General features: G+C 43.9%; 6 protein-coding genes and 1 long non-coding RNA gene across 9 annotated transcripts; 1 reads left to right on the top strand and 6 right to left on the bottom strand.

The window, feature by feature from the left end:
- Positions 1-5,654: 5,654 nt before the first annotated feature.
- Positions 5,655-8,163, bottom strand: LOC115052411 (uncharacterized). Its single transcript, XR_003841356.1, has 4 exons — positions 8,062-8,163; positions 7,132-7,347; positions 5,931-5,983; positions 5,655-5,852 (listed from the first exon to the last, which is right to left on the bottom strand). It is a non-coding gene; the product is annotated as an uncharacterized LOC115052411 (long non-coding RNA).
- Positions 8,164-12,672: 4,509 nt separating this feature from the next.
- On the bottom strand, positions 12,673-17,929 carry c12h2orf42 (chromosome 12 C2orf42 homolog). 2 transcript variants are annotated; one of them, XM_029515930.1, is made up of 8 exons: positions 17,835-17,929; positions 15,803-16,934; positions 15,398-15,517; positions 14,719-14,823; positions 14,489-14,596; positions 13,850-13,950; positions 13,399-13,561; positions 12,673-13,328 (listed from the first exon to the last, which is right to left on the bottom strand). In XM_029515930.1, the coding sequence occupies exons 2-8, from the start codon at positions 16,890-16,892 to the stop codon at positions 13,084-13,086; spliced, it is 1,932 nt and encodes a 643-aa protein (XP_029371790.1). In that variant the 5' UTR covers positions 16,893-16,934; positions 17,835-17,929; the 3' UTR covers positions 12,673-13,083. The 2 variants fall into 2 exon arrangements, with proteins under 2 accessions (XP_029371790.1, XP_029371791.1); XM_029515931.1 differs by having other exon boundaries at positions 12,673-13,322.
- Positions 17,930-18,714: 785 nt separating this feature from the next.
- On the bottom strand, positions 18,715-28,030 carry LOC115051983 (nucleolysin TIA-1-like). The gene is made up of 12 exons (XM_029515818.1): positions 27,839-28,030; positions 25,948-26,044; positions 25,310-25,408; positions 23,493-23,547; positions 23,287-23,374; positions 23,120-23,195; positions 22,850-22,955; positions 22,162-22,260; positions 21,990-22,074; positions 21,749-21,887; positions 21,510-21,658; positions 18,715-20,769 (listed from the first exon to the last, which is right to left on the bottom strand). The coding sequence occupies exons 1-12, from the start codon at positions 27,862-27,864 to the stop codon at positions 20,631-20,633; spliced, it is 1,158 nt and encodes a 385-aa protein (XP_029371678.1). The 5' UTR covers positions 27,865-28,030; the 3' UTR covers positions 18,715-20,630.
- A 1,425-nt stretch (positions 28,031-29,455) lies between these two features.
- dtwd2 (DTW motif tRNA-uridine aminocarboxypropyltransferase 2) lies at positions 29,456-31,850 on the bottom strand. The gene is made up of 6 exons (XM_029516111.1): positions 31,648-31,850; positions 31,271-31,361; positions 30,616-30,710; positions 30,321-30,519; positions 30,077-30,205; positions 29,456-29,880 (listed from the first exon to the last, which is right to left on the bottom strand). Exons 1-6 carry the CDS (start codon positions 31,809-31,811, stop codon positions 29,701-29,703), a joined length of 858 nt encoding a protein of 285 aa, XP_029371971.1. The 5' UTR covers positions 31,812-31,850; the 3' UTR covers positions 29,456-29,700.
- Positions 31,851-33,077: 1,227 nt separating this feature from the next.
- LOC115052107 (cardiomyopathy-associated protein 5) lies at positions 33,078-39,791 on the bottom strand. 2 transcript variants are annotated; one of them, XM_029516031.1, is made up of 2 exons: positions 38,629-39,791; positions 33,078-36,023 (listed from the first exon to the last, which is right to left on the bottom strand). In XM_029516031.1, exons 1-2 carry the CDS (start codon positions 38,883-38,885, stop codon positions 33,824-33,826), a joined length of 2,457 nt encoding a protein of 818 aa, XP_029371891.1. In that variant the 5' UTR covers positions 38,886-39,791; the 3' UTR covers positions 33,078-33,823. The 2 variants fall into 2 exon arrangements, with proteins under 2 accessions (XP_029371891.1, XP_029371892.1); XM_029516032.1 differs by lacking the exon at positions 38,629-39,791 and adding an exon at positions 36,911-37,520.
- On the top strand, positions 38,802-51,052 carry homer1 (homer scaffold protein 1). The gene is made up of 9 exons (XM_029516033.1): positions 38,802-39,624; positions 44,835-44,991; positions 46,444-46,575; positions 47,107-47,199; positions 47,943-48,085; positions 48,670-48,829; positions 48,907-49,017; positions 49,099-49,179; positions 49,436-51,052. Exons 1-9 carry the CDS (start codon positions 39,620-39,622, stop codon positions 49,622-49,624), a joined length of 1,071 nt encoding a protein of 356 aa, XP_029371893.1. The 5' UTR covers positions 38,802-39,619; the 3' UTR covers positions 49,625-51,052.
- Positions 51,053-51,225: 173 nt separating this feature from the next.
- On the bottom strand, positions 51,226-66,905 carry jmy (junction mediating and regulatory protein, p53 cofactor). The gene is made up of 10 exons (XM_029516580.1): positions 65,686-66,905; positions 60,392-60,565; positions 56,255-56,405; positions 55,765-55,934; positions 55,246-55,411; positions 54,976-55,166; positions 54,805-54,882; positions 54,361-54,450; positions 53,767-54,283; positions 51,226-53,676 (listed from the first exon to the last, which is right to left on the bottom strand). Exons 1-10 carry the CDS (start codon positions 66,472-66,474, stop codon positions 53,366-53,368), a joined length of 2,637 nt encoding a protein of 878 aa, XP_029372440.1. The 5' UTR covers positions 66,475-66,905; the 3' UTR covers positions 51,226-53,365.
- Between the last annotated feature and the right edge of the window lie 2,407 nt (positions 66,906-69,312).

Genomic DNA, 69,312 nt, shown 5'->3' with positions numbered 1-69,312 from the left:
GGTGCAGCAGGTGAGATGCACATGTTGGAAGTGAAATGTGTTGACAAAACGACAAAATCCAGCTTCTATGAAAAGAAAGCATCACTAACGATTAAATGAGCGGCGACCAACTAAATTCACGTCATCAATCTGCATTTAATTAACAGCAAACTCTGCCAGCCTCTCCAGGAAACTGAAGGAATTAACAGATGAGACAAACACACTAAAAAAATATGTAAAATACTTTAGTTAAATCAGCTTCGTCACAGTGGACAAATTTAAAATTTCTCTTTTTGTTTTTTTAAATGCCTGACAAACTCAGTTCTCTCACATAAAACTGCAAAGACATGCTGACGTCTGAGAAATACAGTGAGGAACGAAGGAGGGAGGGAAGGGGAGATGTGGTGAGAGGAAAGAGCTAGAGGTGAGGGAGGAGGCGGGGGGGGGGGGCTGGTATTGATCATCCGCCAGATGTGATGGATGGTGCAATAAGTGGCAGCGGCCAGCGGAGGAGGAGGAGAGAGTGATTTCTGCTTTTCAAAGTCCTGATGAATGAGAGAGTCCTGGGAGGGGGAGGGGGGAGGCCTGGTGTCCAGAGGCCGCCGCATGATGGACTGTCGTGTCAGATGGGGAGTGGAGAGGTGAGGAGGACAGGGAGGTGGGTGGGGGGGGGCTGTTTACAGACAGGGAGGGGAAAAGTGAGCTGGGGGGGGACACTGAGGCAAACCGAAGGAAGAAGGTAAGTGAGAGAGGGGTGAGGATTTTAGGAAAGAGGGTCAATCAAGTGCAAAGAGAAAAGGAGACGGCTGACGGGGGTGGGGGGGGGGGGGGGTGACAGCAGAGTGAGTTCATCTTTATTAATGGCCAAAGAGCAGAGAGGGAGTTATTAAAAAGGAAAAAGATGAATGAAAGAATGAGTGTGAACCAGGGAGGGAGGGGGGAGGGCAGAGAAGGGAGATGCGATATACGCCCCCTCCCGGCGCTCTGAAATCCAATAATAATACTGAGGAATGGGCCAGCTGCTGGACTGATGGGGGGGGGGGGCAGCAGAGAGACAAATACATGAAGCCGGTTGTTCTCATGACTTTATTACCCCAGATAATATCTGACAGGCTCTGAGTTGTGTGTGTTGTGTGTCTATTTTGTGTGCCATGCCAAACATCTGGAAGACACCCCCCCCCCCTCAAAAAAAAAATAATAATGTGAATACAATATTAATATGAATATGAATACATTTATCTTCTGATCACAAACACACAAAAGTTAACGACAAACTCATTCCAAGTTAGCTAATACGACTGGCTGGCTGTCAATCACACTGTAGCCCCGCCCCCACCATTAAAGGTCCGTTATTACAGTCCGATCCTGGTGCCAGAACACATGGAGTCCCCGAGCTAAACCTGGTACAGGACTTCATGGAAACATCTCAGCAGGTCCGGGTTTTGACTCCTGGACAAAACAAGTCCAGATCCAGCTTCACCTCAGGACCTCCACACGTCTTGGTCCGGATCCTGGAGGTCTAGAGGAGTCCAGACCTCCAGGATCTGGATCTGTGTACCGCGGTGAGGTAAAATGAAGAAGCAGCAGGTTTTGCAGCTGTATTCCCTCGTGGAGAAAACTGTCTGCATCTTCTCTTCCATGATTTTTTTTCATGAAAACTCGACGGTGGAAATTGTGAGTTCCAAATGTAGATGAATTTAGTGGCTGCCATCACTTCATGCACTTTTGATGTGGTAATAGTGAAGATAATTGCAGCGATACATATCTAAACAGACTCCACGACAACAAGTTACATCACCAAAAGGCTTTTTAAGGAGCATTTTAAAGAGTGCTTTAGGATAAATGTTCCCCTTAAGTCTCGCTCCTCTGCACAGAGAGAAATTTAGTGTCCTGCTCTGCCGGTCTTTATGTTTCTGTATCCACAGGACATCATCCATTAGGGCTGTGATTTCCAGCCTTCAGGACCCTCCGGTGTCTCATAAATCACCGTTTGGAGTTCATTCCAGACAGAAATGACACCAGAGCTTGATATTTCGGTCTGACTGCCTTCCCAACGTGACGCTGCAGCTCTGCGATCTGCATCACCCGTCTGTCGAAGAGGTGCAGATGGCGCAGGACTTTTTCAGTCCAACAGGCCGCATCCAGGCTGCCTCGTGTGTTTGTGTTTAGCAGCCAGATTTTTCTCAGAGGAGCCGGTGGAGACCAAAGCAGAGCGAAAAGGACGTGGATGGACTGGGCTGAGTCCTCAACACAGCATGATGTTTTTTTTTTGTTTTTTTTTTTACGATGGTCCCATTTGGAGGAAAACAGACCATAGAGCAGGGGATGGGTTAAGGGGCGTGGCTACTGTGATTGACAGGAATGACGACAACCACCTTCTCCTCCAAAAATGGTTTCTTTCCATAAAACAAGATGGCCGATGGTCAAATTACAAACTCAAGGCTACAAAATGGCCGCTAACTGCTAACATGAGATGCCACGCTGGGCTAATGTGTTGGATTTCTACGCAGAGAAGTCAGTTCTCTCCGTCATGATACATTTGTGTTTTGTTGCCTTCATGAGAGATGTGGTGTCTCTGCAGCAGACTAAGCCCCGGTGAAAACCACAGACACACACATCCAGTGATCCGGCCTGATGAGGTGTTGTGTTTGGGGTCCTCGGACTCATACATCACCTTCTGCGGGACAAGTAAGGTGACTCCTGGCAGCCCAACAAGAAGTGGCACCACATATATCTCTTAATAGAAACACTTAGAGCTCCTCCCTCCCTCTTTTCTCTCTGACACACACACACACACACACACACACACACACACACACACACACACACACACACACACACACACACACACACACACACACACACACACACACACACACACACACACACACACACACACACACACACACACCTCATTCGTCTGCTTTTTCTTAAGACAGATTAGCTGCTCAAGCACCGTGGTGACTACTCATCTACCATCATTACCTAAGCATGTTTTACCGCCGTCACATATTTACGGGCCCGGCAGCAGCAGCAGCACTCCAGCCTGTCCAGGACGATTACCAACCGGCTGAAGGGGGAGAACATTTACTCACATTCACTGACTTACTTTATCCTCCGGCACATTTATTATCCGCCACACTTTAGAGGGAAATCGTTCTTTTTAACTCTGCTGACAGCCGCAGCTAGTTGTTCACAAATTTGCAAGATTTTTTTATATTACAAATGATTTTATGAAAGCATGAGGCCTGTTTACAAATAAACGGCCCAAAGAGTTGGACTTTTCTGCAGCGCCACCTAGTGTCTGGAGGCCGGTGGCTACAACATCAAAGCTTACGTCTGTAAGAAAACTACTGCAGATCTTATGAGCGACAAACACATGAAATTAGAAGTTAGTAAGAGCTGTTGACGGGTAGAAATTTTTTTAAAATATCATCCAAACATCTCATCACTCACTTTAAGGACTTTACAATGTCGGTAACATGCACAAAGAACTTTCTACTACATGTGTGGCTCATCCACTAATCCAAATTAGCATCTAGTGTTTGCATTTTAACATGCAGACTGAAGACTCCTCCAATCTTCAAATTAGGAGACAACACATTCATTAAAAGAGACACAGAGACCAAAAATGTATGTTTTCACTGTTATGCATCTCTCATATTTGAAACATTTCCTTAGACAAGTGTTAATCACTAGTCACCGTCTCTCACATCCTTCACTTTCCCACTTTTGTTTTGCACATGAACACATTAAAAGTTGAACGAGGAGACCGGCTCCAGTGATCTGCAGTGTAGTTTGTTTTCTCCAAAATTCTCAGAACAAACTATCAGCACGAGTAAAATCAGTCATAAACTGTAGCTGCAAATTTCATCCAAATCACAACATGTGTATAAAGTGTCAGTTTAACTGCTGAAGGTACAATTGTTGTGCATTGTTAGCACCAACCAAGCGTTGTGGTGCTGCAGAGGCTTCATCAGCATTTCAACAGATTAAATACAAAAACTAAAATCAGAATAACTGAAACATCATTTGTTTTGCATATCATAAATAAACGGCTACGACCTTTGATGTAATGAGCATGTGATGGAAAGGTCTGAGCGTCCACACGGGGACACGTCATCTGTGACAAAACACAAAACCTGCATCTTTACTTAACAAGAGAGGGACGACAGCGGAGGGGAAGAAAAGTGGACGTGCATGTTGAGGAGAGTGAAACAGTCAGCTGAGCGAAGGATGAGAGGTGGCGAGGAGGAGCTGAAGCCAGACGAGCTCATTAAAGAGAGGGCAGCGGTGTGACAAATGATGCATGAAGCTGGCAGCATTGATCCCCCCCCCACCTCCGCCGCCTCCCCCCGTGGGGAGGATGTTGGAAAAGGACTGAGAAATACTCAGGTGCCACTGCTCTAATGGAGAGGCCAGGGCCGCCAGCCTGTTGACAGATGACTTGTCAGAGCAGGAGGAGGAGAGAGGGAGGGGAGCGGCAGAGAAAGAGGAGAGGAAGTGATTAGGTAGTTGTGCTAATGCTTGACCTCCTCCGCTCCGGCGTCTGTCCTTCGTTCAGGCCGAAGGAGAGACGATAAACTGCTGAGAAGTTTGGCCTCGCATTAATTGATATTGATACGGCCTGCTTATTGATACTCCAATATCAATAAATGTCTAATCCCACGTCAGGCCTCGACTGTTAGAACTGTCAACTGTGGAACATTCATCTGTTACTCTAACAGCAACATGCAGGCTGAAATTGTCATTTTCATCAGTATTGAAAGAAGAAATTCTGAGGAAAAACTGCTTATTTTGAGAAATGCTCTAGTTTCTAATATTTAGTCTATTTTGAATGTTTAACTCCATTATATTAATTTAGGAGTTGCTTGGTTGAACTGTGATGGTTTTTATTGTCTATTATTCTAATGTAGACTAACACAAACGGTGGAAGATCTTTCTTTAAGTCACAATAACCCGTCAAATCTGAACACACACATTTTTAGATTCAGTGCCACTCACAGTTTCTGCAGACATCGCCGTCTCCGAGGAAAAGTCCAGAAATCTGCTCACAGGAAAAAAAGACGCTCCTGAGGACGAACCGGAACTTGCTTAAAAATCGTCCCATTTTAAAGATTTCTTTCAGAATAAAACAATCCAGCGGTTTTTATCGGTAAGTCCATCTGAAGAATTGCAAAAAGGAACTGCTAAAAGATAATTCGGCATCATTTAATGGCGATAATTAACCGAAGTGTGGACAAATTCAGCCGTGTAGTTATTACTCACTGACTTCAGCTTGTACTTCCTGATTATATACCCCAAAGCATTCTGGGAAAACGAATTTAACAAATAAACGACAAAATGGATTAACATTAAAATGATTTTCCTCTGATAATGTTTAAGTGTTATTGATGTGGTAAATGAAAACAAAAAAAAAATACAACACTGAAACAGAGAGAATTATACTGATATAATATTTAACTTCATGTTCGTGTTCATGTGATGCTCTTTTTGTGGAATCTGTTTCATTTCGTGCCTGTTGGGTTGATAAAGGAACAATTCAAACGGTCATGAATACAAAGACTGACGAGAATTTGGAGAACAACAATTTATTATTGGAAACTTGTTAAATTGTTTTATATATATATGTATGCTCAGATGACCTCTGACCTTTGGATTGTCCTTGTAACGTGTGGTAGCGATGAATATGAACACGGATGTCCTGGATTTGCGTTATATTGTGAGGTATACCTAAAATACAGCTTTAAAAAATGTGTGAGGAGATGTACCCGGCACGGTGCCACTGGGTTTGTGGTTGGCTCGGAGAAGAGCGGAGCAGACTCACTGTTGGCAGCAACGAGTCGGCAGCTGCTGCGAGTAACATCCAATTTCTGTGGAGAATCTCAATGTTATCAAAAATCTGTTGCTTTACTGTAACAACACTGGAGCTCAGCACGGACTCATCTCACCTCTGCCACCGTCTCCAGGCGCCGTCTCATGGCCCCTGAGATTCGTCTTGTGACTGTCAAGATATGAAATGATGTTTAAAACTATACTTACTTATAAATGTTGTGCACTTCAGGATAACTTTATTTTTTTATTTATTTTTTTTTATTTTTAACCATACTTCTATGCCGCATTTCTTCTCCACTACAAATTACATTTTTCACTCCCAAAAGATTTTTTCAGTAATTCACTTTTCTGATTCAGCTCAATGAAACACAATTTGATGATGCATTATTATTATCATTGTTGTTGTTGTTGTTGTGGATACAACATACAGCAGAGCTGTAACATTAAAGTAATGTCCACACTGATGCATCAATAATTGCACTAAAACACACATTATTATGAAATAGTTGATTCTGCACGGCAAGTTTTATTAATTTTTTGTGTCTTTTTTCTGAAAACAATCTATTTTTATGGTGTGTTTGAAAAAATTTGATAAATGTGTTTATATATAAAAGTTCAACCAACAATAAGACATTTCGATAACAATAATTACTCATCAAGCACCAAAGAAGCTCTAATTTACCTAAATTCACTGACAACTTGTCTGGAAGTAAACAAAACTGTGTGAAGGACTTTGAGAATTTTATTATAGGCCTTTTCCAACAGGACACTTTTATGTGTTTGTGTGCAAAGACATAAAAGCCCGGGTGGATTATTGGGAGATGAGAAACAGCAGCTACAAGGACAAAGTCAAACGAAAACAGTTTGCAAAAGGAAAAGGAAAGAAGGCAAGAAGAGAGAGAAAGAAGACGGAGAAAAATGAGTGGGTTTGTTGCGATTCAGGCAGCCACACCAGGACTATCATTACCATACATCAGGACAATGAATGAGGCTTTCAGCAAGCGGTAATAAGAATTTGATAAATCATGAGCCGAGAATTAACTAGACGTCAAAACAATGAGAGCACCCTGATAGATGAAGAGAGGGTGATGGCATAGATTTGTCAAAGCAGAGCGTAGGAGAGGAGGATGAGAGAGAGAGGAAGTCCGTACAAGGTCGGGTGACGGGGGGGAGGACGGGTCGGCCGCAAAGAAAACTTTGGAAAAAACTAATGGAAGGAGGAGACAGAGACGGCGAGCGGAACCAAAGAAAACCGCCGTCTGAGGAGGTGATGGAGTGGAAAATGGGAAAGTGAGTCAGTGTCAGGGAGGGATACACCTGTGGAGACACTGCAGACGGCAGCAGCGCCGCTGGGGGGGCCAGCAACTCAAACAAGAGTCAGCCTGCTTACATGATAACATGATAACTTTTTGAAGCGTAAGCCAAAGTCTGTGGGGTTCACCCTCTGGGGACTATGACCCAAGGCTGGGTTGAATGGCAATCAATCCAAAGTTTTGTGTTTGATGTTCAGATATTTGTCAGGATAGCTGAAACCTGCGAATGAAAAAGTAAAAAAATATTGCAATTCATCTTCTGGAGATCATGAATATCTGCACAAGACGTATTGACCGTCAGTCCAATACTACAAAGTCAGTAAATCATGAAAGTCCGAGTGTTTCGAGTCCTTTGGGGATCGAGAAAAAAACATCCAGAATCCATCCAGCAGGCGTTTTGGAGTTTTTCTGCAAACTGAAAACGAGCTTTTTCCACGAGCAGCAGCTTCGACTCTGATTGACGTTTTTTTCATTAACATTCGACTTTATTGTCTGTCTCCCTCATACCTCGTCCCCCCCCCCCCTCCCGCCTCGGCTACACCTCTGCTCGCTGGGTGAGGGATGTGACAGGAGGATGTTTATTTAATGAGCGCAGTCTGGAGGGGGTAATGAAATCTACCCTAACACCATTAACAACCAGGCTTATCAGCTCCTGGGACACACGTCAGCATGCTGCAGCCTTTTGTTCTCCGGCTGCAGGCTGCCACCGACCCGAAGGACAGATTAAGGATCCTCCCGAAGCAGCTGACACCTACGTTGAAAAATTAAAAACTGACCACCAATCTCTGTTTTGGAGTGACTCTCATTTTTCAGCTAGCTCTTTACCAAATAGCTTGGATGGGGGGGGGGGCAGGATAAGAGGACAGCAGTCTGACAGGCTCATGTAAAGTATCTGCAGTGTGTGTTCGAGTGTGGGAGGTGGCTGGTTTGTTACCTGATCGCTCAGACACAATCAATCTCCCTCCATGTTGCTGTAATTGATGTTGATAGATGGACTCCGACTTCTCTTTGTCTGGCCCACGTGCACAAACAAGCCACAAGCCCGCACCCCAGAAATCTCTGCGCGTACGGCAACACGTAGAGGGACAATAAACTGTTTCCGGTCCGTGCGTTTGGCCCTGAGTGCCGTCCTGCCTCCACCCTCCAATCATACAATCTTCCCTGAAAGGCTCATTTGCTGAGAATTACACCGGAGCGAAGGCGCTGATGGCCACACAAAAGCCTCGTAAATGAGCTGTGAGAGAGGCCCATCAGTCATCACGCCACATGCACACTCCCATTATTATTTATGGACATAATTGGCCCGTGTTTCCTCAGGCAGTGACTCTGCACTGATGGATCTGATGATGACTTCACTCTTCAGCCCAACAATCAGAGACAGGGAGGAGGGAAAGTTTCAATGGAAGGGGTTTAAAAAAACACAAAGGGTGTGTTTACACGATCCGAAATGGTTTCACAGCGGGTGAATCATAGACGCCCTGTTGCACAAACTGGGATTTATGGGATTTCTGGCGGCGTAGCGGAGGATGCCGAGGAACAGAGCTGCTGCCAGAACAGTCCGCTCATGGCCTCCTGTCTACCTCGCCATCGACTCTGTCACTGCAAAGCTTTTAATGCGTGAACCTGTTTGCCCTCCTGAACTTCCTGTGTCTTAATTCCCCAAACCTGAATTCTTCCACCACCAGGCTGTTCCAGTCAGGTTCGCATCCAAATGTCTGTGCAAATTTCCATTCAAATCATCGAGCCTTCCCGTCACTGGAGATAAACGTGGTGTTGAACCATTAAACCGCCGCAGAAGAAGAGCGTGATGTAAGCAGGTCATGACTGTGTGACAGCTGATGTCCCCGTTCATTCTCACATTTTGGTTTTAATGCACACATTTCAACTTTTTTCGGTGCACATAAAAGTGGTTTGACGGGTCATGGATGCCAGATGAGACGGCGGTTTCTGCAGTTACGAGTTGTTTTCAGTCCCTGTTGTCTTTGTACCATTTGCATTGTTTCTGAATCCACTTCTCTTCCTCCAGCTGTGTGATTGAAAGCATAGACTGAGTCTTAAACCTGTGCTCCATCCAGTCACCATCGGGGTGAAAAAGAAGGCATATGTGGGAAAGTGTAAACGTTTTCCTGATGAGTTGGTGGTCCCAGTCTGCAGTTTGAAGGCAGAGCTCTGAGGCCACCTTGCATGTCACGCTGTGTCGTCAGTCATCTCAGATGTGTTGACGAGTCCTGTCAGCCTGCCTCCGCCTCCTCCAGTTGGCAGGTTGGCCGCTCGCTGGCAGGTCTGTTTCCCTCTTGTCTTACAGCGAAGGGCAGCACATCAGATAAGTGTGTGTGTTGTTGCGTGCCGCTGCACAGAGCATGCATATCTAATATGTGTGAGTGCCAGACAGGATCAGATCACGTGTTTTTTTCCTCGCTCCTCTGGCCCAGAAAACGCTGACCCCTGATACTGATGATCAGTGTTTCCTCGAGGTCTTTCCCCTTTTTTAATGCTTTTGCTTAAGCGCAGCACTCATTGCGTGCAGATTATTGTCACCTTTCTGACCTCGTTATTACACAGCTGATGGACTCAGACATTTACAGTAAGTATCTGTCCTGGGAAAAGTGTAAGAACAGGTTCATCTAAGAGATCCTTTTACGATCCTTTTAGCAGATTGGTTGATTTATATAAATGAATGAGGAGTGAAATGGATGAATCTGAGTTATTTTATTCATCTGTATTACTTTCAGGCTGAGTTATCGCAAAGTTGTGTTATTCGATGTAACAACGAAATCACATGCAGGAAAATGATGATCACAGTTGTGTTTGAGGGACATAAGCGTCTTTGGTTTGCCACAGACGGAATACACTTGATATTTATGCACCTTATTGATCTTTACCTGAATCTAGTCCGGCCTTCAGTTCAAAGTCACTACATGTGAATGGATGTGGCCTCAGTGGCACGACGGCTCCGGACACTTTGGGCCTCAGAGGAGGAATTCTAAAGAGCCGCTGAATGTTAGTCCAGCACAAAACACCACATCAAAACAAAGAGGACAAAGAGTGCTGAGCTGCGGTTGACTTTTGGCTGGAAAGCTGGAGGAATCCATCCGTCCATCCAGCTTCGTGTGAAACTCTCGTGAAATTGAAAATAATTAAAAGGCAGTCTCCTTCATCTTCAGCAAGAACTCAGCACAGCTCGTGGCTTTGTGGTGACTTGCAGTTTTCCCTGCCGGCCGTAGTGACGGACTTCCCCGCTTTCCTTTGTTTCACAGCTGCTGGACAAAAGCCAGATTTCAGGACTTTGTCTCAATAAGTACGTTTCAGCTCTGACGTCACCCTTCAGTTTGGTCTGTTTCCCCGTAAAGGGAGCGTCGGTGTAAACGTGAACATCACGTTGTATTGAAGACCATATTATCATCAGGAAAACGTTCACTGAGCTGATAAATCAGGGAGGAGGAAGGACATTTTCCCATAGACTTCAACACAAGCTGACTTCTTCTTCCGACCAGAGGAGTGTAGAACTGCAGCATAAAGTGAGACAGGGTCAAACAACATTGCTGAAAAGCCATCTGTTTATGGAAATAAATAGTATTTACTGTAATGTGCATTATCCTGAACCCATTATGACATTAGAGGATGATGAAAGCGGCGTGTAATGTGAGCATACAGCGGATTAATGAACACAGCCTCGCTCTGATTAATGGGCCGTGGATGGAACATGTCAAATGAGAAATAAAACATCTGCAGCGGGTAGTTTCCAAATGATGTAATGATGCTGGAACTCAACCTGGACAGTGGAAGGTGCAGTTGTGTGATGTGGTGGAGGATATTTTGGGTGCAGATAATGCTGGATGACAGAGCTCGGAGAGGGAGCCGTCGGCCCAGAGCGTGCCTGTCGTCTGGTGTTGACAGATGTGCAGTCATAGTCGGCTGGATCTTGGCCGCTTCCACTCACTCAATCATATAATAACAGAGAAAGACAGAGTTGCCTCGGCCACGGATTTCATCACATTCCACTTGACATGTGGTTGTGAGAATTGCCTGAACCTAAATTTTGTTTTTCTGTCTTTATTTTTCCTGCTCTGCCAAGAGCGAGGTGGCTCGAGGGACCGCAGTGCTGGACTGAAATACCTCAGCAGTTAAAGCTCAGATTTCCAGAAAACAGAGTCCCCAGAAGATGAATCCTGTAATAATTGTGTTTGACCTGCCACGACCTTTGTGCTCCTTTCAGGATGAACCATTTGATTGTTTCCCTTTTTGTCCCAAAGATGAGAAACATCAAACCTGCTGCGCTGCATGAATTCAGTGAACACCAAACTAAGATTCAAAAATCAGCCCACTGTGATGACACACACTGTCTGTCGGCCATCTTGGTTTCCTTGAAATGAGAAGAAGCTAGAGCCAGTAGATCAAATGAGACGTAGGCCCACTTTCCCATACACTTCAACAAATCTGAATCCAGTGGATGGTCATTAAAAAACGACCATCAGGGCCAGAGTTTGTACAGTTTATAGTCCAAAATGGAGGAACATTTGTATTTACGCTCTCTCTGACCATGTTGTTGAATCAATGTGAGCGTTTTCTCCGCCCCCTCTCTGCCGTCTCTAAGGCGACGGAGGAAGTCTCCCTGTCAGAATGTGCCTTCTATCCCTTCCAGGAGAGGATTGATGCGTCTGCCGTCACTGTGACTGACAGACTACATAAACAGCTAAATGTAAGGCTCTGAGCTGTCTGCCCCCCCACCACCACCCATCCTCCCTGTGCTCACTGATGTCCCGGGGGCCTGTGAGGGAGGAACAAGGCCCGGGGGCTGGCACTGTTTTCATCCGCCTACACCCCTGATGTAGATACACAGTGTGCAAGCTGCTATTCTGAGCAGTGTGTGTAATTTGGCGTGATGTTCTCACGGCATTAACTTGTAATCTTAATTAATTCATGAACATTTGGGAACATTTTGGAAGCCCGTGTGATGTTTCCACTGATATATCTCACAGGGCGATGTGTGTAATTCCTGCTTTGCGATGCCCAGAAGGCAGAAATGCAGTTAAACACCTCATTTTTATTCCGTATTAGAACATTTTGTGAAACGCTGCTTGTTTTGTTGATTTTGTCAAAGTGAGGCAGCTTGAGTTGTCCACTTCCTGCTTTGGTGGCTCAGGATGATGCCTCCACCTGCTGGTCATGCTGAGTACTTCCTCTGAAGAAGGTCAGTTCATTTGATAAATGTTCCATACCGCTCCAACAACAACAACAAAAATCCGTAACGTTGTTTTCTGAGTGAGCACTAACTTCTACAAGGTGAGCTGCTCGGTCCAGGTGGGCCTGGCTTGGGGGGTGTGGCTTATAGCGGTGACAGCTGCTACTTGTTGTGACGTCACAAAGTCACAGAAGTCCTGACGGACTGTGTTATGGCTCAGTTTCAGTTTCTACACCGAGATCGATCTTTGGTTTATTGTTTTATATGCTCATTATAGATGTTAGAAATGCTTGCCAGATAAATGTAACAGATTTCCCCCCAAAACAAGCAGAGTAGGAATATAAAGCAGCAGTTAAAGTAAATATTTAATTCATTCTGCACAGCTGGACAGTAAGGAGGCTTTTTATCTGTTACATAGATTCATATTTATTTTCAGTGCTTACACTCCAAAACCTAAGACACCAAAAAACCTTCTCTGAAAGTTTAAACACACCTTTCAGTAAAGTTCATGATTAAATGTTTGTAACTGCTTCTATGTTTCATTCATTAACTAAAAATATATATATATTAAAAAAATATCCTTTTTTTGCTGTGTGAATGTGCATATATCGTATTCAGGAGTGGGCATTCATATGAGTAACTTAAAGAGACAATACTGATCAATATGGTGGACGTGTCTATTGATTATCCACTTTGTAAAATGTAACGTGGATATTTGGCAATACAGACAAACGTTAATCCAATCAGAAGAGGAAAGTCTGGAAGTTTGGAGCGTTAAACGACCACCTGAAGGATTTCTATAGCCTTGGTGTGTTTGGATTGTGGGGGGTCCGACTTGTTCCGACCCCCTTTCTCCGTCGTGCTCGTTTTCTCACCGTGCTCCAGCTGACCGCTCTGCTGGTGGCCGAACTCGAAGCTGATCCTGAGCTCTCCCATCCGACAGCGGGGGAGGACGTCCGGGATCCACTCGATCACAAACGGGCTGGCCTCCTTCTGGTCTGCCATGCCTGGTCCTGGCCCTGGCCAGAGAGACGACAGGATGAGTGCTGCAGCGTCTGGGCGCTTTGGTGGCTGGAAGCTGTGACTCACCAACTTTGAGGAAGGTGCGGAGCTCCATGGGTCGGATGGCCTGAGGCCGATCTGTCCGCAGTCCTTCCAGCAGCTCCGGCTCGGGCGGCGGCTCCGGACAGCGGAAACGTGAATACGAGCCGTCAACGTTCTTCACAAAACTCTGAGACACCTCCAGAGGCAACTGGAGAGTTTACACAAACACAGTCAGGAAGCACCTGAACGCCTGCTTACTGACACCAGTGAGCAGACAACGACCAGGTTTATCATTTTAATTACTGTTTTATATGAATTTTAGAATTTAGAATCATACACATTACTGATACTGCAGCCTGAAAAGTAAAACCCAGGATATAAAAAGCCTTTCCAACTTTTTGAACAACTAAAATGTCTGAGACAACTTGAATAAATCAGATTTTAGTTTGATTCAAATCAACTTGTGAGGAAACTAGAAAACTGGGACGGAGTTCACCTCTGGAGTGTCGAAGATGCGTTTGACCTGCATGAGATTGGTGATGTGCCAGGTGTACTTGGAGAAAGAGCCGAGGGGAAGACCATCATTTCTCACAAACGCTGCCAAAGAGACGAACACAGAGAGTCCTTATTTATTCTGATATGGTTGGTTTCTTTGTCCAGAAGTGGAAACAAGGTTCATCCTGTTCTGAAGTAAACGCACCAAAACCCCATCTGAGTATTCTGAGCTGCTTTAAAATACTTTATGTACAACTCAGGCAGTTAGTCCAGCAGTTCTCAGGCTTCAGGGGGCCACGAGGTGAACCTGAGGGGTCATGAGATGATTAATGTGACAGGAAAGAGGAAATAAAAACACAATTCTGCTCCACAAGTGCAAGTGTTTTCCTAATCGCTGAAGAATTTCACCTCAAACGACCTGCAGCAGTTATTTAAATGAAACCATCTGAGAGCAAATCAGCAAACGGGACATTAGAACAGCTCGGCAGGTTCTGGTTTAATCTTGATGTATTATGTTTAATAAGCTTAATCTGTGTATGTTTTTTGTGTCACATGTCGTGGAAAAGAATTACTGAGCTGGAAACAGAGATGACTGTATTAAAGACAAAGAACAGATCAGCTGGGCTGCACCTTCTCCCACCTGTTGTGAAGTTTGGCAGCCTCCTCTTCTTCGATCCGAGCGACAGGCGATGCTGCAGAGCATTGAAGAACTCGTGGGGAATGTGGTACACCAGAGGCTGCGGTTTCCCTGTTGGATAAACATCAGTGTGGCGCTGAAGCCAGCTTTGAGTTTCTGCCTTCACTGAACCTCCTGCTCTGTGAAACGTGCGTTGGGCGCCATTTTGAGTCTGATAAATGTGGTTGACTTACCGTCGAACTGATAGTGCATCGTCTGGTGGATCCTCTCCGTGACGCTCGCCAGCCACTGATGGAAGCCCAGCGTCACCGTTCGCTCGTCCACGGCCTGGCTGCTCCCTGGAAAACCACAATATTCATTCATTCACTACTTTCTGTTTCTGCAGCTTTTTAAAACCTTCTCAATGCCAATTTAATGCCCGTTTCCTCTGTCATGAAAACCAAAGTCTAAACAATATCACTGAAATTTTTTTAAAGTTACATCTTAACTGCATAGAAAATCATTTTTTTTAAATCCTTCAGACTTGAAATGCTTTTAAAGTCCTCAAATCGATGACTTTTCAGGACCTGCAGAGGCCCGAGTTGCGGCAGTGCCAAATTAAATATTCTGTGTGTCCACCAGTTTGGCCAGTGGATCAGGATCAGAGCTGCAGGACTGAGGAACAATGATGGACGATGATAAACAGAGAGACGAGGAGGGGAAAAGAGGGGGGTCTTCAGCCCACCAGCACCGGGGACTTTCCTCAGGCCGGAGGCCGGCACTCCCTCTTTCCCCGCCACTGAGGCAGGAGATGGAAAGAACCACAGGTTGGAAAAAGCCAAGAGAAAAGGAAGGACAACGGAAGGTTGAGACAAAGACACTGCTGTACAACCGTCCTGCATTCATGAGCCACAAGAAACACGATGAAACCACCAGAGAGCGAGTCGTCCAGGCGAAGCCTCTTCACTTTGTGATGAGCGCTGACTGCTTCGGCTCGAGGAGGCGGCTTCTCACTGGGAACCGTCACTCTACCGGAAGCGCTTTGCTGGACGCCTGAAAGGAAAACAATGAATCACTCTGAAACAAACAATCCACTAAAGGGATAGTTTGACATTTGGATATTTTCCTCTAAATGGAAAACTAGAGACTGAGACATTAAACTCATCAGGAAAACATTTACTGAGCTTATAAATCAGGGAGAATGGGGGAAATTTTCCCATAGACTTCAATACAATCTGACTTCTTTTTACAACCCCTTTATGGCCATTAGACAGAATGAATGTTTAAGGCTCTTCAGAGGCAGTAAAATAAGTTCAGACTCAGACTCAGATACTTTACCGCTGGCCGTGTAGTTGATGAAAGCAGCGAACTCTGTGGCCAGCTTTTCGTGGCTGGCGAAGGCACACACACAGGCGTAGAAGTGAAGGCACGGTTGTGGCGAGGCCGAGCCGGGAGGAGGGTGAAAGGCGGCAGGTTTGTTCCTTCTGCTGCCGCCGAGCTGGCAGGCGCAGTGAAAAACGCTGTGCTGCTGCAGCTCTCTGCTCCTTCGCTCGCTCTTTGAACCCTCAGAAAGTCCGCCTGCGCCCACCGTGAGATGCAGCAGGCCCAGAGGATGCTGGGAGTCCGTGTGGCACTTCACCACCAGGGTGTCCTTGGAGACGCGCTGCACCAGGGGGCCCGGAGACTCCGTGGCCAGCCGCCACAGCTCCTCCCGGGCCTGGATGGAGGCCTGCAAACCCTCCAGGATGGAGCTCTTCAGGGTCAGCGGCGTCGCCCGGCTCTGACACTCGATGGCTTGCTTGATGTGGACGCACAGGCTGTCCGAAGACTGCTTGGAACTGGCCGTGGCTGAGTCTGTCTCGCCCTGGTTTGACCTTTGACCCTGCTGGCAAGAAGGCAAAAAGCAGCGGCCCAGGTTGATCCGGGTCAGCAGGGTGGCGCCGTCGCCGGTCGCTATGGCGGTGTCCGTGGGCACCAGCTCGACAAAGCCCAGCTGCGTAGCCGTGGCTCCTCTTCCTCTGTGGATCACAGAAAACACCTGGACCGCTCCGCCCGGGCCGCCGCCCAGGACGCCGCCTCCCTCTCGTTCTTTCTCGCCTCTCTCTTCGCTGTCGATTATCACTTTCACCACCTCTACGGCACATTTCTTGCCGTTTCGGCCCCCGGCTGAGGCGTTTCTGAGCGACACCCCGCAGGCTTTGTTCTTACAGCTGAGCCCACGGGTGCCGTTGTAGACGCCACACTGAGGACACTTGCGAATGCCCCGCAGGGTCGCCCTCCCCAGGTTGGACAGGAAGGCCGGAGTCGTGGATGCGGCCTTTCTGGTGTCGCGCTGTTTTGCCGCCAGGGTAGTCTGAGTGGTTGTAGTCTGGGACGTGGAGGACGGGACCACGTTGGACGAGGACGTCACCGTCACCTCCGTCTCCATTCTGGGACTCACAGAGAGTTTAGCCGTAAAGAGGATTCAGGCCTGGAGCGAAAAAGAATCAGAACATGGTCACATCTTCAGAAAAACTTTATAGATGAAAATAATTCTGGTGCAGATGAATCACATCTTTGTGTGTTATTTTTAAAAATAGAAAAAGAACACGAGGACTCGACACTCTCAGCACAAAAAACAAACAACAACAAACAACAAAAACGTTTTGCACCCTATTTTAAAAGTTATGGTTTTGTATGACTGTCCACCTGTTTATGTCAGTTTGGTTAATTTGTGTCTCCATTTCCATTCAATGCACAGCCATTATTCCATCATTTTAGTTCTATTCTAAGCAAAGGTGCTGCTTCCAGATTTTAAAATGTGAAGCGCTGATGATTTTCATCATCTTAAAATGAAAATAAAACTGAATATTTTGTCGTTCTTCAGCTGCTACACTGACAAAACAATAAAGCTGAAGATGTAAAATTAAGCTGTCAACAATTACAACAGGCCTTGTTAATCATCTGCTGGCTTTAGATACAACACACAAATAATTCATTAGTTGAACAAACATTAGTTGCAGTGATGATCCATCATAATTAGTCCTAACACGAGTTAAATATTAATTACAAAAAAATTACTATACAGTGTGTGTTAGTTTCATTGATTGTGATCATTGCCATCAGTGCACATCTGCTCTGTGTGTTATTTCGTGCATGCTGCTCTTATTTCCTGCAGGAATAACAACACTAAGGTTAAAAAAGGACATTTTTAAAAAGCTGTCATTGAATTATTCAACTTGAATTAACACATTTCGCCGAATTAACTTTTTGCAGGCAGGCTGTGTGTTTGAAGTCGACATGTGTGTGTTCGTAAAGCTGCCGTGAGGACTCAGTCCAGCTCCCTCATGTGATCCAACCGAGCCTTCATGTGATCCAAAGTTCGAACTACCTGAGATCCGCTTCTGTTTGGTCAAATCCGGATCGACTCTGGAGTCCAGGATCCGGCTCGGCCGTCGCCATTCCTCCTTACATCCCGACCACCGCATTGCGCCTGTAACGACGCTCCCCATTGGCCGGAGACGATCACGTGGGAAAGAAAATAGGGCGGGGACGTGGACGATGCATCATGGGAGATGTAGTGAACATTAAAAAAAAACGGACAAGAACGTCTGCAAAGAGGAAAATTATAAAACAAAACCGAAGATAACTTCTTAAAAATAAAGAAAACGGAAGAAAGAGCTAAATTGAAGCCTTTTTGGGGCGTTGTTCACACTTTTGACGGTTTTTTTTAAACACTTCCGGTTGTAGGAGGTGCACAATTCCTGCCCACACATGCTTTGTAATAAAACATTTAAATTCTATGCTCTTTACTCCAGGCCAAAGCAACCCGAGTGTAAAAACACTAAACATTAAATCTCCAAGTGCCCATTTATCAGTCTAAAGCGGGATTTCTTCATTTATATGGAATAAATAGGACATTTTTGCTGAATGTTGGTGAAAACTAGAAAAAAAAACCAACCATACTGTTGGCATTTTACAGAGAACACGATAATTCTGATTTTTAAAGGCAGATGTCCAAAATGGCCTGATTGTGTGGGGAAAACATCTGATGACAGCAGCCTGAGCTTCAAGGATGTGACGGCTATTTCTCAACACTTCATGGATCAAATTAACTTTAACCTACAAATCTGTCAAATCAGAAGCAAGAGATTCATCTGTAATTTAGCCATCAAAAGGCAGGACTGCAAAAGAGACATTTACAGTTCTACAGGATATCACATGCAGCAGAGTAAAACAGTGGCTCTAAAGATCAGATGCAAACAGTGTAAATGTGAGCTGTTTTGAGCGTCAGCATTTTAATGGGACAAAGCAAAAACACAAACCATGTTACTGAAGCATCAACAGAACTTCCCTCTGCAAAATCATAGATTGAAAACACTCTTAGGCACCGCCTACTCTTGGATGGATTTTGGTTCAATTAAAAGTAACTCACTGATAATAAGGCAACACAATGGATTTTCCAGCTGTATTAAAATAATGGTGGCCACAGTGCAAAAAAATCTGATCCTTACAATTTTGTTTTTTCATCTACAAAAAGAAAATTATTTAGGTTTAAAACATAATAAATTATGCATTTCTTGTCAATCTAAAGGCTTTTGCATTACATAGCAATGCTGCTCGTCCTCCAAGCGTCTGGAAGAATCCAATGTTGCACCGTCTCTACTGTACACCGACCAGCACTGGACAGGGATGCTACTGTCAGACAGCCGTTTCCGGAATCTACTTCGTCCAACCAGAAGCAAGCTCGCTTCCTTTATTAACATGTCTTTATACAGATTCAGTACAATTGAACAGACTGTTTGGTTATTTACATAAAAACAGACTTCCAAATGAAACTACAAAATAAGGTGGAATGCAAAAACATTGGAAAAAAAAAAAAAACCCTAGTATTTCAAATTTTGTGAAACAATAACTTTAAGTAATTGTGCAATATTTGTCTGCCTATAAGTAAGATAAGAGTGGCAGTAATCCCTGCAATTGACTTGAGATATTGAAAATCTAATTTAAAAAATAAAGTTGACAGTTGACAACCACTTAATGCTGATAAACAAACAAAAAGGTTTGATGCGTCACATGATTCGATGGTGTCACTGCAACATTTCTTTTTAAGACAGTCCCAAAATGAAACAACAAAAAGGCTAAGGAAGCTCTTCATACAACGTCACAATTTTAAAGTTGCTGAAAATGAAAAGGGATGAGGAGAAAAAGAAAAAAGAAAATGACACTTTGTCTATTATGTTTGTAGCAAAAGACGGTGGCGTAGTCCTTTCTGTTTCAGGGGAGGATGAACTGGACATTGTCTTGTGTGTAAAAAGCATCAGTTCATGCACACACTTAAGCACACACGCACACACACACACATTTTCAGTTTCCACAGAGCGGACGCTCAGTCTGTTCAGTCCATTCAGGGAGATGGGAAGTGAAGGAGCGCCGACAATTTTGACTTGTTTTGTGGTTATCTGCTTTCCCTGCCTTGACCTGCCTATTCCTACTCAGTGATTCCCTACATTTCACAGAATGACTAACAACACCCTGAGAACTTGCTTGGACTTGTGTTTCACTTTAGTAACAGGTGGACAGACCAACAGTGGAAGCAAGATGTTCCAATTGAGAGAAAATATATATAAAAAAAAAATAACAATCACACCCCTTGACTCAATACAGGCGTTGTGGCTTCGTTACTGTGGACTATTGAGTATCGGAGGAAAAGCTGCTCTCCTCCCTGTTTGATTCTTAAACATTGGTATAAAACTCCACCCTGGCTCTTTGGCTCTGAAGGGCTGAAGAACAAACAACCTGGTGTTGTACTGTATATTTTCTTCCTTTTAAACTTACCTATGGCTCTACTGGAAGTAGTCAGATCATTTAAATTATCGGCGTTAGAAAAATACACCAAATAATAAAATGGGCCCAGGAATGCTCGGTGCATTTGTGGTAGCTGTTGGTAACGGTGTCGAAGTGTTCTGGAGTGGGTCGCTTTTGTTACACTTGCAGAGTTGGGCAGTGGGTGAGGTTTATGGGCTGGTAAGGCTGATAAAATGGCGAATCAGCCTGTCTAACATAATAACTTGGTGTGAATACAGATAGAAAGAGCACATCTAATGCACTCCTTCCCCAGCAGAGTATCATCCTTTTGACCCTCTGAGGCTTAGAGAGTGAGAGATAGGGCTACTGTGATCGGTGATCAGTGGGTGTGGTAGCCGGCGGTGCTCATGCCGGCCTGGTTGGTTAGCATCGTCCCGTTGACCCCCTGCCCGGGCTCCACCATGCCTCCGTTGCTCACGGTGCCCACTCCTGTCCAACCGGCGCCGGCATGTAAAGGACTGTGATGGATGGAAACAAAAACAGCAATGTTCTCAGACCAAAAAGCCAAGTCGCCATTTAAAAAAAAAAAAAAAAAAAAAAAACTCATCTAACCCCCGAACATCCCCAAAACCCAAAAGAGCTACAACTTCAGTGGAGCTGTGGCACCGTTACAGAGTGTAAAACCTAATCAGGGTCTGAAAATAATGAGGAGACACAGTGGTCTCACAACAGTTGTTTACACCAAGTCCAACAATACTGCAAATCACAATTAAATTGAAGTGTTTGAATTTACAAACAAATTGACTTAAAATTGAAAACATGCAGCATTAAAGTCTTTAGTCGCTCTGACTGAGAGACACATTTTATAGACGACATCATTTACTCCCAGTTTGGCAAATGGAGTCAGATTACAAGGCGCACAGTCCGGGTTGATTCAGATAATTTCCCCCCCCGCCCCTCGATCCCTCAGCCTGAGATTCAGGTGCTTCAAGATCTACCATCACTGAGGGGGTTACAGTTTTCCAGTCGAGGAAACACAGGCATACGCAGTGCAGCATTTTATTTTTTTGTTTCAAAATGGAAGCCGCAAAAAAGTTACTGACAAAGCTAAACTGAAATGTTTTTGGGTTTCGAACTAACACTAGGGAAGTGAGGACTGAACTGAACATGTTGAATATCAGATACTAAGACACAAACAGGCATTGCATTGAAATTTCCGTTGTTTGCACACGCACTCCGTTTGACCTGCAGTACTCACTTGTAGCCCTGCTGATCCCAGGTCTGTCCATACACTCCATAGCTCGGCACCTGCCACCCATTGGGCACATACTGGCCAATCTGCTGTGTGTTACTGTACCACTGACCCCACTGGCTGTACGGCTGTGCTGCGAAGCTCACCGTGTTCTGCTGAAATGCAGAGTAACATTTTAGCACCACATCTTTCAGTCCAGCAGCAGTGCAGGGTGACGACTGTGTTTCTGGGATAATCCTTCTTACCTGGGGCATCTGTACCTGCTGGATGGGGCTAACTATGTCTGTTGTTTCTTTGCCCCAGTAACACTTCACAACATAGCCCTCAATGGACGTGCCGTTGACTGAAACAATGGCGTGAGCTGCTGCCTCGTGGGAGTTGAACCTGCAGATGGAAATGAGATTTAGCTTCATATGAAGTCCTTCCATGCTGACGTCTGTTTTATAAATTCATGGCACTAAGTCAGAAATCAGTAAATCCTCTTACCTCACAAATGAGTAGCCTTTGTCTGGGAAAACACGGATTTCCATTATTTGACCAAAGGGTGAGAAGGTCTGTCTCATAATTTGCTCTGCGAATGAAAGGCAGCTGGTATAATTTCATGTACGAGCTTCCAAAGTTGCCGTTTTATCTCATGGACAAGCAATCAGTGGCTGACCTGTGAGACCCGTTGTGACTCCTCCACAGTAGACGGTGCAGTTGCTGGGGCTGGACTGGTTCACCACCTCATCAAAGGACAGCTGCTTGGTGTTGGTGGCTAAAACAAGAGACAGAGCAGGTTTATTTCAACCTTAGTACCAGATTTTCTGTAAGTGAAGAAATACAAATATCTGCAGGACCTAACAATGCTGTTGGTTTAACAGCTTCATTATGAAAGGTTTATATAAATGAACTATATATTTTTTTTTTTTTTTTACACCTCTACTAGTAACATGGAGACAGAAAATCCACAATCAGAGAAAAGCAGAAATGAGCTGCACCCTTTCATACAACCTATAAAATCTGCAGTGTAACAGTGATGATGTCAAGGAAACATTTTAATAACACGAAGAACGGCTCTGACAGACTCTGCTTTTCCTCCTTTGACCAAGTATCAATGTGAGAAAGGCCTAATTTGAATCAGCAAAGTCACTCAAATGCATCTTGCTGAGAGCACAAACCCAATTTGATGTCAATCCATATGACAGCAATTAGATCCGGACCAAAGTGAGGCAGCTGAGTCGAACCCCTGCTGGATTTAAAGATCTTACATCTGCTGAGGGCCAAAAACAAGCCAGCGCCACTTTAATCTGGCTGAGCTCAAGTCCAGCAGTCAGTCAATCTACATCTAATCACTGTCCACTTACTTTCATTGGTAGTTTTAGGAGCAGGCTTCCTCGTGGCCCAGTTGGTCCTGATCTGCCGGCCTCCCAGCCACTGCCCTCCCATCTGCTGTATGGCATTCTCTGCATCCTGATCACGCAGAGAGGGGAGAAAACAAAAAACAAAACACACAGCACACACTCCAGGGTCACTGACGCCAAATATACAAATACAACAACATGAGACTGTGAAGGCTCAACTGAGTCAACAAACAGAGTCTGCTAATGTTTTTCAGTCCTAACACACACACTTACCCATTTATTGAAGAAGGAGACAAAGCCATAGCCTTTAGATTTACCTGTGGCCATGTCTTTTACCACCCGACAATCTCTGTGGACAAATATAACCTCACCGTCAGCCAGGAAATGTATTTATAATGCAAAATAATAAAGTAGAATAAAGATGACAAGTAATCACTTACGATATCTTCCCAAATGGAGCAAAAGCTGCTTTTATGTCATCTGTGGTAATTTCAGGACTTAGATCTCCAACAAACACGTGGAAGTGACCTTAAAAATAAACCCACATTTTAGCTCATTCAATCATTAAAAACAGTAATAAAACTGTCATTTTCAATTTCATTGTAAAAAAAAATAAATAAATAAAATGATGAAATGATGTACTCACTGCTTGTGTCTTTCTTTTGGCTGGTTGGCGTCGTGGCCCAGTTGACCTTGACCTCCTGCAAGAGAGACAGATGTAGAGAGCGAGGAAGAGGGCGAAGGTGAGAAGCGACGAATGGCTGCACTGGGCAGGAAGGTGCTTTTTCTTTGATTAGAGGTTTTGTCACACACCACTTTTACTCATATTTTGTGATTGAGAACTTTTTCTTTTTAAATAAAAGGTGGTCTCCGTATGTCACACTTGAGGTTCTTAAAACCACCACTACAAATTGATCATTATCTAATTTTAAATACCTTTGCATTCATTAATCAAACAGTAAAATACAGTGGAGAATATTAAGGGATAAAGATTTCACCGTCACAATCAGGAACATTTCACTCTCAGTCTAGTAAAAATTTGGAGCAAAACTGAAGGAAGTAAGGTCCAAATAACAAGGGACTTACAAACAAGTGATTTTTACGAACTTGTTATACTCCTCAAATGGTCCTTCAATACCTGTTGAGGATAAAATATTTTCAACTGAATGTATTTTTCTGGAAGTTGCTCTTATGTGGATTCTATGTGGAAATAACTTTGCAAAAGAACAAACAGCAGTAAAGATGTAGGGGGACAGAAGAGCATCGGTTAAAGTAGATCAAAGAATGTCACATGTAGCATGATTACACAGCAGCAGGGCCACGATAAATCAAGTCATACACAGATGGCAAAGTCACTCAAGGAAAACCTTTAAAAACACAGACAGCATGGATTATGAAGTGACGGTTTATAAAAAAAACAAAAAAAAAAGGGAAGGGGGGGGGGATCTATTGATTTGTGTAAATGCCCTGGTTTTTATTAGCTGCAGCTGTAATGCTCCCTTTAAGGCCGATCACTGCGACCAAAACAAAGCTTCAAACCTCCAAAATGAACCTACAGCTCCGGACCTGGACACTGGCCTCCATGAAAGCGGTTTTATTGCAGGACTTACAGTTGTGACAACAAAAGAAGAACAAAAGAAGTACTTGTCTAATTGATTAACAGAGAATGAATACACTAAAGCAATAATGTGATTTTTTTTTTTTTTTTTTTTAGGACAAATTGCTTAAAATTCACTGGATCCATCTTCGTTGTGTTGAAGTTCTTCAGTTTCTGATAACTTTATTTTTTAGTTATTAGTGTTTTTGGATGGCTGTCACAAACCTATGACACATTACACCCACAAATAAAAGGCTTTTTGTGTGTGCACAAAGTTATTTTAATCACTATTTCATTATTAAAATTTGATTAAGAATGGGTCTAACCTGAAACATAAATTATGTCAGAAGTTAAAGCCATTGGGTCGAATGTTGCTGGAGAAACATCTTTTTCTAAAGGAATTAAGCAACATTGATCTTTAGGTGTCCTGTATCTTAAATTGTGAGGAACATCTAAAGGTAAAACTCAATCTGTTAATAACTTGACTGATATCTTTTGTTTGTGTAATGGATTTTAGCCTAACACCTGGCTTTTCTACTGGATTGTGTTAATAAGACAGGAAGATGACAATAACAAAGAAAAACAAAAGTGTCACAATGGTGTAAATTTAGATTTGTTGTTCTCATGATTCTTCGCAGCAGTGAGATTAGGATCGGTGTCCGGTGTTCCCACCCCGGTCGTTTCAGAGATTGCACAGAATTGCGAAGAATAATGTGCACACAGGGGGATAAAGCAAATTAAGTGAAGTGGAAGGAGGAAGTAAGATAAAGTTTAATAAGACAAATTTCTTTTTCCAGCCACTTCATTCCAACTCTGCCCACCCGGCCTTGCCCTTGTTGAGTCACCCAGGAGATATGATAGCTTACCTTACCCAGTATTTTCCGACCATTCATGGCTGCAATTGTGGCAGTGGCATGTCTATGCTCATAGAACTCCACAAAGCAGTACGGATCATGACCTGCTGTCTGGAGTGCACAGGAAACACAAAGATGGAGTCACTGTGGCTGTTATACAAGTCTAAGCAAATATAATGACATCATCATTTGGTGCTAAAATGGAAGGCTGTGATCCTGCTCCACAGAGCTGGACTGATAGAGCAGGACAATTTAAGTTCATTGCAGAACACTGATAAGCAAAGAGAAATTTAAATAATGGAAAGAGAGGCAGGGTAGAACTGTTCTAATTAAAGGGATTATAAGACCGGCAGAAAAACCAGTTGGAATAAACATGCACATTGAGACAAGTAACAGGCTATGAGAGCTAATTCAGAAACTCCCCAGGCCCCTCTTAATAACCCAATAGAAGGTATTCCGGTCAAAAAACATTTCCTGATAACATGTTTGTGTAAGAAATGAATATCAGCCCGTGGACTGTTTTTAAGCCCCCACAATTCAAAAAACAGCATCTGCCTCAAAAGCCAATTCTCCAAGAATTCTCAGAGGGCACACTGATGGTGCAGTTACAGGAACTTCACATGCAAGAGAAAGACGCAGAATGAACTCACATCTACTATCATTTTACAGCTCTTGCATGGTCCAATCTGACCAAACAACTCCAAGATGAGGGCCTCTGTTACGTCCCGGGACAGATTCCCCACATACCTAGACAAAAACATCGACAGAAAACAAACAGTTCTAATTACTGATCATGTTTCTTGTTAATGATTTAAAGTCCAGTCTGCATGAATTTATAATCCAGGACAAGCTCTGGGACTGGGCAGGTTTTTTTTTCCACTTTGTTTTTATTTATACAAAGTCTTTGGCCATTTACAAGCAGGAACTGTGTTTGTCTAGGTCATTGTGGTTATATGGCTGGTTGCCTTCCAGGTGTGAAGGTAGCCCAGGTTTTGGTAAGCATGTAAGGCAGTTGATGTGATCCTATGATGACAGAGAAAAGAAGCACTGAGATATTTTGCTTTTGTAGCACCACAATCTAAAAAAAACACACTGTGTAAACACACAGTAAAAAAAATCCTGCATCTAAAATTATACGCCTTCCCAATCGAGCTGCAATGATTAGTGGGTTAATCAATTTGCAGAAAATGTGTTGTTTTGTTATTTGTTTCTACCTTCTGCCCATTTTTATTTCATGGATGCCTAGTTTTTCTTGTCTTCTTTGTCTTGAATCCATCTACCCAATTCACCTCTGAACAGTAAATGACTTTACATGCCCACTTTTTATTTTGTCAACATGGTTCCACTTCTTGTGTTTTTTGGGGTTTTAACATGCGGCAGCAGCAATTCCGTTACTCAGTCATCAGGAAAATTAATCTGCAACAAATTTAATAGTTCATTAATCATTTAAGACACTTTTATGCAAAGTGCGAAGAATTCTCTGGAAGCAGCCTCCCTAATGTGAACATTTAGACATGATATGACTTGCATTATTCACAATTATTTGATGGAAACATAATGGACAACAATTAGATTTATGGGGAAATTTTAACAGGGATTATTTCCTCATTTCTGGTAAATCAAATCATTCCGACATAATGATAATGAACATAATTATTACCTGGGGCTCTGCAGGATGGTCTTTTTTAAGAATTGTGCGTGTGACAAAACCACACACACATAAAACCAAAATGCAGCAATGTGGCTTTAATGAATGACGGGATTTTAGTATCTGACATAGGGGAATTATAAATCCACCTTCAATATTTAAGTGATCATAAGAACTGAATTTTCAAAGCCACTTATGAAATATGACTCTATATGTAATAACCCTGTATTATTATTATTATTATTATTATTATTGAGAGCTCAACTGCTGACCTCGTTTTACTTCCATGTTGGCTTTAAATGGACTTCTGTTAATCTAAGGCAGAGAATAAAAATAACACAAAGCCAAAATTAACATTTTTCGAGGTAGCTGATAAGAAAACCCAGAACCAGAAATATTCCTTTGGCCTCCGTAATGCTGATTTAATGGGCCAAACAACGTTAAAAGGGCGATGACACAACAAACTCCGTTAAAAAGGCTGCTAGTTTAACACCAATCTGCTGACACGGTTGTCTCATCGCTACACAATTCAGCAGATATACAAAAACACACCAAAGTGCATTTACTTGGACACTTTTATTAAAATTACATCGTTTTTTTGAGGGGGGATTTTTTCTGGAATTAGCTAGTTAGCATTAAACCCTACAGGGGGTGGAGAGGGAAAAGGGGGGGGGGGGCAACGTGATAAAACATGACCATTACAGCCTTTCTTACATTTTATATTTCCACACAGATACATGTGGTGTCTTTAAGGGGGGCCTCCGGAGGAAAAGGAGCGGTTGGTGGATGGAGCTCGGTCCGCGGAGACAAACGGCCGCTGACGGTTACGTGACGGGGGACGAGCGGTTAGCTTAGCGGCTAAACACACAAACACCGCGGACGGACGGACTTACAGGGTTTTGAGCTGGTCATCGTCCATCCTGTCTCACTCGCTGGCCGAGAACAAGTCGCAACCCCGAGAGTAGATCCACGACTGTCGCGGGCAGCTGCCGGGGACACCGTCGGGTCTGGCCGTGGAGAGCTGGGGGCAGACGGAGCTCCGCCGTTCCTCCACACCGAACAATGGGACGGCTAACAAAGATGGCGGAGAGGCCGGGGCCGACCGGCCGCACGCATGCGCAGTAGCAGCTCCGCGAAAGGAAGTCAGTTTGTGGTTATTTAACGCCGAATTACTGAGCGATTTATTCCACTTTAATTCGGTTTAATTTGTTTATTTCAGTCCGTATGGTAAAGATTTTTAATTATAAAAACACATTTTTATCAAAGATAATATTATAGAGCGATAAATACGCAAAAATCGACCACAGAGACCCGAAACAGCTGTGAAATAATGCTAAAGTTAATTCTTAGATTACGAGAATACCGAATGTAATCAGCAAATAAACGATGATGTAGTAAGACAGGTTTCAGTAAAGAAGAATACAAACGAAGAGACTCAAAACAGCTGTAAAATAATGGTCAAAAAGGACCCTGAAGTTAATTTATGATTCAGATTTATAATACTGAATGTAATCAGAAAATAAACTATGGTAATAAAAAAGACGTCAGTAAAGTTGAAGAATACGCATGAAGAGACAAGAAAACAACTGTAGAATGATGCTAAAATGGATACTAACTACAAAATGATTTGCTTTTCATAAGATTTTATATTTATTTGATTTTTTAAAGAGATATGTACTTTTCAGATTCAAATTTATGATACAACAAAGCTATAAGCTTATATAAGAATAATATAGATTTACTAGAAAAAGACACAAAATGACCACAAAGAGACACCAAACAAATGTAAAATTATGTGACATAACTGAAAAGAGATTTAACAGAACTATGAAGGGATGCGATATGTTCTCCAAACAACTGCAAACTGGTTAGGAAAATAGGACACAGCAGGACCAACAGCGGCAGGATGACAGCTGACCTCTGGTGGACACAATAACGACCGCTGCTGTGGTGATTTGAGGTGAGACTGAGGACCTTGTTGTTCTGCCTGAGGATCTGTCTCTCAGTTACACAGAGGGTGCCTCTTCCCTGCAGGTGATCCACATTTTGGTGAATATTTAGAGGAATGAGGAGTAGATGAAACAACAGAAACACAGATTAAAACAGTGGGCACACAAAGAAAACTCTTAAAAAATGAAGCAGAAAAGAAACAGAGTCCAAAAGAAAACTGTCACGGAGGGAGCAGATCATGACGGGACACTGCTCAGTCACAGGAGGTCTCAACAGAAGAACTAATGTTTTTTCATTATTCATTGACAACGATAAAGATTTTTTTTGCAGAGGTTCGTAAAAGCATCCATTAATCACAATGAAAGGCCACCAGGACTCAAAGTTCAAATCACTGTCAGTCCAGTTTAGAGCTAGTAGATGTCAGAGCATATTTGACCACCAATTACAAAAGAGGGGAACTTGGTGTCAGTAAAGTTTGAGCAAACATGAATTGACATAAACGTCTGAACTGAATGAACTGCATGCCTCTGCCTCACAAATAAAATACAACTGACAACAGCTCTTCAACAAAACCTGATTTATTGCAATACTTCAACCACAGTTTTAATTTGTTATTGATTTATTTAAACCAACAACAAAAACATAAATTAGATCTACTACCACTTTCCTGCAAATAGATAGATATATGTATATAAAAAAAACAAAATTCCAAGAGGTCCAGCTGTTCCATGATGCTGATACAGTCCTGTGCAGTGTGCCGAGATGAGTCGAGCCTCTTTTCTCTGCTCGCCTCCGTCCCCTCCTTTCATCTGGGGCAGATGTTGTGGTCAGTGACGAGTTTCTCCATCCTCTTTATTTTGCGTTTGTTTTTGGGCATGGGTTTATCGTACATGCCGTTCTTCAGTAGATGCTCCTTGCTGTGATGAATCTGAGCACCATGCTGCAGCTGGAAGGAGCAAAGGGCTTTAAGCGGCCTCAGTAGAACCTGGACGACCAAACAGAAGAGTGAAAAAGTATGGAAAAATAGAAGACATTTATTTATTTTCCAATGCAACTTGTGGACGGCTAGAATCAGGAAAAACAGGTATATAATAAATCCTATCTAGTTGGTTTTCCCCAGCTGCCTTTTCTCCCCGTCAGGTTCAATGGGATAGAAAGCAAATCAATAATCATAACGTCACCTCCTGGATGTCGTCATTCTGTTCCAGGATGGACAGAGCCACAGCTGCACATTCCAGTGTGGACAGACAGATGTTGGAGGGCTGTGTCCGGATTACGTACTGACTGGAAAGAGTTCTGTTGAGCTGCACCTAGGTAAGATGGATGTGGAAGAGGGTGAAATGCAAACTCCACACACCAAGACCCCCCGCTGCGTAATCAAAAACAGTCTCATCCTTGTTATTGTGAGCACAGAGTTTGACTCACCTGTTTAGGGAGATGGAACAGGCTGTTTTTGAGGAACATGTTTTTAGCCTGGCTCCAGGTGCCGTCTATGATGATGACGTTATGTTTCACAGTGCCTACTTCTTGGTATTTCACCAACTCCTCCAGGTTCTGGGATTTGGGGCCTGGGTATAAAATGAGTGTCCTGCTGTCTCGACACACTGAGGCCAGCTCTGGGTGTCTGATTGGGCCAAAAATAAATATATTGGAAGATTAAGCCATGGCCCTGTTGTGATGTTAAGACATGAATGGATTAAGAAAAAGAAATTGTCCTTACTTTTCCTCGTTGAATCGCCTTCCAACTATGACATTGCATTTTCCTTGTGGCAAACAAGCAGCGAGTAGAGGCACTGTGCGAAGTACTCTGCTCTCCTGAAAGCAAAACAGTGGTTTGAAAAATCAATTACAACCAAAAGTCTCCCATAAAGACTAATGACCACCATCAGATGGGATGTTGAAATAATTCTTAAAATGTGCAATCACTTGAGTAAATGCAACACAACAGAGGTTCAGTGAATAGATGACAATGTAATGAAATCATAACACACCTAGTTTTACTTCATGAACCTAAAAATGTTAACAAAAAAATCAATTCACAGTGACAAGAACAGTGTTTCTGCAGATGGAGTACTTTTACTCCTGATACTTCATGTACACATTGTGGATAATAGTGATAAAATCATACAATCTGTGGGTTTTTTTTGGATATTTATCACTTCACAGCTGATGAGCTTGACCTCAATCAACCACTTTATAAGGAAAATCACTGCCACACGAACTGACATAAAGATAATTGTTGTCCAAATTGATGGATTGAAACAGTCCATGTTTCTCCTGATGTTGGGCCAGATTAAAGTGAGCAGAGCTTTGACTTTGTGGCTGTGTTGACAGCTGTATGGCGCTTGCAGCCATTTGAGGCTGTAATAACTCACCTCTGCAGGATGCTGCACCACGTACAGACACGTGGACACCTCCAGGGGTTGCGGTGGGAGGAAAGGACAGAGACACACCTTCTGTGGGCGACTACATGGGAGGAAAGTTGAAGACGTGAAGCTGTGATTTCCCAGTTAGCTCCCAGCCTATAGCCCCTCTCTGTTTCAGCAGGAGTTGAGCTTTTCTGTAACGACATAAAACCTGTTTCCCTCATTAAAGCATGCAGGTAATTAAGAAGAAGCTGAGGTGGCCATCCATCCATCCATCCATCCATCCATCCCTCCATCCATCCATCCATCCATCTCCTCCTCCTCCTCCGAGCACTTTAGAAAAATCAGCTAGCTATGTAGCATTAGCTTGAGTAACGTTAGCCTACCGGCACCGTAAACAAGTCGGCCTCCTCTCGCCAACTTCAACCGGGAGGGCAGCCAGGTCACCGAAAGCGTCGACTAGGCCGTCCTCCACCGAGGGACAGTCGCGGGTTTCCGGTCCGTTTTCTTCGGGAGCGACCGAGGAGCAAAAACCGGGAACATTGTCCATCGCGGAGTTAGCAGAATGCTAACTTCCCCCGGTCCTCGAACGCAGCGCCAACCAGGAAGTTTTGACATAGAAATAGACCAATTAGAGCGCTCCTTTGTGGGTGACGTTAATTAATTATTTGTTCACTTTTGTGTAGCACCTCGTTAAATCTTATTTGTGAAAAAATTTCAACACAGAATCTAGCTCTGAAAATATTCATGAATGTGTTTATGAGGTGTTTGAATTCGTATATTCACTCTATTGTGTGTATTTCTAAGGCGCTGAGCGTCGTTTTGGTAAATGTCTGCTGCCGCCTGCTGACGAGGAGGATGAAGGTGACTTTCAAACATGGATATTTATTTATTTATTTATTTATTTATTTATTTATTTATTTATTTATTTATTTATTTATAACTCTGGATGGCGCTAAAACTGCTTTATACTGAAGAAGGTCCCGTCAGAAGCCAGATTTTATTCAAATCTATGGGACAATGTCCCTTCTCCCTGATTTATCAGCTCAGTAAACGTTTTCCTGACGAGTTAGTGGTCTCAGTCCTTTGTCTTTAATACAACATGAGGTGCATTTTAAAAAAATGATGATTCCATCGTTGAAGGGGGGGTTTCGTGGGTGATTGACAGAGTGTACCGACCATGGTGACCTGCCTGACCAATCAGGCTGAGCTAACCTTCACCTCTAAATATTGTGTCTTCTGGTTTCAAACAATCAAAATGCGGACAAGAATTAAGAATTAAGAAATTACAAACAGTTCCCAAACAACCTCAGACCTAGCTGTATCTTTACCAGAACAAAACTCTCTGTACTTCTGTCTGGTTTAACTCTATTTTGCGTGTGTTTTGAGTCTCCTCTTCAAGGTCAGCAGGCCTGGACTCTCTGCTCAGCTCCAGATGGGACTCTGGATTCAGGCCTGCAAGCGGCTCTATTTGAAAATACCTGCTCTCTCAAACGTTACAGCTGAGCAGAAGTCCCCATACAAAACAGTTTTTTACTTTGTTTTCTGACACTACGAGGCCTTAAGGCACAAGACGTGTACGTTCAAGTTTATTTTTGAGATCTCACGAGTTGTTGGCCAGTGTATAACATGTATTGGGTGTTTTGTTGTGCATATCCTAAACATGTCTGGAGAGGATCTTTAGCTGCAGTTCCTTTTAGTTGAAGTAGAAAATATTTGTCCCACCTCCAGATCCAGTGTTTGTCTGATATTAGATTTTGATGATGTGGAAACACGTACACACAGTTAAAATGTTAGATTTTTTTATTTTGGCATAAATTAAAACAAAAATCCATCAAAAATATTGTCTAAATATGCACATTTGCATGTATTTCACACTTTAAAAACTGTTTACAAGTAGGTACACGGTACACAGACGTCAATTTGAGTTGAGAGTGTCAGGTTAACAGCCAGGGAGGTTTATTTATAGCCGAAGATCCAACCTACCGTCACACAAACCCATGCACTCTCCCCCTTCTCCTCTGCCTTCAAACACACAGAGATTCATGCATTGGTAGCTTCACTGAAGAAACTGGGTGAACTCTGAGCAACAGAGGGAAATGTCATCCTCTGGATAATTCATTATCATAGCACCAATAAATCTATATTATGAATTAATCTGCCAATTACATACTGTCTGCAAAGTGCCAAACTGAAGGTAGAATCTGCAAAGGTATAAACAAAACCAACAAACAAAACCGTCCTCCAAAGATTCAATGTGGATTAATAATTTATCAGCAAATCTTCACTTGGAGACACTGACATCTGCACTTTTTTTGTTCAAGACAATTCAATCAACAAAATCATTGATATCTGATTATTTGTTTCAGTGACAGTCTTGATACGACTTTGGTTCTTGAATTCAGGCAGTCTGAGTATAGAAAGGTAAAAATGATAAAACCTAGACTGAGCTTCTTATTGTAAGCTTTAAACTCTATCTCAGTTGATTCTACAGTGATTTTAAGATCTTGACACATCAGCAAGGCACTTGATATTAAAATGGCTGCAAATCCAGAGGCTCCTCTAAAGGATGATACACTGTCGTTTGTCTTTGGATGGTTCAGTTGAAGCTGAATTGACGTCTGATTTGATATCCGCCTCTTCTGTTTCACGTCTCTCCTCTTCCTCCACCGTTTTACTGTGAGTCTCCTCAGCTTCAGCTGCTGTTGTGTTTCTGACTGTTATTTTGTTGCTGTCTTTGACAGTTTCTGTACCAGCCAATGTGTTTTCTGCTACAGAAACCTCAGAGGAGGTTTGAACCGCCTCGTCTGCGTCTCCATCTTCTTCGTCGGCAGTCTCTGCTGGTGATGCCGTCTCTTTTTCCTCCTCCCTCTGCTCTTTTCCACCGGCCTCTTCTTGTTCCTGTATGACAACGTCCACGGGAGTCAGAGGTGTGAGGTCCAGACACGCCTTGGGAGCAGATGCTGCTCTTTTCCTCGGAGGGGCAACTGGCTTTTGCATTTCCAACTCTTGCTGCCATAATATTGGACGTGAATCCGCACTGACATCTTCCTTGTCCAGGGTTGTGAGATGATCATCTGCGTTTCCCCAGTCTGATTCCTCTGGAAGAAACTCAAAGCTGGAGATGCTCAGTGGATCTCCTGGGGTTTCAGGCACTTTCTCAACCTTTATACATACGCTTTTCTTGGATTTAGCTTTACTCTTCTTGGCTGATTGAGTGTTCTCCTCTTCTACTGTTCGAGGGAAAGGCTCCACATCACATGGAGAAGAGTTGGCACTGGACCTGAAGAAGTCTGTGATTTCCTCCTCTGAGTTTGGAACTTCACCCTTTCCAGGCTTGGATAGAAATTCAAAATCATACAAATCTTGGGGCAATGTCCGCGAAGCTTCCTCTGGACTTTTTTCTTTGTTGGTGGGTTCCACGTCCACGGCGGGCGTCTCATCTATCAGGACGTATTTCTCCAAATATCCCCTGGCCTCCCGATCTGAGTGCCTGCTGTGGAAGGACTTCTCAGAGGCCATACTTTCTGTATCCTCCTCTTTTTGTCGGCTGCCGATTGCTTCCTCGTACAGGTCGGTGTAAAGGAAGGCCATCGCTTTGGGCTCCTCCAGCAAAATGGGGTCGATAATTTTGGGAGGTCCTTCAGGTAGAAAGATTGGAGTCAGGATGTCCTCTTGGCTTCCAAATAAAGTCGAACCGCTCGGTTTTGAAGGAAGTTTCAAGGGCGCACCTTTACCCGCATCCCCCTTAACCTCTGTGTCCATGAAGCAGTTGTCTGTCCCGCCGTAGAAGACTTCGTCTAGAAGCTCGCTGGTGATTTCCCCCAGACTGACTGTGTCTGACCTGTCATGTTGCACAGCTGTTGTGATTGTAGTGTCTGTAAACTGCACTATTTCACTTTCCTGGCTCTTGGTGGTATTCTCTTCCTCCTGTTGCACTTGGCCCTCCGCGGTCACAGCAGGACTTCCCGGCGCCTGGGCATCAATCAGCGTGAACGCCTCAAAGTAGTCCACATTTCCAACGGCTCCTCGGCCCAGAGGTCTGGGCACCGGAGCGCCTGGTGGATCCATGACATGTGGACCAACGGAAACTGACGGCTTCATCTGTTGATCTCTAACTGCAACTGACATCATTGGAGCATTTGTTGGGATCCACAGGTCGTTATCGGTCTCCTCACTTGTTTTAGGGACAGGGCTGTCCTCCAGATAAGATAAGTTGTCCACCATTTCTCTGCTCTCCTCTTCGTCCACAGTCGCCAGTTTAGAAGGAACAATGATATTTAGGATTTCAAATCCTTCGGATACTAAGCTGAACAGACGTTGCTCTTTATCTACCAGAGGATCAGTTGGATATTCTTCAGCTCCTTCTTCAGTTTTCACGTTTGGTTCTGAGACTTCTACTAATTCTGGCCTCCCTGAGATGTTCTCAGAGCTTTCAACAAGGACGTCTCTTCGTCTCCTCTGAATGCCGGCCTTCGCTTTAGTTTTCTTTTGTCTTGAAATCAGCTCCTCATCCATGACAAAGATTATCTTTCCTGCTGGAACAGGCCCAGGTTTCGCAGACCGGACTGCGATCGGAGAGCTGATATCCGCCGTTGAGTTTCCGGCCTCAGATCCCCACGGTGTGTTGCAGCGACTCGGAGTCGTCTCCCACTCGATCCCGCTGTCCTCGCCTTGCATGGTTACCATGGAAAAGCTGGCATCCATCATCAGGCACTGCATCTTCGGTCGCACATCATCATCACGCACAGCCTCACGTAAACTGAAAGTAACACAAACACAATGAGATGAAATGACACAAAATGTATGGAAAGACATTGTTCCCATGTAAGGTGTAATAATAATAAGTAATAATTTTTTTATTTGCTTGCACTTTGCATAAACAGGTACAACTATTGTGCAAGTGACTAACAAAGTGTGTTGTTACAAAAGACAAATTAAATTGCTTGTTGTTTGGTCATGTATACAGGATTCTATAAGACCAAATGAATTTACTAATAATGTCTTGTTCTCTCAGGCTTTTCTAAGAAATGCATAGGGCTATAAACTACAATTAAATTCTAAACATTTGATTTAGAAAACATTATGAAAAACAGTAAAAACAAACGGCCCTCTGTGGTAGAGTACTCGCTGACATCGCACCACAAACACAGCAGAAACACACAAATTTTCTGATATAAAATTCTCATATTTTTCCAGATCAAAACAGTTGCTGCTTGATTTAGTGTGGCTAGACTGAAAGATAAAGTGATTCTAAGCAGGACAACGACGCCCTCAAGTAGCCATCAATGTCATTAAACCTTTTTCGGACAGATTTGTTGGTTTATTGGCAGCTCAGAGAAAGTTAATTAAAATAACAAACTGGAAGTACTTCAATGGCCCAAAAATGCAAAACCACTGAGTTTCAAATTGAAACATTTTGTTTTGAGTGAAGTCAAATTAGAGTCCAATTCTTTAGTGAACCTAAATTCTTTTATTAAGAAGTGGTGTTAGGTTTTACAGTGTGTGAGGGATTTGTACATAGATTATGCTCAGCTGCTGGTATGAAAACGATCATGTAATCCACATCAGGCATCAGAAAACATTGACTATGAGCTGCAGTAATATAGATGGAAGACAATTTTAAGAATTGTATTTATTGATTGGCACCTGTTTCGAAGGTTCTCCACTTCATCGCTGGCATCAACATTTGGCTCAACAAACTCTTCAGGCGTCAACGCCGTCATCTCAGCGTCGGCATCTGAATGTCCAAAATCTTCTGCCAGAGCGTCCATTGTTGTATATCTTGATAAATTTGCTTTTGCCTCTTTCCACAACCCAACGCTGCTCTGTTGGTCACATTCTAGGCAAGTGAGCTTGAGTTGAGTTCTCATGCTCAGCGTAATCTTGAAATAGAAAACTAGTCTTCCAGTATTTCATCTGAAACATTTGCAACATGTTGGGAGGTTCATTTGTCATCTTGTTCACACTGATGGCTCAGCTGCTGTATTTGATTTGTACAATAAAAAGGGTGAATTTGTTGTAGCTTGTATCTGCTTTTAACTAAGAAGAGCATGAGGGAAATGTCTAGTTCTAAATATAAATTTTTTGGCAGCAGTATCCCGTGTCAAGGGGCTGTCAGAGGCAGAGAGTACGTACACTCAGGTCTTTGGCTCACAACTCCTGAGATATCAAACAAACCCCATAATAAGCTTTAACACTCGTCAGTGAGGACATTAAGACGGATGAGTAGCGAGCTCGAGCACCATCTCGACCTTTATCAGCCCCCTCCCCTCATAACAAATACTTAAACGGCTTTACATTTCTGCATGTTTTACTTAAAAAAAAAAAAATCTGTTTTTCTTGACCCCTGACCTTCACTGCTATGAAAATGTCAACCGCACACCTGCTTATGTCTGTCCGACAGAGTGACAGGGATACCAGGCAACATGGGAAAGGTAAGACTGGAGGAGCGGGAGAGTCAACAGGTTGAATCTGGGCACGAGTATACACTTCATGGACAAAACCACAATTCACTCACCAGGCATTATAAACTGGAATACAGTCATCTCATCAGTATCTATTTTAGAATTTAGTTATCTTTAGTAAATTACATTTACATTAATACATTTTTTTTTTCATTTTACCTTATATGTTACTTGATAAATATTCTATCTTCTGATAGATATAGATTTTACATCAAGAACATAAATGAGTTTATAAAATTCATGTTGAGTTTTAAACCAAACCAAAATGTCAATATTTAGGTTCAGTTTCTTTTCATTCTCTTATTTTTTTATTTGAACTGTGAATGAAAATGAGCCATAAGATGGCAACCATGCACCATTTAGATCTATCTCCAATTTGGACTCTGTCATAGCTGACAAATGAGCAGATCAGTGATTTTAGATGGAATATGTATAAAAACAGTAAAGTAATGCTTAATAATTAAAGTTTTTGTTTTTACACTTTGTTGAGCTACCTTAACCTCAGAAACTGTAACTGAATCATTGCAGTTGTTGCCACAGAAGCGAGGCTGCAGTGGAGTTAGATCTGAGTTCAGTTTTAATGTTAGAAGGAGCGAAGACAGAACTTACTGTCACACATTTTAAAGATAAAATAGATGTCTTCTGCAAAAATATATTTTTGGGGTGAATGAAGTTCAAATTTATCAAGAAAAAAACTTAACAACAAAGATGAGTTCTACTGAGTTATTACGGTGTTTTGAGGTGTAAAAGGTAATTTCATCCATTCATAAACGGGGAAAGTGTTTGTGTGGGATGATGTTGGGGGTGGGGGGGGGGGGGGGTAAGTCCGTCCATGTGTGCAGGATCTGTATTTTATCCTGCTGCAGAAAATAAATTAAAAATATAAATAAAAATATTCACCTTTCGCTGCTCCGCTCACCGGATGCGACGGGACCCCTCGTCGCCCATGACGTCAGAACTTCGGCCGGTGACGCGATGACGTCGCCGCGTCGGAGCGGCGGAGGACCGATCGGACGGACGAGCCGAGGAGAGGATGAGCCGGAGGACCGCACCGCCCGGATCCATCCGAGATTAGCCGCCGACACAGAGACGGGAGGGATCGGCCTGGCCGGGGGGGGGGAGGGGGGGGGTGTGAGTGACACCGGAGCCCGGAGCATGTACCGACCGTTCGTCCCGGAGATGAAGCGCTCTCCTCCGAGAAGATGTCCGCTGTAGTGGACTTTCTCCGCGGCCGTAACGCTCGCTGAATCTCGGCCGGTGGTCGTGGTGGTTCGATGGCACAGCGGACGGTGAGGACCGAACACTTTGTCGGGTTGAAGGGTGACCGTTAACGGTTAACGGTTAACGGTTACTCCCTCCTCCCTCTCCTCCCCCTTTAGCTCTCACCGGTTAGCAGCGGGCGGGTGACGTTAAATCCATTTCTCGACATCTTAACTTTTAATTATTTTAATAATTTTTATTATTGTTGTTCTTGTTATTTAAGGGTTAGGGTTAAATCACGCTGCCGGACGGAGTTTAGGTCGTTAATCCGCTTTTTGGTCAACAACAACAACAACAACAACCGGAGGAGTTTTAGTTTAGCTAGCTGACGGTAGCGGCTAACTGCCACCGCCGGGATCCGCCGACTGTTCTCGGTCATCATGACAGCACCGACATTAGCCCCACAGAAATGTACCCAAGGAGAAACCACAACAACAACAACAACAACAACAACTAAAACCACAACAACCAGCCATGTCGGACTGAAAACAGCACCGTGGCTCCGCCGGCAGTGAAGTCACAACAGCATCCAGCGCGGCTCGCTCCCAGTCGGGCAGAGAAGGGACCTCCAGCCCGTTCCGACCACCGAGGGGGGCATTTTCCACCAGTTTACCCACCGAATCCAGCAAAAATGGGGTAAATATCCGCAGCACATTGTTGGTGTTGGTCCTCCTGTCGTCCCATCAGCTGGGTACAGCAGGAAACACCGTCCATCAGGATGTCCTCTCCCCCCAGATTACAGAAGCCCAAAGATTAGGCTGTAATGAGGCAGGCTACTGTTGGTGAGTCCCTGACAGAGAACAGGTCAAAGGTCTGTCTTTGGGAAGCAACACACATGCATCAACGCTTTTCTGCCTGTCCTGTAAGGGCACACAGTTGGAGAGATAAATCCCTTTAAATCAGTCCCATCCCCTAAAGTAATGCATACAGCCGGACCTGCAGATGTATGGCGACTCTCTTGATCAAGAGCGACCTACTTCTTACTCCAGATGAAGGCAGATGATGTAGCATGTGATTGGTTTGTTGTCATATTGTGGTTGGAGGATTGGGGGGGGGGGGGGGGGGGGTTGAACTGCTTACCTCCTTGTTCAAAGCACATCCTCTGTAATTCACAAGGCCAGTGGTTATAATCCAGTCAACAGTCAGTTCCTCAGAGTCAGAGCGGGATCGTGTCCTATGTGTGCCCTTACCCCGTAATTAGCCAGGCAGGGTTGGCTGTTCTGACGGCAGCTTCTATTCCTGTACAATAGACGATTGTAAACAAACCTGGCACTTGGATAAATGTGCGTCCAGGCAGCGTTATCTTGTTCACTGTTCAGGCCAGAATGTCACACAATGATTTTACAGGGGGTATGTTTTTATCTGAGAGGACAGTGCTGACTGACTGTTGACGCTGGAATTCAGCTGTGCTTATGTAGGAGTTATCAGAGATACCACAGCACATATGAAAAGCATTATACAGACATCTCTAATGCTCGGATTACAAACTGGAGGCAAGGCTGGTAACTATAAGACCAATGAAAAAGAAAGAAAATACTAGAGGTAAATCAAATAGAACCCAAATCCATATGTAGGTTTCACTTTTCCTTAAGTGTTGTCTAGTCCTTTTTTAAAATCTTTATTTCAAAGTGAAGGGGAATGAGAGGCGAGGGAGGCACAATGCATTTAAGAATCTAGACATCTGAAAATACAGGACACCTCTTTATCTCAAGTGTGTTCAGTGGTGTTGGTAATGAAGTGAGAGGTCTCATGAGGCCACTCTATGACAGATGACCTTTGCTAGAAACGTTCTTGCTGTGCATTTAAATGTTAAATTCCTTTTACCTTCAGTCAAAGTCCTGAACTGGTCTGAAGAGACACAAGATGTTTTTAACTTTTAGACAAAGAGGAGGCAGATGTGGAAAAAGCAGCGGGCAGAGATTGTGGAAAAACACAACCCGATTGAACATGTCAGCCAAAAATGTCTGTGCAGAGAATGACAGGAACACACGCTTTAGTCTCTGTCCCTGAGAGCTGTGCTGCCACAGCATATGGGTGTTTTAGACTGGAGGTCGTCGCCCTGCCAAGACCCCGCTGCCTCTCTGCGAGCGGGTTAACCATCAGGGACGCCGGGACGGGGAGAGACAGAGTTGGAGGATGTTCACGGCTCATGACCAGCCCCGAGTCACATGGGCTGTTTCCATGACGACGTGGGCAGCAGCTGAGTTAGTAATGTAGGGTTATTTTTCCTGTGCCTGTGGAGCTGTCAGAGCTTTGACAGACGGGGGGGTTTCTTCTTGTTTTAGTCAGATGATTTACACTTTTTCTTTTTTACCTCAGTTATATTTATTTTTGTTTGATCAAACAGAGGTGAAGAACGTTTCACAGACTAAATGATCAATCAGAAAAATAAACAGACAAACAAATTAATTGATAATGAAACCCTGGGGTGAGGAAAATTTCATTAGAGTAAAAATGGAGAGCTGTGACAATTATCCAATTATCAGGCCGTCAGTAGACAGAAACGAAAAATGAACTGCTTAAATAACTGGTTAATCAGTTACATTACATTTGTTCCTGGTTCTACAATTTGAGAATTTCGTTGCTTACATTATACTATTTCAGTATTTGGATCTTTTGAACCCTTCAAAGTATCTGTGGAGTAGATTATTACTTTTTTTAGTTTTCAAATATTTTATAGACCCAGTGATAACTAATAAAAATAATCTTTAGCTGCGACCTTAATATGTATCAGCACGAGAAAACACATACAAGTTTTGAAAAATAAGAGTTGAATAAAAACATGATTAAAAATGTTATTAAATTCTGAATTGGTTGCGATGACATCACACACTAGGGGCCCTTACACTAATATCACAGCCATCTCCCATCTGCAGAGCACACCCTTCATCATAAAATTGTCATTTTAGTTTAACTGCAGTGTAGAAACACTAACCTCGTGTATCAAATATTGATTTTCCTCCAAAGATCCATTTACTAGTTTGGGTTTCTATCACTTTCTTTGTTTTATAACCCAGCTAGGAAAAAAAATCCTTAAAAACTGATCCCTGGAGAGTTCAGATTGTTCCATATAAAATAAAAAAAAGCAGACTAAACTCCCGAATTGATAGAGCTTCATTATTCTGAGGTGGTTTAAGTTTACAAAGGACAAAAGAAGAAAACATATTTGTAGGAGTGACGGCTGGATCTGACCTGCTCTGTGCGCTGTCCCGATTGGGTGGTACATCCTGTCAGTCAAACAGTAGCCACGCCCCTAGCCCCATCCACTCCTTCCTGGTGTGTTTCACCCCAAATGGAGCATAATTTAAAAAATGAACATCATGTTGTATTAAAATATTAAACTAGAGACTGAGACCACAAACTCATCAGGGAGCATGAGGGACATTTTCCCATAGACTTCAACACAGTCTGACTTCTTTGTCGCCCCCTGATGGCCATTAGATAGAATGCAGGGCTCGTAAATCTAATGTCTGTGCCAAACATCAACAGGCTCAGCTCACCACAGTAATGCTTCCTGATAAAGAACGCACTGTGTGTAATTGTGATCTGAACACACTGCAGATCTTTGTGTCCCGCTGTGCAGACACTGCTATCTGTGTGTGTCTGCCTGAGTGCGCCTTCTGTTTTTCTGACTGCCTGCTGGTTGTAAGTGCTGATCTGATAATGTCTACAGTCTGATTCCACAGTTCATTTAATTGTGGAAAAGGAGCACCACAGGAGCAGGTTTTCATCTGGGCCACTCACGCCAAACCTCAAAAGAAGGATAAATGTTGTGAAAAGTTGGTGAAAATACTGAGCATGATCTTACCTAAAATGCCATTTTCTTCTCCTCTCCTTTCTTGGTGTGGAATTACCCGCCCATGACCTGTGTTACATAAATATCCTACATATTTAACATGCACATTAATATTTATAGGACAGTATTCCCTTACTATCTCCACCGTCGAGCTAGTGGGACACCTCAGAGCACCGCCATCTCTCTGATTAACTGTGTCTATCTTTAAATAACATCAGCAGTCTTCACTCTGCTGATGAGAGGCTCCTGGGGGTCGCCGTGTCCCTGAGGAGACCTGGGAAATTCTGCTCCCAGCTAAGCAATCAAATCTAGTTTCCTTGGCAGACGGAGGATAGTCGTCCAGACAAAATATACATCCAGTGTGTCCAGCGTTGAGATAAAAAGACACTTTCAGAGCTCAGCTGCAGAATAAACCTGTTGATGTTTCCTTTGTATTGACTTCATTTAGCGTATCTGTGGCTGCTGTCCCTGAAGAATCAGAGCCCTGCTGTGTATTTTTGTCCTTTATGGCAGAGTGACAGAGGTGTGTATCTACGAGTCGACTGGATCGGTAGTGTTCACACTTTGCGACCAACGCTTCGCTCACCTGCTGCCTAATGTATCCCACCGCTGACAGATGCCATGGTAACCAGATCACCTGTCAGGGTGTAACGTTATGGCTGATTGGTGTACAGATCAACATTTATAGACGTCACTATCTGTATTTCCTGTCTGTTAGCCATTCAAATCAGCAGTAACTTCAAAAATAAGATCCATATTATTCTATTAGCACAGCTGTAATAGTCAATTTATATAGTAAATCTCAATAATTAAGGCTTCAGTCTCTCCTTCTAGTGAGCTGCTGACGGTGACTTGGTTGTCTATCAGCTCTGCTGCTTTGAGACTCTGAATTAAAACAGCAAGTTGGGACGCTTCCAAATGGAGTCTGTACATCTTCAGGGAAAAAACCTGCTCTGAGTTGATTTCCACGAGCAATCAGACCACAACTATACAACAGACAGACAACAGCTTCTTTTACTTTTAATCCAAGACACTGTCAGCAGGTCTTGTTCCGAGTGTTCAAAATGAAATGAGTGACGTGTACCAATCGATCTGAACCCCCATGACCTCCTGCAGCAGAAGGTGACTGAGAGACTGTGACCGCTGTGATATATGACAATAATCACAACAACCTACGAATGAGCGTCTTTTAAAGATGCATAAATTCCTCCCTGACTGCATCTCAACCACCCCGTCTCGGCCTCTGTCTGCCTCCAAGTTACCTGCTGCATCTGTTGTTCAGGGCTTTCCCCCCTTATTTTTTTTTACATTTTTTTAGCTATTCACTCCGAATCAGCCGGTGGATTTAGACGCAGCACAGTGAATATCATGTAGGTGGCCTAAATCTTAGCATGGTGATCATTTGTATATTATTTTTCCAAGCTTTCCTAAAGGTTTATTTTGAGCTTGAATCACTTTTAATAACTGCAGTAGTTTGTTTGTGTGTCTATAAAATGGAGCTTTATTATTTTACACCAGATCTTTTCTCATAGCAGTCTTTTTTGCAGATATGAAGAGAACAGAATATGTTCATCTGGCCTTCGTGCTGCTGAGATGTATGCATGCATTTAAACTTGTGCAACACTTGTTCTGTGTGTGAACTGTCCCTCACCTTCCTCAGATCAGCCAGAACAGAGATCGATATTTATTCATTCACACATTTGCGTAGGTGTGTTTTAGTTGTGTTAGTGGTTTGTCTTCAGAAACACCAGCAGTTCACAAACTGATGGTCGACATTATGGACAGATTACAGACAGACTGTTGGACCCACTTCCTGCTGTGATCCTCTTACTCTTCTCATCACCTTTATTTTTTTTATCATGCATAATGTATCCATCATTCATGATAATTCATTATTCTGCCTCAACTGTTACACACATTAGTCTTAAAAAATAGATTTTCAAACATCATTTTGTCCAATTCTGCAGCAGTAGTGCTCACCTGCTGTTTCACCTTCTCACTGTCCAGCGTTTCAGTGAAACTCACACATGACCGTTCTCTCTCTCTGCAGAGAGCAGCCCATCTTCAGTACGCGGGCCCACGTCTTCCAGATCGACCCAAACACCAAGAAGAACTGGGTTCCCACGAGTAAACATGCTGTCACAGTCTCCTACTTCTTTGACAGCACCAGGAATGTATATCGAATCATCAGTCTGGATGGCTCTAAGGTGTGTGTTTCTGTCTGTTTTCTTTCCTTGGAAGGTTTTACAGGACTTGTCTGACCCTAATTTTGTGTTAGTTCACTATGTTAAATTGACTAATCAGCAGCTACTTAGCAGTCAGTTCTTCATGACTCGTAACCCCAAAAGCAACACATGAACTTTCTTAGATTCAGGCATTTCGATGAGATGATAAAATCCTATGAACACCCACAAAGTTGGAGCCAATCATCAGCAACGATTGGAAACAATTATTACGGTCCACATTCAGCCTCTGACTTGTTTGCCTTGGCCCGGCCTCTCTGTGCTGAGGCGGTGAAGGGGCGGTCGGGCCGTCATATCTATGTGGCAGTGATTATTTTAGTCTTGAGAGAGGTGCAGGGGTGGAGTTAGCATAGTTATGTAAGGGGTTCTCTGGGTGACTGTGTCTATTGTTGAAGCAGCAAGTTTTCTGTGCTGTGTTCAGCTGGAAATAGCAGAGAACTGGTGGGCTGGGGCTGGAGGACATTACCATCCAGACCACAATAAACAAGAAAACAAAGAGAAAGACTCAAAGATCAATCTCTCTCAGTATGTTGCTCTTCAAAGAATGGAAGTGAGGAAACTTTTGAAATGTTTTAAAACGTAGATGTATTGGATCAGGGTCCTGCTGCATCTGCTGGTGGAGCACAGCAGTCTGGGTGTAGGATGGGCCTTTTGCTGCATCTCTTTCCCCCACTTTCCCGTCTCTCTCTCTTTCTCTGGCTCCAAAGTTAAATAATATAGCAAAGAAAATTTGCATCAATGCGCTAAAATAAATAAATATATTGTAACCCGAAGCATCTTTAAAAGAGTCACATCGACTGGCTAAACTTCATCTTCTGTTGACTAGTTATTTTCTCCCCTGTTGTATCAATTATTTCCAGGAATAATTTCCTGGAAAATTAACAGAAAAAAGTTCTAAAGTTTGTTTTGTTATCCAGATTAATTTCTATTAATACAGCTGCTGTATTGAAACTCCAGTGAATATTTATTACTTTACATTTATTATTTAAACTTTACGTTCCCTGTTCCAGCCCGGGGGTGAAAGAAAAAACTGGACTAAGAATCAGCACTGCAGCACATCTTTTAGACACTTTTCACATTTTTCATGTGTTGCTCAACCATACTCTGAATTAAAACTCTCACAGTTTTGCTGTGTGAGCATTTAAGAACAGGAATTGAATCTACTGACCCATTTCAACTGCAGAACTATAAAATAATGGGGCTATTTGCAGGAAACATCTGAGGAAATGAACTGTAAATTAGCAAACTCTGCTGATGAGAGCTGTGGAAACACAGAAGACTTAGAGTTTCTGACCTTGCAGCCATCTCTCTGCCTCCCACATGGATCAGTAACATCACAGTCGGCTGGACTCGGCATCGATACCAAACAAACGCATACACAAACACAGTCCCAGTTGTGTGCTTTATCGTCCACAGGCCATCATCAACAGCACCATCACCCCCAACATGACGTTCACCAAGACGTCACAGAAGTTTGGCCAGTGGGCCGACAGCCGGGCCAACACTGTGTACGGCCTCGGCTTCTCCTCCGAGAGCAACCTGGTCAAGGTGAGAGCAGCAAACGCACCCAACAGCATGTGGATAAGGAGAAATTAGGTTCAGATCAGTGGGAGATGATGTCAACATACATAGAAGTCAAAGTACTATGATGGAAACATTAATGTGGACGTGAACAGACACTCTAAAATGGTTCAGAAGTGCATCCTCACATGGTTTATCTCAGATTCTGTCTGGACATCGGCTACAGTTTCACCTGCAGGAGTTACTGGAGACTTTTTCTAACAGAGCAAGTAAATTCACGTAAAAGATCTTCTGAAATCTGTCAAACAGCCATAAATAACCCCTGAAAATGATCCAGACGCCGTCTGTCAGGACAGAGTGTGAGTCTGTGACTGATATACAAAGATACACTGACGAGGGTTTTACTTATTTACTGTCTCGCTGAAAAGGCCTTGGTGACGTGAAAGTTTTCCAGCAGGACGGGTGTGAAAGTGTCTCCTGCCTGAAGGGGATCTTCTTATAATCAAAATGGTATTATGTCCAGGCCTGTATTGTCTTAGCTGCTCCTGCTACTTTTAGTTTGCAGATAAGTTTGCTGAGTTCAAGGAGGCAGCACGGTTAGCGAAGGAGAAGTCTCAGGAGAAGATGGAGCTCACCAGCACTCCCTCTCAGGTAACATTTTATTCTGTTTTCTCAGTCTGATTCGTGCTATCCTGACTAAGATGTGTTCATTCAGTGTAAATGTCCGGATAAAGTGGGTAACAAGATGAGAGGCTGACGGTTGTGGTTGTCACATGATGCTGTTTCAGGGCGGCGCTGTAAAAGGGAATCTGTTGTCAGTCAACAAAGCTGTTAAAAAGAAGGTAAAAAAAACAGAAATGATCATATTCATGACTCTGATCCAAAGGCCCCCATTTTTCCTGAGTCAATGACGTAACCTCCAACCAAACTCCAGTAGGATTAGAGTGACATCACGGCTGTGGTTGTTTGGGAAGCTCCTTCATCAGCCTTTAACTCCGTCGTCTATCGTCCTGATGTCAGATTCACCACCACCCCACCGAAGACATGCTCTCATAAAGTGACAGTCGACTGTGACAACCATTATACACAGATTAGTAAAAGGAGGGAGGAAAAGTGATTTCTGAAAGTTACCAGCGTGACTCAAAAACTAACAAAAACAAAACAGCAGCAAGAAAATCGAAAAATAAATAATACTTCCTGTTTGTGTCCAGGAGGAGTCACGGGGAGGAAGAGCTTTAATCAGTTAGAGCATCACTTCGCACACATTTCTGAGAGCATGGACTCATCAACACTTCCTGACATTTCAGAATTCAAAATTCACGGACTTCGTCTCGTTCTTGACATCACCGACTGTTGATGATCGTGTTGTTTGTTTCACCTCCACTACAAATCAGGAGTCGGCTCCAGGTGACATGCAGTCACCTTTGACCTCTGAGAGCATCAACGGTACGGACGACGAGAGAGTCACACCTGACACGCCTCAGCACACCGATGCCAGAGCAGAGCCTTCCCAGAATGCACTGCCCTTCTCACACAGGTAATCCTGAGCTCAGACAAGCCGATCTGATTGATTGAACTCTTCCTGTTTCTTTTGTGTTAAATGACTTATTAACTGTTCACACGATCGCACTCAGCAGAGCAGCTCCTGTCGAGCATGTCGATTCATTCATTCATTATTAATCTGGTAAAGCATCACATTAAAACACTACCTGCATGCTCCCTATTGATCATACACCACTGATGTGAGTGCAGAGTCACACACTGAGGTCTCATCTTTGCTTTAGGGGAAGTGAATGCAGCAGAAAAACTCACCGTTAAACTTCATCAGTTCACGTCCTCTGAAATACTTCATGTTGTCCGTTACAGCTGCTCGTCAGATCTGTATGCGTCTCATACAGATCTTCTTAATCTCATTGGTCATATTTTACACTCTGGAGTAGACAGGGAAACCTCCAGGAGGTTTATCTGCAGTCCAAACCATAGGCTGTTTCTAAAAATGAACTCCAGGTCTATAAAGTCAGTCCTGTAGAGCCTTAAAGCTGCATTAGCTCAGTAGATTTCTTAATGAGGTTTTTTTCATATAAGCAGATTAATGGATAATAAAAAAACTGTCTCCTCCAGTTCAACCAGCATCAATAAGCACTGGGAGGCCGAGTTGGCAGCTCTGAAGGGAAACAACGCCAAACTGACGGCAGCTCTGCTCGAGTCCACAGCCAACGTGAAACAGTGGAAACAGCAGCTGGCGGCGTATCAGGAGGAGGCAGAGCGGCTACACAAACGTGTACGAAAAACACCACACTCATTTGCTGGTTGATTTTCCTTCCGTGCCGTTGATGGAGGCGGATTGTTGTTTTCCAGGTGACGGAGCTGGAGTGTGTGAGCAGTCAGACCACGGTGATCAAATCTCAAAAGACAGAGCTTAACCAAACGATAGAGGAGCTGGAGTCGGCTCTGAAGGCCAAGGAGGAGGTGGGCCAGTGAACCGTGAGCTCTCAGACATGCTCGTCTTATTGGATTCTGATATTTCCTCCTTTTAAAAATCATTCCCAGGAGTTGGAGAGGCTGAAGGCGGAGGTGGAGAGTGCCGGTGACTTTCAGTCTCAGAAGGACTCCCTGACTCAGAAGCTGCAGGTGAGCAAATCTGACCTGAACATGAGGTCACGATGTTCAGATCAGTTCAGGTCGGATAAGGAAAGAACTCAGGTCAATGTCTTTGGCAGTAATAATAATTCTCATTTCATCTGATTATTTAATGCTGAACTGTGGAACAGATTGAAACACTGAACACGATAGTTTAACGAAATGACTTGTGAAGCACCTCACAGTTTAAAACAGCTTTCAGGTCCTCCTGATTCTGAAAGTCAACGAGTCTTTGTGTTTGTGTCAGGAGACGGAGTCGAGGAATTCGAGCCTGGAGGCCCAGCTGAGCGACCTGGAGCAGCGTCTGGAGAGCAGCCAGCTGGAGAGGGAGGCCTTTCGGAAGAGTCTGCGCTCCCTGCTGGAGCTGCTGGACAGCAAGATCTTCGAGCTGACCGAGCTGCGGGACACGCTGACCAAGCTGATCGAGGGTAGCTAAAGACGCACACACCGGCGACACAACGCCGACAACACAACACCAACACTGCAGCCAGTGCTCAGAGAGCCGCTCACCTGCACGTTGGCACTCACCTTCTCACTGACATGTAAAACAACTTGAATTGTCTCGTTTCATCGATACGTGTAAAAGAGTATGTTTACACAACTTTATGCATTAACGGTACACATTTTGTTGCATCCACATCGTTTACAATCAGCCAAGTGAAGAGGGCTTCACCTGGGCCATGCCTTCCCTCCGCTGCACTCTGGATTATTCTTGACTCTGTGACGACACACAAACTCTGAACGAGCTTGTTTTCAGTTGAATTTGCTTTTTGGAGCATCATTCCATTTGCGCGGACATTAAACTGTTTTCACTCTGAGCTTCGCTTCGGCGCATCGAGGAGCCTGAGATGGTTCCCCATTTTTTACTTCCTCACTAACAGTCAGCCAAATGAGAAGGACTCCAACTTTGATTACTCTTTTTTTTTCCTCATTGTTTGAACTCTGGAGGGTGAAATGTGATGAAGAGGTGACAGACTGATGTTCATCCTGTGAACTCCACCGAAGGAGGAGGAGGATGACAGTACGTCTTATGTTCTTCTGAAATATATGAGCAATACAAAGGGAGCGTCAGAGGGTAAATAAACACTTTCCACTCTCACTTTCAGGTAATTTTACTCCTATCTTGGATAAGCCACAAGCGAGGCGGAATTTTATTCAGTAGTTTTTCTTTCTAGATACTTTTTTTAAATGGTACTATTTTAACAAACTCATAGTGCACTTGTAAAAATGGAATTTGTGTGTGTGGGTGAATCAGATGATCTTGTTTTCTTTCCCTTCTTGTTTCCGTTGCGACTTAAAGTGCAATCATTGAATCCTTTTCAAATTTATTTCTGACTAAAATGAACCGAAGATCAATCGTGATGAACGTTGTACAAAAGATCCCTGTTCTCTTTTTAATCGTCTGCTTTGTGGGTTTTGATTTTTGTTGTTTTTGGAAAAAACTGGCAATATTTTTGAACTGTGTGTCAGAGGAGGTGGAGAAGAGCAGCAGGCGGAGGAGGGGCTGGGTCTTTTGCCAAATGTTTTCCTGTACAGGTTTTTGTTGGTGTTGCCTTTGGTACACAGATGCATCAGCAGTAGCTAATAGCGGTACTTTTATTTTTACTCTTCCTTTTCTTGTGGGATTTACTATTTGCCAAAAATTGGGTGACGTGGAGAGGAAACACCTGAAGAACACTATCAAAGGGCTTGTTGTTGGTTTGGGAGACTTGAATGATTTTAGCAGTGACTTTATCACGTTGAAACATTAAGACACCCGCAGCTTGAAAGGGAAAAAAACATGTTTGAATAAGACTTTTAAATGTTGAGTATACCACATGCTTCAAGACACAAATGGTAATTTTGAGTTTATAGTAAAACAAAACTTCAATGGAAATCGAAGATGTCGTGTCGTTCTTTCACAGCTCACCTGGCCCGGCTCAGGTAGGCTGTTAACACCAATTTGATGGATAGATTTTTCTGGATTCCAGTTTATTTTTAACGCAACAAAGAGAAAAATGACAAAAAATCTGAATCAAATGACAGATCAGGTCAAAGACAGTTTGGTGCTTGTTTTATTCTGAAAGGACAAAAATATATATAAGTCGGGTATAGAAAGCAGGAACGTCATGATAGGAAACAGAAAGTGACAAAAAGAAACCCTTAAAAAGAACATTTACATTTTTATGCTTTAAAAATTCTTTAAAATATGAAGTTTCAATAAATACTTCAATACATTTAGGCATGCTGATATATTTTCGTGATTTACATTTTATTACAGTATAATTAATAAAATGACTTCTTCATTATTGCACTTACGTTGTGATGGGTTCGTCCAGTCACATGCCTAAGGTCGTAAAGGTTAAAGGTCAAACTAGTGTGTACAGAGTGGAGGGAAAAATCTACAAATGTTAAACACACAGGTAAAAAAAAAAAAAACAGAGTTACAGGATCAAATATCTGCTGCCAACATTTACAGTTTTTATACCTGATGTAAAAAAAGCTTAATGTCAGTAAACAGTCAGTCTGAATCAGGATGTCTGTCGTGCTGCGTGGAAAATGTTCAGTGTGCTGATGAGTTCATACTTGGCAGCAGTTTATTTGTAGAGAGAACTGTAACTCTGTTCTGATTCAGTTTCACCTTCATGTGGAGCCAGCTGTTGCTACAGTTAGCAGCCTGTTAGCTGAGCCCAGCATAAAGACTGGAAACAGAAACATTTTATCGTAAATGGACCAAACCTGAGCTTTAAGTAAACGCCCACACGACCAATCTGTGATTTTCAGACGGATAAAAACATTATGGGCACGACTGGGCGTAAAGAACAAACACACTTTAAAAAATTTAAATTTAAAAGATCCAAAATTAAGAGACAGAAATTAAAAATTTTGATTCAAATTCTGAGTTAGACTTCTTAATCTTTGAACATCTCATTTGTGTCGATATGAAAACGCGTGAAGTGAAATAGTTGATTTCTTTGGGCAGAATCAGACGTTTCCTGTTTCCAGTCTCCACAGAACAAACAAATCTTCCTTTGAATTAAAGCCTGAAGAGAAGTTTTTCAGTTACAGGTTTGACAATGTTCATTCAAACAAATATAAAAATCACACACACCACAAACTCAAACTGCTTCATTAAGGAACTAAGTAAATACGTTTGGAAAACACAAAAAGGCGGTGGAACCACAGAGAGAGAGAGAGAGAGAGAGAGAGAGAGAGACCATCAGGTAAATAAAAACAAAGTAAACAGACAAACAGTTGGTCCTGATGTTGTTGTGGAGTCACCAGCTGCTCCACGCGTCTTCTCAGTATTTCTGCCTAAAGCCTTTAATCTGTAACACAATTTAGTTGGTTTTGTTGTCGTTAAAGCGCTCGTTCGTTCACAAACGTCTCGTTTTGTCTGAATCAATTAGATGAAGTTGATGTAAAATAGAAGAAAGGCAGAAAATGTTTCTGTTTGAGAATAATCTGGAAAAAATCCTGAATGGATCTCTAATCAGTTTCTGTTCTGCTGTGAAGGTGAATGTAACGTTACTGATCAGAGATTAAAGTTCCACTTCAAGTAATCATTTCTATTTCAATCAGCTTTTTACAGCTTTACTCAAAATACTGAGCTGGTGTTAAAAAACTGTAACTGTGACTCTAACGGCGGAGACGTCTCTGAACGAGCTGAACGAGCTGAATCTAACCCTTCCAGCTGACAACAGGATTCTTTTCATACGTTTACTTCCTCTGGTGTGTTTTTGCTTGTCTAAATGATCGAGCTCAGACCAACACGGCAGATTCTTCAAACACTCCAATCAAAGCTGCTTTTGTGGATGAAAATGGGCCAAAAGCCAAAAGTTGTGCAACAATCAGCCCTGCAGCAGGTTAACAGACCGACTCAGGGGAAGTGTCCGATTGTCCGGTCTGGACAGAAACAGAAACGTCCTAAAACTAACCCATCACAGCGAGTTACAGTACGACGGCGACGTTAGATTCAGTGAGAGGTCAGAGGTCGTATCCTCGCTGACACTGCTACAGCAGCGACGTAAAAAAACCCATTTGTGGTCCGTCTTTAAAACATGCAGAAGTTTAAGAACAAAAATCTTTTCTGATATATAAAAAAAATTGCACCGAGGTTGGTCCAGGAGATTTGACCCTGGCTCGTCCGATTCACTTTAAAATAATAATAATAATAATATTCTTCCAATAAGATGGACTAGTTTTCCCAGTCAGTGCATGGAAGGCCTTCGTCCTCGGACTCGGACTCCGGTGAGGCCTCTTTGATCCTCCTCAGGGCCTCGTGGATGCTGCGGGTCAGAGCGTCGGCCGAGTGCGGGAAGCTCTTGGCGTGACGCTGCTGCTCCGGTCGGGCCCGGACCTTCCTGAGCCGGACTCCCTGCCTGATCTGAGCCAGGATGTTGTTGCTGTCGTCGTCCGGGTCGGGGCCCAGAACCCGCAGCTCGGCCTTCCTCAGGTGGAAGCTGCCCCGTTTGAGGGAGGCCAGCACCTCGTCCATGGGCGAGCTCGCTGCAGACACGACACCACAGTCAGACACACTGCAGGTTTATGAAACATGCACCTAAAGAGCAAGAGAGTAGATCAGTCCAGTCTCCTCACCTCTCCTCCACTGAGACGAGTCCAGCGAGGACGTCTTCCTCAGCTTCTTCCTCGCCGTCAGCAGCTGGCTGCTGTCAAAGAACCGCGGGGAGAACGGAGCCAGGGGCGGCGGCGAGGGGGACTCTGAGTCGGGTTTGTGCTGCCGCGCCGGGCTCTTCTCTCCGTCCTCGCCGGGCTGCTGGTCCTCTGAGGCGGGCGGTGGCGGAGGAGGCGGGGGAGGTGGGGGAGGAGGAGGGGGAGGCGGAGGTGGGGGAGCCAGTGAAAGAACAGACGGGGAAACTGAGAGGGGAGGCAGCGACAGAAAGGGAGGCGAGGAGTCAACAGTCTCCAGCTGAATTGTGGGTAAGGAGACGCTGTCGCAGCTGCAGGCGTCGGGCGGAGGAGGAGCGGAGAGTTGAGGGAGGTCGGAGATGCAGTCGGTCTGAACGCCGGCCGCCGCCGTGTTGGGCTGCTGACCGGCCCGCCTCCGACTGAGGCGCAGCCGGCTGGACTTCAGGGTCAGCTGACCCGGATAATGCTGCGAGGACACGGACACGTCAGAGATCACATCAGACCGTCAGAGCCGGACTTCCACCGAAGCCGTCTCAGTCTCACCTGTTTCAGGCTGCGGAGTCTGTCCAGCGTCTTCTGTCTCTCCTGACTCACGCTGGCGTTTCGCTTGGCTTCGTCGTCGTCAGCGTCTCCCTTCACAGGAAACAGTTTTTAAGTTATTGTCTTATTTATATTTACTTCTTAAAACTTCTATTTCAGTTGAATCGAATGATGAATGAAAATGTGTGTCGACGTGTGTCGACATGTGTCAACGTGCTCAGTGACTCAGGCTTTTAAAGAAGATCAGGCGTTGGTCAAATATTTGTGAAGGTCAGTGAGATGAAATCTGACAGAGATGATTAAAGTGAAATGTTTGTTGTGTTTCTATAACAACAGTCAGACGTTATCAGACTCTTCACTGCTCGGAGCTCCACTCGTCCTTCTGCCTCCACTTTGTTTCAAAGTGCAGTAAAAATGGAGAATACGGTCTGGGCACTGATAAATCACCTGCAGAAATGAGCTGCTGTCGGCGGCGCCGCCCAGACGTTGTTGAATCTTCTGGTTGTGATTGACGATACAGATTTCCTGTAAAAGAAAAAAACAAAACACATTAATCACAAGACGGAAAACAGCAGCAGCAGAACGATCAACATCGACGTTGATCAGCTGTCAACTGACCTTTTTGTTTTTGAGGTAGACTTTTTTGGCGGTGATGCGGCCGCGTCGGGCCTCGAGCTGCCGCGTCCTCTGCTGCAGGACGCTCAGTTCTTCATCTCGGAGGGGGGAGGGCGGCGTCGCAGGGTCCTCGACACCCTTCATGGCGTCAGGGCTCTCAAAGGCATCGTAGTACACGACCTCATCCTGTCGCTCTGCAGCAACATCACAACAGACGCCATCAGAACGGACTCTTAACCCCGAAGACCTCCGTCCATCCTGCCGGATGCTCACCTGTCATCTGTCTGCGCAGACTCTGCAGCTGGGCGGTGAGCAGCAGCTCCTCGCAGCGCAGCACCTCGGCCTGGATGTCGTACAGCTGCAGCTGCAGCTCGTAGTACAGCGCCTCCAGCTGGTCCAGACGCAGCATGGCGTCCTCTCCGCCTCGCAGACTCTGCATCTGCAGCCACACAGTCACATTAGTTCCCCGCGGTGATTTCCCAGGGTGCCTTGCAGCCAGTGGAAACTGAACTGGGGCAGTTTCCTGTTGTTGCAGCAGATAAACTGCAGCTCATGACCATTTTCACACGTGAAGTGAATGTTTGACCCCGACAGTCGTCTCCCATGAGTCACTTCCGCCGCCGCAGACCAGGATGTTATTGACTCCATTTCAGGATGTCTGAGCCGTGAGCTCATTTTTCTAACGCTGCCATTATCAGCCTTGTCCCTCCCCCCTCCTGCCGGCTCTGGGGAGCATCAGCAGCTCCATGAAAGCCCCCCCCCCCGCCCGTGTTTATCAGCCCTGACTTTTACCTCCTCCTTCAGCCCGTGCTTCTTCTGTTCCAGGCAGATTTCTTTGGCCCTCATCAGCTGCAGAGTTTCCCTGGAGACGGCGTACTGCAGCCGTTCCATCCGCTCCACCGCCGCTGCCCACGCCGACTTCCCAAACTTTCTCTGGTCGGCACGCATACGCTCATACAGAGCTGCAACACACACACACACAGTCTTTAACAGACTACATAACATCACATTTAAATAATATTCTCCTGTATTCAGTATAATTATAATATTAATCAAACCAAATATTTGGAAGCTTCCTTGTTGTTGTTGTCAATAACAGCAGCAGTATTATTATTGTTGTATAGAATCCCCTCCTGACTCTGATGATCAGCAGACTCTGAACCTGCTCTCTGGCATGTGACACCCCCCCCACGTGTTAACTGCTCTTTGCTATGGACAAACACTCAATTCAAAGGTTCAAAGGTCACAGCAGACACAGGAAGTGCCTCCTGCTGCTGTTTACCTTTCTGCGCCCGAGTGGTGGTTTCAAAGAACTTGACAGTCAGGTCCTGAATGGAGAGCACGGCGGCGTGAGCCTTCCTCTGCCACTCCTCGTCCTCCTTCCTCAGGCTCTCCACGCGACGAGGACCCAGCCGCTCCGTCTCCAGGGAGATCTGGTGGGGTTAAAGGTCACATGTATGAGTGTTTGAATCAAAAAGTGCTGTTTTATTTCTTCTCTGTCCGGAGGTTGGAAAAAGATTTAATCTCTCCATCTGGTTCATCACAGCCTCCGTGTAAAGGATTCAGATGTTTAATTCTGAAGGAAACCTAAAAACATGACGATTCACAGGTTCTGGCCCTGGTCCTGGTCCAGTGTCACCACATTTCCCCTTAAATGTTTATTATATTAAATTTTATTTTACATGTGTAAAAGGTTGGATCAGTGTTTAGTATCTCCTGCCAGAGTCGCAGGGAGAGTTAACGTGGAGATAACCACGAACATCCTCACTGCGGGACTGCATGGATTCTGTCTGATGAATCCAAATTCTGATTGATAATATTAATATTGTGTCAATTTTCAGTATTATCACAATAATATTTAGGTTCAGCATAATAACTACTTTCCTATTAAAGAAGTAAATTTTTTTGTTGTAGTCTTTTTTTTTTTTTTTTAATGTCTGGTTTCTGATTTTACTTGGAGACTTCTTTTATTATTAAAGATGATGCCTTCACTGCCTCCTGGAGTTTTGTGTCCAAGTCATTGTTGTGAAATGTGGCACCTTTCACCTCCGGAGCTCTGTAGTTCCAGCAGCTCACAGCAGATGGTGGTAACTAAAGACAAGTCTGAGCATGTTTGTGTTTACAGTGACACTAACCCAGTGTCCTACTGGGCCACCTTAAAAAAGTCAAGTTAAACAACGACCGATCAGAAAACAGATTTCAGGGGAGGCAGAAGTTCACATGTGAGCTGGAGGCAGCTCGTGTCGGGCCATGTGAAGGCAGAGAAACTCAGAAATGGGGGAAACACTGCCACGTGGAGAAACACAAACCCCCAGGAACAAAATGTACACACACCACACTCCCTGTGAGGCCCTCCTGCACGCAGGCGCGCACACACACACACACATTCATATATAGATATGCGAATGGAAAACAGATGAGTGTAGGTGCTTGAAAATAAACAAGACCACAGTGATCACCAACAAACCTCAACAGCCCTGATTTCTGTTAACCAGCAGTGTGTGTGTGTCTGCACGTGAGGCTGGAGAACAGGGAGTGGTTTTTGGGGTGAACCCGGGAGCGAGTAGGGGAGGAGAGATTATGTCAGAGACCAGACAGGAAAAGAAAAAAAGCCGAGAGAGAAAGAAAATATTCAAGTAGAAACTGAAGTTGGTGCCGAACAGCCATGATCTCAGAGCGTCGGCATCTTCCAGCAGCTCCAGCTCGACTTCACCTCCATGTGTTGGTCCAGAGTTTAAGGGGCTCAGACACACTGACCTCCATCATCACACTAAGCACACGAGCAGAAAAGGAGATCGGTCACTTCGTCTTTCAGACAGGACGAGCTCCGAACTCCTGATAGTTCTCTTCAGTTCATCAAACCAAACTCCTGCCATTTGACACTTTGAATTTCTGTAAAATGGAGTCAGCTTCCTCAAATCAAACAACACATTCAACTGTAGTGTCTGCTTTGGCTCTCCTGGAGGAGGCGGGGGTTACCGTGGTAACCGAGGGTCCTCCTTTAACGCCTCTGGTTAACAGCCGTTGGTGACAAAACACAGACGTGACAGAAGGAGCTGAGAATAGAGGTGCCGCAGGTGAAGAGAGAAACTTTTATCTCCTCTGGTGAAAACAACACATTTCCTCCAGCGGACATTTATTCTCATATAAAGTTCATCTTTAACTGCCACAAAATCCCTTTAGTGGCTTTTATGCTCAACTTTTACAAACATGAAAACTAAATACTTCGCTAAAACAAACTTTCATTTAGTCCTTTCTTTAATTTATGTTTATTTTTTGTTTCTCTAACAGGTGAAATAACTCAACAGCATAAATTTTGATCTACCGTTCGATCTACTTTATACTTTAGATATTACATTTAAACATCTAATCTGAGTGACACTGATCCTGAATTTAATAAGTCGGGATCTGATTGAATCCTGGATGGATCAATCCGCTCACCACACTTTGTGCGTTTCATGATCAAAGCTGTTGTTACGGGGAGCACCATGACAACTGTTGCCGGGGAACGGTGAAGTCGGCGTGGAACAGTAACTGGAGCTCAGTGCGTTACAAAACTATTTTCGACAGAGAAACTACATATTTAATTTATGTCCTGACTCCGACCCTCTGGGCAACAGGACACCTGCACCGCCGCCGCCGCTCTGACACACAATAGGGCCGTCCCACAATGCACCATTCACCAAAAACACTCAACAGCCTTTGTTGTCGACTCGTTCAGGTGATCATTCATTCATGTGTCCATCTGCTGTGTCAGTCTCTGATTCAGATCCACTCAGGTATCTGAGCTCAACGCAGACAGCTGAACTGTGGAGCAGCAACAGCTGGTCAGTCGTCAATAAAGTGAAAATCAAGAATATATTTGTTTTTGGACATCAACTGAATTCAGATCAATGAGCAAATAGTCAGTAAATAAGAAAAACCTTTTCAACCTGACATTCCCTTGGCAGTTAGATGTCTCAGGTCGACATGACAACCGGAATGCCACGTCATTATTACAGTTTAACTGATCCTCGCCTTTTTCACTTCCCCCCTCTGTGAAATTAAGCCCGATGCAAACTGTATGTAAATGACAGCGTCCTTGCCCATCCTTCTCCTTTTTCCTGGGAGATTCTCTCTCTCCTCATCCTCTGACTCATCAGTTTGGCAGAGAGCAGCTGCCCCTGTTGGGAGCTGATTTGCATACAGGGGGTTGGGGGGTTGGGGATCAGGTTCCCAGAAAGTGATTCCACTGAGACTAAAGTTTTCATCCATTTTAACAATAACTCCTGAAGGTGTGACTAAAATAAAATAAAATAAAATCATGAAATCTTATGATTTTATTCATTCATGACGATTAATTGACTTCTCATTTCAGTTAGTTTTTTGAAAGCAAAAAACAAACATTTAATGATTTTAGAGTTGCACAATAAATGAAAAAGCATTCAAAAATCACAAAATGGCCAAATTGCAGAAGCTTCAGTTAATCTGATCTGTATCTGTCTTGTACATTGTCAGCGCCTGAGCCAAGTCAACTTTTGCCTTCAAAGTAATGATGTCTCTGAAGCGCTGAGGCTCGGAGGAGGAAGATCTACGGGCCTCTGGGACATCAATTTATAAGATCACCAAACTACATAAAAATCAATGAAAAAGCATTCGTGGTGGTCAGAGTCAGGAGGCTGAGTAGTTGTGTATTTCAGTAAAAGTGCATTTCAACAGGCTTTTCCTACCATTTGAAGAGTCTGTGAGTGTATCTGTCAAACGGTGATACCAATAAATGGATGAAAACTGCCAGTCTGGTTCAGTTGATGGATGTATTGTTGCTTTATGGGTGTGAGGAGTTGTGTTTGTATTTAGGTAACAAAGTGGAGCCGTGACCTTTTGACCCAAGCAGGCGCTCCTTCACACAGACACGGCAGATTAGCCTATCAGATTTTTTTACCCCCCTTTCAAGCCTCTAATGAAGAACAACAACCAAGATGGAGTGGAGGAAGAATGTGGAAAACAGGAGTGTGCTGAGGCTGCAGAATTACTGGGTGGTTTAGTGGCTGCTGTAATAATACTTATGCTGCTTGTTAAGCCGCTCTGGGCAGAGAGGAAAAAGCCGCTCTGGCTGATCCTCTGCCCTCCACAGCCCCCTCATACAAAGCTACAAGGCAGCACAGATCAGCTACGGCACCATCACCGCTGCATGTATCCTCAGCAACTAATGCTAATGTCCTTACAGCGGGCTTAGAGGGGCGGGCTCTGCGGTGGGCTCGTTTCCCAGGACTGGCCTTGGACTCTAAAACAGCCAAACCACAGCGACAGAACTGTAGCCGGCGGAGAAGCTGCCTGATACGAGTCAGAGTGTGTGCCAGGACAGAGCAGCGAGCCGAGGCCTAAACCTGCTTAAAACTAGTCCTGAGGCAGATGGCATTTGTGTCTGTGTGCGAGTTACCTTAATCTGCTGTCTGCGCAGCATTGCCAGTTCCCTCATGTCCCTGAAGGGCTGCAGCAGGTAGTGGTAGAGCTGAGTCGTGGCCTCCAGCAGCTCGCCGTACGCCTCGTCCTCCTCGGGATACACCTGCAGCAGCTCCACCATGCTGTCCATTGCTCTGTGCTTGTCCAGCACCTGCAAGAGGAAACGCACAGAAAAGATGTCCACAAGGTGTGACGCAGGACAACTGCCCTCCCCGAAAAGACCAAAAGCAACAATCAGGGCTTGAACGAATTCATGTTTTCATGCTCAGTTAATCTGCAGTGATCATTTGGAACCCTAAATAAAATGTTAAAATTCTAATAAATGTAAAAAAAAAAAAGAAGTAAATCATAGCTTCACAGAAATGTCTGGATTTGTCCAAACTCCCTAAATATTCACTGAACCATGAAAGAACTCTGTTTCTCTGGGGTTTGCAGACAGCTACGTCCCGAGGCCCTGAAATGGGACCAATCATGGGTCCCCCAGGTCTGGACCACTGTGGACGCAAACGGCACAAAGCTACACAGGCAGGACCTGACTTCACCTTCAACCATCCACCTCAGCAGCTAATTCAATAACTTTATTGGCGAGTTTAAAATCATCACTAAATAAAAGACCAGGTGTGTGATTAACTGGCTTTTAGTGTGTTGTTCGTCTAGTTCTTCTCAGTCAGTCCCAAACTAAAGCTCAAGGAGAAAAGATTTTATATGAACAAGAGTAAAGAGTGTGAGGGAGGGATGATATCATAAAATCCCATGTTGGAGTGAAGCACAGGGAGAATAACCGTCTGCTGATTCAGACCATATGTCCGTGCGTCCACAGACGGTTCGTTGTTCCTGAGACAAATGCTATGAAAACAGCTTTTGTCCACACAAACACAATTCACCTCCCAGCTCTCCAGAGGCTCCGATTCACACAACACAAAAGCCCCCCTTCACTTCTGCCTCAGATAATATTGAAATGTGCCACCACCCAACCTTCGTGCGTAGTGGTGAATAAAGTGCTCTTCTCTCTTATAGATATGAATAGAGACTCTCATATGAACTGGCTGCTTTTTCCACGTCGGGGCGCTCAGTGGACACTGAACGATTCAGCTCGAACACTGCTCCTACTGTTTACCTTGGCCCTGCGTCTCCTTGGTAACCACTGACCAGCATCGAGTCCCACCCCCGGCCCAGGCCCCGCCCCGGGATCGAACGAGCCGGGGCACCAGCGAAGAAGAGCTCTCTTGTTCGTGAGCCGCCTTGGCGTATAAAGTTGGATTCAAATGAACTTTGAGATTTGAACGTTAGGGAGGATTTCAGAATAAATCCATGCCCGATGAGTCTTTTCTTTTCCTGCTTCCTTTAAAGACGCAGATGTCAGAAAGGCCACGCTCTTTCACCCCGCTGTAACTTTATTTACATAGTCAAATCTATTTGTTGATGAAGTAGGAGGCCTGAGGCTGCTGACAGCGTGAGCTGCTGAGCCGGCAGGATTAGACGGCTCACAGATACAAAGACATCAGGAGCAAAAGCTCTACACCTCTGAGAGGATTTCTGTTTGTCTTTTGTCCTGAGTGATTAGAAACTGAATATTTTCAGGTTTTGGGCTCTTGGAGGGACAAAATAACGCATTTTTAATTCCACATACAACATACCAAGCAGGTTAACTGTAAAAATATATCTTTTTTTGGTAAAATACTATTATTATCACATCTTGTTATTGTCATAAAAAAGGTTTCAATCCAACTGTGACTGAACTGACATTGTGTCATTATTAGCAGAAAAGAGAGCTTAGTCTATACCAAATAAAAATGAACACACACAAAGTTCATAGGAGCCCACTCTTTTAGTGTGTACTTGTGATTTTTTTTTTTTTTTTTTTTTGGGAAGTTTTTTAAATTTTTGTACATTTGAAAATGAGTGGATAGGTTGTTTAAAATCCATCTTTTCATTCATAAGTGCAGAAATGATTTCTCTTAGTAAAGAAAATTCAGTCTCATACTCATATTCATATTTTCCCAAATAGAAAATGGGTATCTTGACATTCTTGACTTTAAATTTGTTTATTTTTCACTCTTACAACTTATTTGAAAGTTGTGCATGTGCTAAATTTAGCAGTGGACGCCGATGTGGAATGAGGAGATAATTACAGGACGCCACGAGTGATACGAGCCACAGCGCAGGCCTGTCATCAGGACCAGCTCTTCCAGTTTGTTGGTACTGAATGTGCTCCGTCTCGCAGGAGGAACACGCCTCGACCGAGCTGAGCAGGCGCTCCGTTCAGCTGAAGCTTCAAGAAAAACACCGTCAGACTAAAAGGGAAGTCTTCCCCACAAATAGCAGGAGCTTCTTCCCAGAGCTGCCACCACCTATGAATCAAACGAACCCAGACGCAAATCCTTTAAGTAATGTGGTTTAATGCAGCGCGGCGTTCACACCGATGAGCCAAAACACGCTCGGCCTTCGGACCAGACTGTGGCCAGACCAGACACAGCATCAACATCATCAACAAGCTTTCTGTGGTTCGTCACAAGCTCACTGCTGCTGAAAGCCTGGATGTCTACAAGGTGCTCCGGCGCCGTCCGATCTGGTCTGAAGTCTCTCAGGTCTGCGTCCAACACGCTGACCAACCGTCCTCCCATCACCCATTCTCTTCAGCTACTCTGGTGGTCATGGTTCTTTTTATAATCAGATCATGGTCAGAGTGCTCAGTTTATTAGGAACACCTAATGCCATCACACTGAACTGAAATCCGAGGCTGAACTGGAGTATATCTTCCACTGTTAACCGACACTTAAAACACTCTGTAATTAATGGAGGCTATAATAAGCAAAAGTAAATTGACTTAATTTGTACTGGCAGTTTGAACATGCCAGATTTACACACTCACACCCTCCAGTCTGGTGCCAAACTGTAGTGTGTTTTAATCACAGTGTAGTTAATGTTTCGTCAGTTTTCACAGGTTTCACATCATCATTCCCCGAGAACAACAACAAAGAGCTGATGGTGTGTCAGCCTCACTGTAGGTGAGCTGTTTTTGTTGAACCGCAGGCCACAGATAAGAGAAAAACCGCAGGCCCGTGGTCAATGATCAACAGTCGTTTGTCCAACGTCAGTGTTTTCCAAACAAACTAGGATCTGGAGAACGAGGCGGCATCTTACAAAATAACCCCAAAACCACCAGGCCACAACACACAGTCTGCTTCAGGCAACTAGATCTATTTGTTTAACAGCCGAAGACCTGAAGATGCTCACTTCACTCTGATACATTACAAACAATTCTGAATTATGAAAATGATTTTCCTTCATGTATTTTCTGATTATAAAAAAGTGTAAGTGTTGTATTAACACAGTGAAGGTGTCAAACAGAGAAATCCACACAGCCTGTATTCAGAAACTGAACCTTAAAATGAGCTGCTATGACTGAAAAGGCGTGATGTCACAACAACAGTTGGAAAAGCTCCCCAAATTTAAGACATGGGGCCTTTAAGTGCTGAAATAATCGACTCATGGTTGCAGTTCAACAGCACAAAGTGACCTAAAACTCAACATTAAAATGTAGTAAAACTCATTTTCTTCCTATCTAGAGCATGACCCAGGTCAGTGCCAAGGTCAGTGGAGGATGAACCAGGAAGAAGGAAGCATGCAAAAAGAAGTTTTCTGTAGTAAACACCGCCAATGATGTTGTTGTCTCCGTAGCAGAGAGGTGTTAATGAGTTAAATATGAAAAACACTACAGATCGAGATTATTGTCATCGATTTCTCCATTAACCAACTGATTGTTTTGGTCAAAATAAGTCAGATAATACTGATAACATATTTTTGCTTTGTACAAGAGAACAATGATTAAGTGCTGAATCATTTCCTGCCAGCAAACAAATAGATTTTCTTTCACATTTTCAGTGCAGACAGAACAACAACTTGACTTCCATTATCGTCCTTCTTCCAACAAAATTTCTCATCAGCACTGAGATGCCTGGAAACTCACCACTGATTCACAACAAGCTCCCATAGTTTGTTCACCAGATTAGGCCAGATCATAATATAACTGGAAACAACACGTTCATACATACATCCCCCAGTTCAGTTTATTAGGAACACCTACACCGATCCAGCACAAAGCTCTTTACTTGTAACAGTCAGCATTTCTGTTTGAACTCTAAATGTTATTGTTGTGTTTTTACTGAGATCATAGTTAGAAGTGAACTTAACACATGGTTACTCAATCAAATGAGAACATGTTATCTTTTTAGACAGAATTTGTGGCTCGGGGTTTGTGTTACATGACATCAGTTTTTACCGGCATACCTAATAAAGTGGTCTCTGAGTGAATAAGTGAGACATTATGTCACTGAAATCATTCCTTCCTGGTTGGACTGAGCCCTTCCTCAGCTGTTTGCGGATTGTGCGTCAATCTGCTGAACACGACAACAAAGGAGGAGGAAGACATTGCCCGAAGCTTTATGTCTTCTCAGCCGCACAGCCATCACGACCTTGGTGATGTCACAGCGATGTTGTTGATTGTTAAACTCTCTCATGTATTGAACATCCGGGTAACATTTGACACATGTGCTGTAGTCATGAATGAAAACACATAAAAGTCTCTCACGTGCTCGTGGAGCTGAACATATGTGCACTAAGAGTGAAAGAGCCGGGGCAGCTGTGCTGACGCGTCTCCTCTGTAACTCCACCTCTGATTGTTCTCCCACGTTTCTGTGAAACTCCCCTCAAACTGCTCAGCCAACTGGAGTGCGATGTCTGGCCCAGGCCTGCTCATATTACAGGCCTGCAAACGTGCAGCAACAGATGGTTTATCACATAGGAGAGGGGCTGGGGGGGGCCAACCATCAGGCTCAATTATAGTCTGGAGACCACAAGCTCCAGGCTTCCTGCAGTGCCACCGAGCTGAATGTCAGACTTTGTAAAACAGAAGCTTCCTGATCGCACGGGCCAAAAGAATTAAGCTTTCAAGGTGAACCAACAGAACAAGCCTACAACTGTCAAACAGGTCTAATTACTCTCATCTGGTCTGGTTACTCAGATGCTGTTTCTAAAAACTGATGTGCTTCTGTTTCTCTCTTTATCTGTCCAACTCCTTAGACACTCCATGAATGAATGAATAGATGGCTTTACCAATAAAAAGCTATTTTTTATGATCACATCACACAAAGACACTGTGACTGCAGACGTTTGAATGTGACTTTCATGCACCAGAAACTTTCTATTTTTGGCTCATGCACTAAACATCTTCTCTTCGAGCTACCTGGAAGGAATGTGAGCTTATTTCACCTCTTGCATGCTTCTCCTGGCTCTCTCCAGCGCGTCCTCGTAGCCTTTCTGCCGCAGCTCGCTGAGGCTCTCGTAGTACTCCTCCGTGTCGTCGCTGCCGGAGAACAGCACCTGAGAGAGGATCTTCCAGCCGCAGGTGTCCAGGGCATGACCCAGGTACACCTGCAGCTGGTAGCACAGGGCCTCGGTCTCCCGCTGCGACATGCCGGGGGCGCCGAAGAGCACCGTCCACACCCCGGACTGCTCCTCCGGGAAGGACGGCAGGCACGGCTCCAGGTCCGAGTTGACGGCGCACAGCTGGAGGTGAGCGGCCCGCAGGTCCTGGAGGGAGAACAGCCCGGCCCAGCTGAAGTCCTCACGGTCCCCCGGGTCCGGATCATCCGGAGACAGCGGGCCGTCCACGGGCTCCAGGATCTCGATGTCCATCCCCTTCGGGGTCACGACGTCCCAGGACCCGCACTCCAAAGTCTGCGACCCCCCGGCTTTGAGAGCCTTCTTCTCCGGCTTGGTGCCGGCTTTCCCCTTGGGGACGGAGTGAGGTCTAACTTTAACGGCAGCCTGGCTGCGCTTCTCCGGAGGCGCAGCGGCGGCCGGGCAGCAGTCGAGGAGCGGGTCCAGGAAGGTGGCCCGCCGCTGCGCCGTCCTGTTGTGGCAGGTTATGGCGAACTTTCCCTCGATGTCGTTCCAGGCCACGATGAAGGCGAATTTATGCCTCTCTTTTTCGTCAAAAACCCGGGGCCGGACGGACACCCAGCCGGACTCCAGGCTGTCCTCCATGGTAAATGACATTTCGCCCAAAAAATAAAAAATAAATAAAAAATAAAAGAAATCAACGTCCGCGACGAAAATCCAAGCTAACGCTAGTTAGCTAGCTAGCTAACGGTCGGAGGGGGGGGGGGTCGGGGGAAAAAACACCGAAAGGAGGCGAATAAAATCGGAATAAAGTGAAATAAATAGAAACAAAACGATGGAGAAACAAAGGATGTCCAGCTCTGTTTACCCGCTGCCAGCTGCGTGCGGGCTGGGGAGGAGGAGGAGGAGGAGGAGGCAGCGGGGAGGAAGGGACGCGGAGCGGGGCTTAGCGGCGGATTTGGATCCGGACGTTGGAGAAGTTCACCGGACGTCTCGGCCACAGCGCGGCGGGGGAAGGGGGCTTCATCTCCGGGTCGGTGCGGACGGTAAGGTCGGCGGCGCGGAGCCCGGACCGTGTCTCTCTTTGTCCGCTCCGTCACGTGTGAGCTTCTGTTTACAAGCCGTCAAGGTGCGTGTGTCCGGGGGAGGGACCCCTCCGGCTGCCTCCACGGCCCCCGGAAAAACAGCAGCGGGCCACTGAAGACACTTTTTAAAACAAATAATACATATAAACTAACTGAATTCACGTTAAAAGAGTGTCAAATTAATGTTCAGTAAAGAAAGTAATTATTATTAAGAATATAAATAATAATGATCGTTTTTTATGAATCATAGCAACTGTGAAATATTTAAATGCTTATCTGTTATTTGTCACTATTTATATTTTTTATTTCCTCTTATTCATAGCACATTCGTTTTAAACTTATATTTGCAGACATTTTATTTATAACTCTTTAAAATATACATATTTCTCTTTCTGTTCTGGGTTTCTCTAACAAACCAAATTTCCCCTGAAATCTCTGTTCTGATGAAAGTCTGGACTTTAACATCAAAACTATTCTGGAGGAGCATTACACTTTAAATATGTATATATGTTCATAAACTATAATGTGTTTTCAACTGGAAAATAAACCCTTCCAGTCAGTTCACATTTTCCCCAGGCGTCCTGAAGGCACCACGGCAGTCCCTTTAAGTGTCTGAAGCCGAGAGACAAAAATCGGCATTAATGATTTATTTTTACGTATTTAAACATTTTAATCCGTTTAATTCTTCGCTCCTTATCATCAAATCTCGGACTCGTGCAGATGTTTGTTTTTTGTGGACGTGCACGAGGAGCATAAACATCTGCACGTGGGCTAAGTTGGTGACGCAGGCGCGCTGGGGAGCGTGCTGACGAGCGGAAGCTGTACGGCAACCCGGTTGAGACAAAAGACATTTCATCATAAACAAAGATGATAGCGTCCGTTTAACTGGTCGTGTGGATACTGCACACACAATAACACAACATTTTATTATAATATTATAATTACAGAAACTTTTTATAGCTGGCATGAGCGAGAAGTGGATGAGTGTTATTTTGGCAAACAGAAATATTTGAGTCACATTTTTATTTTCGCTGTCATTTTTGGACTCAGTCATCCTGGTTGTGGGTAAAGTCTTTCACAAATCAGCCTCCTCTCCACCTTTCACACTCTCAGTTTCATCGTCATGTGACTGCCCCCCCCCCCCAACATGCTGGGTCACGTTACATGTGTGCACATTTATTTTGGCTTTATCTGACCAAACAATGTGCTGCCAGGATTCTTTGGCAAAGTTTAATCTGGTTGTTTTGTGAGGAATGGTTTCCTTCCTGGTCTGCTTCATGCTTCACAAAGTCAATGACTTTCCACAGACAATAATTTCTCTGACACCGAGGTTGTTTAAACAGTAAACTGTTTAGTTATTTTTTAGTACGGCTCTTCCTAAACTATCTTCATTATCTTCAGAAGTTCAGATCTTTCTCCAACTTTTAAAAGGTCTCATAATAATCCTTTTTCTTCGGTGACCCACCATGTTGAGCCATTAATGTTATTATTATTAAACTTATATTTTTTTCAGAAACTCATTCATACATTTAGTTTTAACTGGGTGTCAGGTGTGAGCATTTTTGTTGCAGCTAAATTGTCCCAATTTTGAATCATTTAAGTTTTTAGTGACATTGTAAACCGCAAATCTGAGAGGCATGATAAATTATAATATTGGTGATCTGACCTCAGGGGAAAAAAACACAAGTGATGAGATAAAAGGATGAATTTGCAAATGAGAGAGAGAATAGCAGTTTATAATGATGGATGAAGAATTGTTTGGGAGGACATTTATCTGCCCACATCAGAGAGAATTAATACAGACAATAACATGCATAATAGCTAAATTAACATTATTTCACTTGACATGTTGGATGTCAGCTGAGCCTGATGTTGAAATTATTCTTAAACAACTCAAACAAATGAATCAGTCTAAAGCACGTTGGCAGAGGCAGAAGAGGCAGAAAATATGAACACAATGTGCTTCCTGGATTTTGGATCCAGGCCTCTGGTGGTCAGAGTCATGAAAACATGTTGAAAGAAGGCTTGGAAATGTTTTAAGCAGTTCACCGGGTGAAGGTCACATTTTATATCCATAAATGAAGTGCCAGTGGGGTCGTACCACATCCTAATATTTCCATGATCTACACACAATACGTCAGCTGCAGAAACACAGGAAATCTAAACTCCCTTTGGACTTCAAGTATAAAAATGCACACTGTAAGTAAATCCTTATTAATTGTTCTCTGGAAAAGAAAACTTTAGTGTTTCTTTCTGATGGCAACAGAAGGCCTACACAATAATTAAAAAGCTTCACACCTCATCAGGTTTGACCTCTGCTAATGTCTGTGTTTTTAAATATAAACTGAAGAAAACTGGACGTGTTGCCAGCTTCCATACAGCCCGAAGAGATGGAGAAATAAAAGAATGC

The sequence above is a fragment of the Echeneis naucrates genome, chromosome 12 (genome assembly GCF_900963305.1).
Source record: "Echeneis naucrates chromosome 12, fEcheNa1.1, whole genome shotgun sequence".
Classification (NCBI taxonomy): domain Eukaryota; kingdom Metazoa; phylum Chordata; class Actinopteri; order Carangiformes; family Echeneidae; genus Echeneis; species Echeneis naucrates.
Note: the sequence above shows the minus strand (reverse complement) of the source record. Positions and strands in the feature narration are given on the sequence as shown.

Bases quoted from the DNA above. Each gene is read 5' to 3' on its own strand.
- LOC115052107 (XM_029516031.1), bottom strand. From the start codon at position 38,885: ATGCTCCGGGCTCCGGTGTCACTCACACCCCCCCCCTCCCCCCCCCCG. The intron at 36,024-38,628 runs GTGAATATTTTT...TGTTACTTTCAG, and splicing joins GGTGAGCGGAGCAGCGAAAG to TTTACGTGAGGCTGTGCGTG.
- jmy (XM_029516580.1), bottom strand. From the start codon at position 66,474: ATGTCATTTACCATGGAGGACAGCCTGGAGTCCGGCTGGGTGTCCGTC. The intron at 54,883-54,975 runs GTCAGTTGACAG...TTTCTTTTACAG, and splicing joins TCTACCTCAAAAACAAAAAG to GAAATCTGTATCGTCAATCA. The intron at 54,284-54,360 runs GTGAGACTGAGA...GTGTCCTCGCAG, and splicing joins GACTCCGCAGCCTGAAACAG to CATTATCCGGGTCAGCTGAC.
- LOC115051983 (XM_029515818.1), bottom strand. From the start codon at position 27,864: ATGGACGATGACCAGCTCAAAACCCT. The intron at 23,375-23,492 runs GTGAGTACATCA...TTTATTTTTAAG, and splicing joins CCAAAAGAAAGACACAAGCA to GTCACTTCCACGTGTTTGTT. The intron at 20,770-21,509 runs GTGAGTACTGCA...CATCCATCACAG, and splicing joins TGGGATCAGCAGGGCTACAA to TCCTTTACATGCCGGCGCCG.
- homer1 (XM_029516033.1), top strand. The intron at 48,830-48,906 runs GTACGAAAAACA...GTTGTTTTCCAG, and splicing joins CAGAGCGGCTACACAAACGT to GTGACGGAGCTGGAGTGTGT. The intron at 49,180-49,435 runs GTGAGCAAATCT...TGTTTGTGTCAG, and splicing joins CCCTGACTCAGAAGCTGCAG to GAGACGGAGTCGAGGAATTC.
- c12h2orf42 (XM_029515930.1), bottom strand. From the start codon at position 16,892: ATGGAGACGGAGGTGACGGTGACGTCCTCGTCCAACGTGGTCCCGTCC. The intron at 14,824-15,397 runs GTGGTTTCATCG...GTGGTTTTCCAG, and splicing joins CCTGGACGACTCGCTCTCTG to GGAGCAGCCAGGCCGTGGAC. The intron at 14,597-14,718 runs GTAAGTCAACCA...TTTATCCAACAG, and splicing joins GATGCACTATCAGTTCGACG to GGAAACCGCAGCCTCTGGTG.
- dtwd2 (XM_029516111.1), bottom strand. From the start codon at position 31,811: ATGGACAATGTTCCCGGTTTTTGCTCCTCGGTCGCTCCCGAAGAAAAC. The intron at 31,362-31,647 runs GTAGGCTAACGT...CCTCCCATGTAG, and splicing joins CCGACTTGTTTACGGTGCCG to TCGCCCACAGAAGGTGTGTC. The intron at 30,206-30,320 runs GTGAGTCAAACT...CATCTTACCTAG, and splicing joins TGTTCCATCTCCCTAAACAG to GTGCAGCTCAACAGAACTCT.